General features: G+C 44.8%; 2 protein-coding genes across 2 annotated transcripts; one reads left to right on the top strand and one right to left on the bottom strand.

Annotated features, from left to right (window-relative positions):
- Positions 1-6539: 6539 nt before the first annotated feature.
- On the bottom strand, positions 6540-43761 carry RNFT2 (ring finger protein, transmembrane 2). Its single transcript, XM_060249988.1, has 10 exons — positions 43675-43761; positions 40079-40530; positions 32037-32515; positions 31213-31289; positions 29536-29636; positions 23774-23927; positions 11287-11436; positions 10458-10523; positions 8619-8720; positions 6540-7378 (listed from the first exon to the last, which is right to left on the bottom strand). Exons 2-10 carry the CDS (start codon positions 40159-40161, stop codon positions 7244-7246), a joined length of 1347 nt encoding a protein of 448 aa, XP_060105971.1. The 5' UTR covers positions 40162-40530; positions 43675-43761; the 3' UTR covers positions 6540-7243.
- A 358-nt stretch (positions 43762-44119) lies between these two features.
- Positions 44120-57042, top strand: SPRING1 (SREBF pathway regulator in golgi 1). Its single transcript, XM_060249379.1, has 5 exons — positions 44120-44456; positions 47687-47843; positions 49665-49816; positions 52532-52645; positions 55423-57042. The coding sequence occupies exons 1-5, from the start codon at positions 44346-44348 to the stop codon at positions 55504-55506; spliced, it is 618 nt and encodes a 205-aa protein (XP_060105362.1). The 5' UTR covers positions 44120-44345; the 3' UTR covers positions 55507-57042.
- The last annotated feature ends 9613 nt before the right edge of the window (positions 57043-66655 follow it).

The following is a 66655-nucleotide window of genomic DNA, read 5'->3' as shown; positions in this document are numbered from 1 at the left end:
AGCAGCTGCAAGTGAATCAAACCCGGTTCTCCCAGATAAGAGTCCCCGCACTTAACTACTACACCAAACTGATGCATGCATCTGTTAGAGCATTTGAAAGCATTAGTAATCATGAGCCCATGTTACATGCCTCCAGTTTTTCACACCTCTCTCCAGACTTAGGAGGAGGTCTCAATACTTGAGGGTTTTTTGTTTTTGCTTTTTTAAGCCAGGGTTCTCATCATTCAGAGCCAATGTTGTGCCAGTTTTGTTGGCACTATCAGAAGTGCAGAAAGTAACATCTTTATTTCTGGGATAAAGACGCAACATTGCCATCCCGCAGCACTCTGTTCCAAGCCACTGCAGTGCTCACCCACTCTTTAAACGCTGTATAATTGCCCTTCTCAAAAACATATGGCTATTGTTATTCTAGTAGGAAACAGCAGAACCCTTGAACACCTTTCCCCTAGTGGGGTAGAGTTGCCACCTCTGGGTTGACAAATACCTGGAGATTTTGGGGGTGGAGCTTAGAAAGAGCGGGGTTTGGGGAAGGAAGGGCCCTCAGCAGGGTACAATGCCATAGAGTTCACTCTCAGCCATCTTCTCCAGTGGAACAGATCTCTGTTGTCTGGAGATCAGCTGTGACAGCAGATCTCCAGGCCCCACCTGGAGATTGGCAACCTTACTGGGTATTTAGGAGCTTCCTACTTTTTGCAGGAGCTTTTAGCCTGCCCAGAGCAGCCAGGGTTGAACTTTCAGGCCCGGGACTGCTTTCATAGTAACGTTTTTACTCTTCTGCAGTTCTGCCTCCTTGACCAAGCCCAAAACCTTCCATAAGGCCACCTGACCAGATGAGACCCTGTCGTTCAGCTGATCACTGGGCTGAGCCACATAATACTCCTAGCCATAGGTGAGCTACACATCATGGGGGGGTGGGGGTGACCAACTCAGTCCCTCCTATATTTGCAACACGTAAATCTTTCAGTGCTCACTTTGTAGTGTGTGATATTTCCCCTCCACAGGAGTATACACAGCTTTATATATTTTTTAAAATGCACACTTCTGAACACTGCCACATGTGAAGATTATGCACACCCATCTGGTTTATGTTGGGATGCTTTGGTGGGCAGCCAGTTCCCAAGTCATGAATGTGCAGGAGAGTGGCCATAGGCAGGCACCAGCCTCATACATGACGACATACATGGGTGTTTAAACTCTACTATCCCTCCACACTTGTGCTGATAAAATGTCATGTGTGAAACAACCTTGACGGCTCTCTCAGCAGTGGGCCCAATACAAGCTTGCGACATCAGTCTCCTCCTCCAAGTAACTCATCTTGTTTGAAAAACAAAACATAATTTAAGAAGGATATAGACAAGCTGAAACATGTCTAGAGGAGGGCAACGAAGATGGTGATGGGTCTGCAGACCAAGTCCTATGAGGAAAGGCTGAAAGAGCTGGGTATGTTTAGCCTGGAGAGGAGATGACTGAGCGGTAATATAATCACCATCTTCCAGTACGTGAAGGGCTGTCATGTAGAGCAGGGGTGGCCAATGGTAGCTCTCCAGATGTTTTTTTCCCTACAACTCCTATTAGCCCCAGCCATTGGCCATGCTGGCTGGGGCTGATGGGAGTTGTAGGCAAAAAACATCTGGAGAGCTACCGTTGGCCACCCCTGATATAGAGGATGGTGAGGAGTTGTTTTCTGCTAAACGTTAGGAAGAACTTCCTGATAGAGCAGTTCCTCAGTGGAACAAGCTTTCTCGGGAGGGGGTGGGCTCTCCTTCTTTGGAGGCTAGATGGCCATCTGACAGCAGTGCTGATTCTGAGAACTTGGGCAGATCACAAGAAGCAGGGCAGCAAGGGATGAGCCAGTGCTTAGTTCTCATGGCCGTTTCTTACATGCCCAAGGAAGTGCTGATTGACACTTTGGGGCCAGTCAGCAGTTTTTCTCCAAACCAGTTTTGCCAGGGATCCTGGAGGTTTTTGTCTTCTGGGCATGGAGCAGGGGTCACTGTGTGTGGTGGTGGGGGTAGGTATTTGTGACTTTCCTGCATTGAGCAGGGGGTCGGACTACATGACCTTGTAGGTCCCTTCCAACTCTACAATTCTATGATCCTTTATCCATCCCCCATAGCTGTAAGGCATTAATTTTCAAATGCATTTTAATACTATTGTGAAAAGATAATCTTAAAAAACCCAACCCTTCCTCAAATGGGTCCAAGGTGGCCTATACAGCTCCCCTACCTCCATTTTTATTCTTACAGTAACCCTGCGAGGTAGATCACCCAGGAACTTGTTAAGGCCACTCACTGAGCTCTGTGGCAGGGGTTTAAAACAGCCCTTGAGGATCATAACTCTCAGCCTGAAACAAGCTTGTTACACTCATCCTATGCTGCACATTCAACCTCATGCACAAGAGGGGGACAAATTCCTTTTTAGCTCTGAAATGACATAAACTGCCCATATCATAGAATTATAGAGTTGAAAGGGACCTCAAGGGTCATCTAGTCCAGCCTCCTGCACAATGTAGGAAACTCACAAACACTTCCCCCTAAATTCACAGGATCTTCATTGCTGTCAGATGGCCATCTAGCCTGTTTTAAAACCTCTAAGGAAGGAGAGCCCACCACTTCCCAAGAAAGCCTGTTCCACTGAGGAATCGCTCTAACGGTCAGGAATTTCTTCCTAATGTTGAGCCGGAAACTCTTTTGATTTAATTTCAACCCATTGGTTCTGGTCCTACCTTCCGGGGCCACAGAAAACAATTCCACACCATCCTCTATATGACAGCCCTTCAAGTAATTGAAGATGGTGATCCTATCACCTCTCAGCCGCCTCCTCTCCAGGCTAAACATCCCCAGCTCCTTCAACCTTTCCTCATAGGACTTGGTCTCCAGACCCCTCACTATCTTCGTCATCCTCCTCTCGACCCATTCCAGCTTGTCTATATCCTTCTTAAAATGTGGTGCCCAAAACTGAACACAATACTCCAGATGAGGTCTTACCAGAGCAGAGTAAAGTGATACCATCATATCCCGTGATCTGGACACTATACTTCTGTTGATACAGCCCAAAATTGTATTTGCCTTTTTAGCCACTGCATTACACTGTTGACTCATGTTCAGCGTATGATCCACTAAGACCCCTAGATCCTTTTTGAACATACTACTGCTAAGACAAGTCTCCCCCATTCTATAACCATGCATTGGATTTTTCCTACCTAAATGTAGAACTTTACATTTATCCCTGTTAAAATTCATTTTATTGATTTTAGCCCAGTTTTCCAGCCTGTCAGGGTCATCCTATATCCTGTTTCTGTCTTCTTCTGTGTTTGCAACTCCTCCCAATTTAGTATCTGCAAATTTAATAAGCATTCCCTCTATTCCTTCATCCAAATCATTGATAAAGATGTTGAACAAAATAGGTCCCAGGACAGATCCTTGAGGTACTCCACTTGTCACTCATCTCCCAAGAGGTTGAGGAACCATTCACAAGCACTCTTTGGGTGCAATCTGTCAACCAGTTACAGATCCACCTAACGGTAACAGGATCCAAACCACATTTTACCAACTTGTCAACAAGGATAGTATGTGGAACTTTATCAAAAGCCTTACTGAAATCAAGATAAACGATGTCTACAGCATTCCCCTGATCCAGTAAGGTAGTCACTTTCTCAAAAAAAGAGATCAGGTTAGTCTGACATGACTTGTTCTTGAGAAAACCATGCTGGCTCTTAGTAATCACATCCATTCTTTCTAAATGTTCCAAGACCAATTGTTTGATGATTTGTTCTAAAACTTTTCCAGGTATAGATGTCAAGCTGATGGGTCAGTAGTTACCCGGATCGTCTTTTTTCCCCTTCATGAAGATGGGGACAACATTCACCCACCTCCAATCTTCCAGCACCTCTCCTGTTCTCCGAGAATTCTCAAAAATAATAGCCAGAGACTCAGAAATTACATCCGCAAGCTCTTTTAGAACCCTTGGATGCAATTCAACTGGCCCTGAGGACAGTTCCGCCCTCTCTTCAATACGTGTAACAATTTCACTTTCTTGCCCTCGCAATGGGCCTACCATGTCCTTGCTCTTTTTCTTACTCTAAACATAAGAAAAGAACCCTTTTTTGTTGTTTTTAGCATCTTTGGCCAACCTAAGTTCATACTGAGCTTTAGCTTTCCTAACTTTTTCTCTACAAGCACTGGTGATTTGTTTATATTCATTCTTGGTTATAAGGCCCTCCTCCCAATTCCTAAAGGAGTCTTTTTTATTTCTCAAGTCTTTAGGGAGCTGTCCATGGAGCCACTTCAGCTTCTTTAGGCTTTTTCCATTTTTTCTTCTCATAGGAATTGTCTGTGATAGCGTTTTCAGTATTTTGCTTTTAAGAAACTCCCACCCCTCCTAAACCCCTTCCTCCTAAGTATTTCTGACCATGGGATTTTACTCAGCATAGTTCTAAGTTTATTGAAGTTTGCTTTTCTGAAGTCCAACCTATAAGTCTGACGACGTATAGCTTTTCCCTTCCCTAAGACTGTAAATTTCAAAATCACATGGTCACTACTGCCCAGGGTGCCCACTATTTCCACTTCTTCAATCAATTCTTCCTTGTTGGTGAGAATCAAATCCAAGATAGCAGATCCCCTTGTTTCCTTCTTCACTTTCTGGAAAAGGAAGTCGTCAGGAAGACAAGTCAGGAATCTATTTGACTTTTCATTTTTAGCAGAGGACATACAACAGATGTCCGGGTAATTCAAATCTCCCATGATCACTGTATCCCTTCTCTTGGAGAACTTTGCAATCTGCTGTAGAAGTATCTCATCCAAGTCCTCTGCCTGACTTGGTGGTCTATAGCAGAGCCCCCCAATAATATCACTGTTACTTCTTACTTCTTTTATTTTTACCCAGAGACTCTCAACTGAGCTGCCATGCTCAGATTCGCATATTTCCTCACAAGTATATACCTCATATACTGCTACGCCTCCGCCCTTTCTCATTTGCCTATCCCTTTTAAATAAGTTGTACCCCTGAATCCTAATACTCCAGTTGTGAGTGTCATCCACCAAGTTTCAGTAAGGCCTATTATGTCATAGTCTCCTTCCTTTATTAGGACTTCCAGTTCCTCCTGTTTGTTTCCCATACTGTGCATTAGTGTAGAGACATCGGAATCCACGTTTTATGCATCCTGAGGGTTTAGTTTCCGTACAAGCCTGCAAGTTCACATTGCCTAGCATATGCACCACTCTTTGCAAATCTTTAATGTTCTTATCTCCAGTTTCTGGCATCATACGAGGCTTTGAATTATTGTCTCGCTCCCCCATACAATTTAGTTTAGTTTAAAGTAATGATAATGGCCTTGCAGCTTGGACTGAGCCCTTGTAAGGTAAACCCATTCCTGCCCCCTAAGCCCCCCATGCTTCGGCCCTGGATTTGAACCCCAGATGCCACTGGGCTAAATCCAATAGTGCAACCACTGCACTGGTTCTCAAGGAAGTAGCACCCATGCTACAAACATCTGGATTAATCCTAAGTGACCTGAGTATTAATCTATGAATGTTAAAAAGGAAACACTTTTTCCTGACTCCAAGGAATTCACCATCTACTTAACATGGGATTTCATCACTACCGATTAATACAGAGCAACGGGTTTCTGAGAAGCACTGCTGACCACAGTAGGGAATAAATGAAGTCCTGGCATACAATACTGCTTTCTCAGAGACTAGCACAACATTAACACCTATTCAGATGGAGATCTGACACTGCCATACTTGGGCTCAGCAGGGGCTGGCTGGCTCGCTGTGGAAAGTAATTGTGCCCCATTAGGGGGATAAGTATACATACAATTTGCCTTGCTTTGCCAATTCATCACCAGTTGGGAGTGGCCCGCACCCAGGCTGCATTCAGACATCACATTTAACAGATTGCACAAATCTAGTTTGTGTGCGTGCGTGTCTCACACCTCCCTCCTAATACAAAACACAATGGAGGAATCCAATAAGAAATCAGATCTAGGTATCCATGATGTATGAATGCAAGGTGCAGAACAACTGGCATTCTAAACCTCTGCTTTAGCATCCCAGTGTGAACAAGAGTGCTTGGGAGAAAAGAACTAACTCTGTAAAAGGTTCTGCCCCAATATGCACATAAAGTCTTTAAGTTGCCACAAAACTCTGCTGCTGCTGCTGCTTTTCCTGATTAACACAGCCACTCCTCTGAAACATCTGCACAGAGAAAACATGAATACCTCTGACAAATGGGGAATATTCATGGAGCAGCTTCCAATAAACATGTAGAAAGCAGCTTTCCTGCAACCCAACTGGCTGGGAGTGTGCAATTCTCCGAATGCGACACCTTCCTGCAAACTGCTTTACACGTTCAGCCTCATCTGTTGTTCTGCTAATTGTCATGTGTTATAGGAATTTATATAAGGGCTTTCCTATGTATGACTTTTTAAACTGTGGTTGAAATTACTACAGATCTCTGCTTCTCTCTCATCTTCTCCAGGACGAAATGGGTGGGAGGAACTGGATCCGGTGGGTTTTTAAAAAATTCTGGATTCTTCATTTACCAGAGGTTTTTTTGTTTATTTACACTCTTTGCCTACAACAGATCTTTGGGAGGGTTGCTCCCCTCTGTTCTCTGCCTTTAAGGTGATTCGGCCAGGGCTATTTTTGTAGCAGAAACTCCTTTGCATATTAGGCCACACACCCCTGATGTAGCCAATCCTCCAGGAGCTTACAGTAGGCCCTGTAATAAAAGCCCTGTAAACTCTTGGAGGATTGGCTAATAGGGGTGTGGGCCTAATATGCAAAGGAGTTCCTGCTACAAAAAAAGCCCTGGATACAGCCATCTTTAAATCAGAGAGAGGAAGAAAGGAGCACAATGAGAATTGAGGAAAGGACTAAAATTGAAGAGAAAAGCTGAAAGGGAGTCAGAACAGGCTTCGATTGACAAATAGAACAAAACAACAGACAAGAGAACAAAACAATAAAAGACTAAGGGAACAGGCACATCTATTAGCATAGGGGCTGCTTTGAATCGCAAGGTTAAGAGGTACAGAAATACAATAAACATAAATACATTTATATCAGGGGAGGAATACACGTGTGATGCTAACCACAGTGTAAGGTGAATGTATAAAACGACTCTTAAGAGGGATGCAATGTGACTGTCTGGTATCTTCACTGAAGCTCTGAGTAAGACTGGCTAGGAGCAGACTTGATGAGAATCTCTCCAGCCCATTTTACTTTCCGGAGCAGTCCAGAAGTTAATAAACCTGGAAATGAGCCGAAGTGGTGCCATCTTTCCAGCAGCGCACAGTTTCCACGGCCACTGAACGGCAGAGTGGGCAGGTCTTCTCCCGGTCAAACCAAAGGCAGAGGCACTCTTCACAAAACACATGCTGCCAAGACATGGGGGTGGGGGGGATAGGACTCTGTAAATTCAGTGACTTGGATACCCTGATGAGTCTCCAATGAAAGATAGGATATCCATTAGAAGAACAACACTTCCTTATCTCCCCCATTCCCTTCCAGCCCAAAACAATTCCTGAAATTCTCCTCCTGAGGAACAGGAGATCCTGCCCCAAGAAAGGCATTAGGGGGCATTGTAAGTCTTCTCCAGAAGGGGAAACCAGTGAAAACCACCCCATTTTCGTTAGTGGAAGTTTTCTGTGGTTACACACACACCATTTTTGAACCAAAGACTCCCAAATATTGCACCAAGATGAATTCTTACAAATGTCACCTATATTAAGCAAATAAAGCCATTTCGTATCATTTATTTAGAACACTTCTGTGGAGCCTTTCCACCCAAATAGGGTCCTGCCCCCCCCCCCCCCCTCAGGTGGTGAGTCTCATGAAGCCATGGGGAAGGGCAAGAAAGGATACTGCTGCTCAGGCTCTGAAAATCCTGCTTAGAGCTTAAGTTTCTCTCCAGTGCCATAAGGACTGGAATCTTGCTTTACAGAAGTAAACAATGACAGTAAAAAGAATGCCCTGATTCTCAGCATGTTGGATTCTGTGGTCACTAACTGTTGCATTACAGTTAAGAACTTATTTATTCATTTAATTCATTTATGCCCCACTTTTCTCCCCACTGGGGACTCAAAACAGCTTACACCATTCTCCTCTCCTCCATTTTATTCTCACAACAATTCTGTGAGGTAGGTTATGCTGAGAGAGTGTGAGTGACCCAAGGTCACCCAGCAAGCTTTCATAGCACAAGCAGGGATTTGAACCTAGGTCTCCTGGAACCAGTATTGTCCACTCTGGCTGGGCATATCTTTCCAACCTGCTAAGTAAAATGTTTTGAATTGGAACTTCCCAAAACTTAACCCAGGACTCTGCTGGCCATGAAGAGCATGTCCTCTGGGCACAGAGGAAACTTGTGTGGACCCAGGAACTCTAGCAGGAGCTCCTTTGCATATTAGACCACACACCCCTGATGTAGCCAATCCTCCAAGAGCTTACAAAAAAGAGCCTTTTAAGTTCTTGGAGGATTGGTTACATCAGGGGTGTGTGGCCTAATATACAAAGGAGCTCCTGCTAGAATTCCACCCCTGTCTGGACCAAAATAGTGGAATGTCACTGGTCCTGACATGTGTCACCCCACAGTGGAGGGAAAAGATCAATAACCATTACCTGGCACAAGAGGATCAGCGGTTCCCTGAACTCAGCCTGGCAGATGGCACAGATGTCCCCGGCCTCACTGCACTGCTGGCTAGTCGCACGGACTCCATAGTTCTGTCAAAGGGACAAGAGAAAGATGCTTTAGGTCTTGGAGCAGAAGGGTACAGTAAGGCACAATTCCCTGCTTTAGACCACCTGCCTACTATGTCAGCTACTCAAGAGTTCTGCCGGCTTGACCAAAACCCTAAAGGGACTCGATTCAATTGTGGGATTGAAACAAAGAACTGAGGAAGGTGAAGACTCAATTTCATCCAGGTGAGTGTGGAGGACTAGATTGTTTCCACCTTGAGAGACCTCCTTTGGTTTGTCTCCCCTGTTCACATTGCTGGAATCTTTAGGAACACAACCAGTTTGCTACAAGGGCTGGGAGGGTGTGAAACTAGCATGGGAGAGAGGAAGCACAGGCTGGAATCCTTCTTCATCATCTCTAGTAGAAGGAACAAGGAGAGGAGCAGACAACCAAGTGGCCTCCTGATCTGCAGTCTGAAGTGGTAAAACTCATGCAGCAAAATGATCTGGTAGAGTCCTAAGACGGATGAAAGTATTGTACCATTACAGGATGAAGGATTACCTTAGACCAAACCAATAATACGTAACAGTGCAAGTTTTCAGATTCCCCAGAATTTTTTAATTTTTTTAAAATTTAAAACATTTATTAAGATAAATAAAGTATACAATCAAAAATATAACAAAATCAATGGCACCAATACATATAGAGATTTCTATGCATATTGAAAAGAAGTTAAAACAAGCCAAAAGGAGTTACAACAAGACTGGTTGTAAATCTTAACAAGTGAAATTTCATTACAAAAATAATAATAGTAATAAATAAAAAAATTTTTTTAAAAAAAACCCTAATCAGAGAACATAAAAATTAGAAAATAATCATTCAGTCACAATTACAATACCCAGAATTCTTCATCAGGCACAAAATTAAAAAACAAAACAAAACAGGGGAAAAGCAGACTTTAAGCAGAATTTTCACGTTAAAATGGCCTTCTCCAGCCAGCCTATGGTGAATGTGCGGATGGGCAAGAAGAACCAGGTTTCAGCTACCGCAGGCCAAAGAAGTAAGTGCTAATAAAACAATTAAGCTCACCCTGACCTGGATAGCCTAGGCAAGCCCAATCTCATCAGATCCTGAAAGCTAAGCAAGACTGACTCTGGTAAGTACTTGGATGGGAGACTTCCTTGGAGTACCAGCAACTGGGAGGGCAGCAGCAGGGTTTTATTCAGCCACCTCTCTGAATATCCTCCAGGGGTCAGTCACCAGAGGTTACTATGACTTCCAGGTGCCAACACACACACACACACACACACACACACCTCCATAGAAAAATTCTGGCCAGAAGAATGAGAGTTGCTGACTACTTCCTCACCTTATTTGTTTGACTTGCAATGATTTATCAATCTAGCACATCAGGAAGAAAGTGCAACACAGCTTACTCTTTGCTTTCACCATCGACTATACAGGAGCAGAATAGGAGGACAAATCTATCCATGTAGCAGAATCACATGGGAATGAGGTGATGGAATCCTGACAGGGTAAAATGGAATATACCACTTCAGTGCACTAAAAAACAAAACTACATTTCTGGAATAAAATGAAGGCCAGGAGATCTGTGTGTGTTGGTTTAAGCTTTTTGGCAGAAGAGCAGGATTAAAAAAAAAAAAATCTGACAGACCTTATGGGAGAAAGCCTCAAGCCTCTTCAACAAAAGATCTTCCTTGTAATTGGTAAGACATCCAATTACTTTAATTATAAGAAACGAAGCAGCTGCTTATACGCACCTGAGGAGTGCACAGGACCTTCAAGGCTTTCCTTACACTTCCCACACGACCACAGATGTCAAAAGACTGGAACAGAGAAACAGGAAGATAACTGGTTTGTAGAGAAAATGCACAAAACACTGTTATGTCTCAAGGAAAAGACCATCCCTTCTTAAGAATAGAGGATGCAGTAATGAGGAAGGCTCTGGCTCTCAACTATAAAAGAAAGGATTTCTTCAAACAATGCATCCTTTCCTTGTGGAACTCACTTCCACAAGATTGAGCAAAGCCCACTAGCTTAGATGGATTGTATTTATTTACTTATTTATATAGGAAATTTCTACACTGCATTTCCAAAGGCTTGAGGCCTTTACACTGCATTTCCAGAGGCTTTTCAAAAAGTGAAACATAAAACACCATAATCATAGAAGTTAGAAAATGTTTGTTTTGGAATGATACAGTCAGTGACAAGGTTTGTCCAGATGACTATATTTCACCATGTCTTTTACAACAATTAGAAAGCCCCCCCTTTTTTGTTCAATGGGCTTTTGGAGCAAGCAAATTTTTAACCTGGAATAATTGCAGCGGGAAGATTGATTTTACTTTCTGATTTCTGCTCCAGTTAGATGTTGTTTTTGTTTTAATCACACCAGCTGTGTTTAGCTAGATTTGAGCCCAGAAGAAGTTATGGGCTATAAGCTTTCAAGAGTCAAAACTCCCTTTTGTCAGATACAGGCATATTTTATAAAGTGAGTTTCTTACTTTGCAGTAGGGCCTTTCAAACATCTATATCACAAAAATAGGATCTAAATATTTTAATTAACAAACAGAACCTCAGGCTGATCCTTACTTTGCAGAGGCTGTACAAGATAAGGAGAATACCCCCAAGGAAATAGCTGCTGGATGGATCATCTCCCATGATGTATTTGTACCACAGCTGGATGGGGACGAGGGAACGGAACAGCTGGCTCAGTTCTTCAATGACCAAATAGAACTTCCCCTGTAAGTTGAAAAGGCAGTGGATTCAGGTCATTTATCATAACTTCACAAATAATAGGTTCAGATGAGAGACTCATAGTACAATTGAAGAACTGTGTTCTCGGACTCATGAATGATCTGCTAACCGCACAGAGAATTAAAACAAAAGCTGGGAAATGTGATAGCAGAAATATATCTTAAAGCTCTTTCTTAGAAAATCCTGAACAAAATGAGGAATATTTTCCAGACAGAATTCAAGACCTGCAATAGTCTAAGGATCTCATCGGTTACTAAAACATAAACAGACCACACATTCTTAGCCCTTATAATACATTCATTTCATTATATACTTCTGTTATATACTTCTCACTTTTCCTTGTAGTTCAAGGCAGTTTACAACTAATTTAATTAAAACATAACACAAGCCATTATATATCTTTTTAGCAGAGGCTCACAAAATGCTTGCAGCTTAATTTCCAAATGCCCTCACAACTAAAACAGCCCTACAACGCCTTTGGAACACCTCTATGCAGGGGTCATTTTGCAGATAAATAGGTGGTGGAGCTCATCCAGGGATTGTTATGCAGCTGCACATACTATTCAATGGACAAGGAGGTGGAACTCTCAGGAGGAGGAACTCTCAGAAAGGTTCAGGAACTGCACTCCTGTGAGCTTCCATTTAATCTGAGGCCTGCCTCAATGGATACTACCACCCAGATTAAGTGTGAGGGAGTCTGTAGAGTACTTAGATTGTCAGACTAGGATTAGGAAGACTGGGGTTCTAACTCCCACTCTGCCTTGGAAGCTTATTGGGTGACCTTGGGCTAGTCACATGCTCTCAGCCTAACTATCTCACAGGGGTTTTGTAAGGATAAAATGGAGACAAGACGAAAAATGTAAGGTGTTTTGAGGAGAAAGGTGGAATATAAATGTCAATAAAACAAAGAAAAATTCCATAAAGTGGGAGCCACTATAGAAAAGGAATTGGCCATAGTGGCCATTAAGTGGACAACATTGTATGGGGAAATGTCTAAAAGGTGGCAACCAGAAGGGCATATCTGTGGTGCATGAAACATGATACAGTTGGTCAGATAGGCGGGCCCTAGCCATGAAGGGCATTACAAGTTACTAGTGCCTTGAACTCAAAATTTTGCTTTAAAATAAGCAAGATACAGTGCTGTTAGTTAAACCCTGAAATCAGCCAGGCTACAGAGTTTGTATCAGTTGAAGTATATTAAGGAAGAAAGAGAACGGAGGAGCGACATAAGGGTGCTTTTGTGCAGCCTTGAAATGGCACCCAGTCCTGTAAAGAGCTAAGCATTGTAGCCAGAAAGCTCAGGCTCGTCATATAATAAAAGAAGAGACTCTCATCCAAAAACTTTCTCTACATACGAGACAGTTTGGCTTAACTGAGCACATCTCTGAGGGACCTGCAAAGCAATTTAGATCAGTGTTTACCTCCCAGCTAACTGCACCCCCGGGGAAAGAAAAAACAGCTTGAAAATATAGACATCAGGAGATGTTGTTATCCTTATCCCTTTTGCTCCACCTGCAGAATTCTTAGCCTTGTTTTGAAAAGGCTTTTTGCTTCCCTGCCGCCTGCTGGCCTCCAAGATGCCATCTTACAGGTCTCAGTGCCACTTCTCCACCCCCCCCCCCAAGTCATGCTCCTATGCCAATCTTCCAGCTTAACCTACCTCAAGGGGTTGTTGTGAAGATAAAAAGGGTCTGGGAAGTTAGAGAAGCCATGGATGCTTCCCTATGCTTCTTAAAGAAAGGGTCAGATTGTAAGAACAGCAAAAATCTGGATGTAAAACACATTATTTAGGTGTCGTGTGAACGCACCATGTGTCTCAAGTCAACACAGAGGGCTGTTGGGTGATTAAAGACATATGAACATATGAAGCTGCCTTATACTGAATCAGACTCTTGGTCCATCAAAGTCAGTATTGTCTACTCAGGCTGGCAGCGGCTCTCCAGGGTCTCAAGCTGAGGTTTTTCACACCTACCTGGACCCTTTTTAGTTGGAGATGCCAGGGATTGAACCTGGGACCTTCTGTTTTCCAAGCAGATGCTCTAACACTGAGCCACTGTCCTTCCCCATGTCACAGAACAGAACCAGTGTGACAGAGGAATCGAGTGTCCAACCAGGATCTGCAACGCCCTCGTTTAAATCCCTCCTCTTCCATAGAAGCTTTCTGAGCAACACTGGGCCATCTTTTAGCTCAGCTAAAGGGTGCCCTGACCTGGATAGCTCAGGCTAGCCCAATCACATCAGATCTTAGCAAGCTAAGCAGAGTCACCCCTGGCTAGTATTTGGATGGGAGACCACTAAGGACATCCAGTGTCATTATGCAGAGGGGCAGAACATGGCAAAACATCTCTTGCCTTGAAAACGGTACAGTCAGCTGTGATTTGACAGCAAAAAATCCTCAACTCCTCAAAGGGTTGTTGTGATGATAACACGGAAGAAGGGAGAATTATGTTGTAAGCAATGTTCCCTCTAAGCTGCAGAGTCCTGTGAGCAAAAATTCTACCTTGTGAGCTACTGGCATTAAAGTTGTGACTTATCGCATAAATCGTTGTACTCAGGGGTCATCCTTCCTGAGCTAAGACAAAAATGTGTGAGCTGGAGGCTAAAATTCTGTGAGCTAGCTCACACTAACTCAGCTTAGAGGGAACACTGGTTGTAAGTCACTTTGGATCCCCACTGGGTGGAAAAGAAGGGTATAAATCAGGGGTGTCGAACTCATCTGTTATGAGGGCCGAATCTGACATAAATGAGACCTTGCTGGGCGGGGCGATGTGTGTTACAAAATGTAATGCCAGGCAGTGGAGACAAAAACTTTATAAGACACAAACACAGTTAAATATATTACACAGTTATAGAGTGGGAAGGAATGCCCAGGGTCATAAATATCTAAATAAAGAATCAATCATGGACAATATAGGAGGTTCCAGGGCCGGATCTAGGGGGGTGGGCAAAGGGGGGTGCTTGTCCCAGGCCCTGACGGAGGGGGGGGCGCCAAATTGGGTATGGATGGAGTCCATTGTATTCTATGGGGCCATAAGATAGAATGGCCCTTACATAAGGGGGCATCATTTTTTTAATTTTGCTCCCCCCCTCAAAAAACATGTAGATCCGGTCCTGGGATGTTCTGCATATTGGGGTGTGGGAACCTCAGGTATGTAGAAACTTGTGATTATTTTTTTTTTAAGTCTCCTGAGTATGCACCAGGAAGCTTCAGGGCAACTGACAATCATTTTCGGGGAGGTGGGGTAGGATTTGAGGAAACTGGACTACTGAAATCCCTCAAGAATTCATAGCATGTGTGGGATCAAGGATTCATTCTAGCAGCTGCCCTGCAGGGTTGCTAGATTTGCGCCCTCCCCCCCCCCCCCACTGGCGGGGTGTGTGTGTGTGTGTGTGTGTGTGTGTGTGTGTGTGTGTGTGTGTGTGTGTGTGTGTGTGTGTGTGTGTGTGTGTGTGTGTGTGTGTGTGTGTGTGTGTGTGTGTGTGTGTGTGTGTGTGTGTGTGTGTGTGTGTGTGTGTGTGTGTGTGTGTGTGTGTGTGTGTGTGTGTGTGTGTGTGTGTGTGTGTGTGTGTGTGTGTGTGTGTTAGGGAGGACAGGGCTGCCAGATCCCGGTTGGAAAACTCCCGAAGATTTGAGGGGTGGAGCCTGGGGAGGGACCTCATTGCGTACAATGCCATAGAGTCTCTTCCTCTTTAGCATCCATGTGTTCCCCAAGGGATCTGACCTCTGCAGTCTGGAAATGAGTTGTAATCCCGGTGGGATCCCCAGGTCCCCCCTGGAAACTGGCTTGCCTTCACTCCCTGCTTGTTCCAAGCGCAGGCAGGCTATTCACGACAAAGCAGAGTAATAACATTTCTACATATGTGCAACCCCCCCCCCCCAGGGCAGAAGAATGTGACAAAACGCTCCCCCCATCCCCACCGGGCAGTCCTGACGCCGCCGGTCCCCGGAGAATGCAATTGAAACTCTCGCTCTGCTGCATGGTGGAACCACAGCCAGCGGCTTGCTGGGGACTTCCCACCAGCCTAGTCTCGAAGCGAGGGGGACAGAAGAAGAGCTCGTTGCAACCCCGCCGCTACGGGGTACTTTCCAAACCGGGCGGATTTGCGGAGCGCCGGGGTGGGAAGGACCAGGCCAGGCTGCATTTCGCGGCTACAAGAAACCGCGACTTGCTTCTCCGAAGGCCCAAGGGCAGACTAAGGCTTCCTGCTGTGACCCCGCTCGGAGCCGTGACTCAGGAAAGCGCCTGTTGAAATAAATGCTGTTTCAGGAGTCAGCGGGGCTTGGCTTAATTTAAGGAAGGGGAACGCACAGCTCCGTCGCGAGGGTCCACAGGGAGGGGCTGCAGCAGGGTCAAAGTTGGAGGGTCTAGGGCTGCCCCTCTCCCTCTTGTGTGATTTTAATCACATGGGAGGGGCTTGCAGGAACACCCACCACCCCTCATGCAAGATTTAGGTTATGCAGGAGGATGAGGTAAAGGAATGTGGCCCTGGGATGGGGGGTGAGGGGCCCCCCAAAGTGTCACGGGGCCAGGCCTCATGGGCCCCAGTTAGCTATATGTCTGGGAAAGCGCGTAACATTCGCTCGAGAAGCGTGCAACGTTTTGCAGCGGGCTCCCCGGCTTGCTCTGCGCTGTTGCTCCGGCAGGGCTGGGCAGACGAGCGCGGGCGCTTGATTGCACGACAACACTTCTGTTTACACTGCTCCATTCCGCCGCCCGCATTCTCTAACGCCGCCGCCCGCGAGGAGGCCGCCGGAGGAGCGACGGGGACGGAGCCCATAAAAGCCCTGGAGGGGAGGCAACAGGCGGCGCTGCCCACTCCCCCTGGAGTCCCCAGGATGAGATCACCCCGCGCGCCGCCCCCGCCCGCCGAACAAATCGAAGCCTTTGGAGAGCTTCGGCATTTTCATGATCTCATCATCCCCCACCCCCCTGGGACGCCGAGTGAGGTCACGCCAGCGCTTATTCAAGGACCCGGGCTCTCGTCCGCCGCCCGCGCCTTCCAATCCCAGGGGCCCATAGCAGAGCAAAACTGTAATGGCAACGATCGGAGATCCCCAGCACAAGCCATTTAGTAGATTAGCAGGCACGCTCCGGGCTTTGGAGCAACTTCCCTTCCTTTCAAAGGGTTGCAGTTTGCTAATCACCGGCCTGTCACTTATTTGCTTCAGCACCCCCCTCCCCCCACCGCTGGTAAAGCAAACAGGATTTTTAACAAGGGATTTTTTGTTTTTGCGCTTCCTAAACCAGTTCAGCATCCTCTGCAAATCTTACTAATCACCCACTAACTAATCACGAATCACACAAAGATCCATCACATTGTGAGCCCTCTTTTCCTCCAACTAGCTCTGGTTAGGATGAGAATGGTTGCACCCTCCACTCTCTGAGCCAAGTGGAGATCTGCATTTGGGAGGAAGGCAGGCAGGCAAATAGGGGAAGGAGAGGTGGCAAGAAAGCAATTTTAAATCCATTTTCCAGGCCACCACCTGGCTTGGCAAAGTGATTTAAAGAGACAAATGCCTTCTTCAAGCTAGCTGATGGGGTGGTGGGGCTTCAAGAGCCACATAATATGTGTGAAAGAGCCACATGTGGCTCCCGGGCAATTGTTTGGCCACTCCTGCATAAGAACAGCCCAGCTGGATGAGACCAGTGGTCCATCTAGTTCAGCCTACTGTCTCACAAAGTGGCCAACCAGTTCCTCTGGAGAGCTAACATAAGGGCACCCTGATGTTCCCTCTTGGATGCTCCCTTTAGTCACCATATACCTATCTGCCAAGCCTTGCCTATAGTATAGGCCCTATACTGGGACATTACTAATGAGTGCTGAAATTAACATTCAGCATCCTGAAAGCCTCACTTTAACAAAAAAACATTTCTGGGCCTCAAGGCTCCACTGATATTTCTGAAACTGGAACTAGGAACACCACTTGCTAAGAAGGAGACCTGTCCAAGCAGATAAAGCTTCAGCGCCATGCATTTCTCATTGCTCCTTCTGCTGGCAAAAATACAGGCACTTACATGGCAGGAAATGATATTTTGTTTCAGGAAAATAAACAGTACTTAAAAATAATAAAGCTATGGCCTCTGGTGCCTGTCACGCAGGTGGAATTGATGGCAGCTGTTATGGGGTTTAACCCCACTTCCAAATGTAAAGATTTACAGAATTCTGCAGGCACTAGCAAAATCTACCCCCAAATCCCAATTTGAAGGAGACTCTGTTCCCATTGGGGAAAACTGAATGAGCTTATGGCTGTTTCCCCAGCTGCTCCTCAAGCACCATGGTCCAAATACAAATCAAGCCACCATACGCCCAGGAGTTTTCAGCCCTACACACTTGATCGAAGGTCTTTGTGGTAAACACGCTGCAGACACAAAGACTTTGTAATGTCTGAAACGACATTGTAATGTCAGAAACTGCAGCCAATTGCAGTTTCCCATCACATTCAGGCTAGCAAACTGCAGTTAGAGCTTGACCTGCAAACCAGGGTTCCAAAGTTTGTCCTCACATACAATGCTAACAAAAAGCACAGCTTACAAGTTCAGATGGAACAGCAAAAGGCAGTCTGCTGTAAAAGTGGAAATCTTGAATTTGCAGTCTAGACGAGAAGAGGAGGAAAGAGCAGAGAGGAAAACACACTGCCCTTGGGTTTCCCCAGGCTCGTTCACACAGAGGTAAATAATGGTTCCCTGTTGCAACAACTGAATCAAGCTGCTCTCTTTCAGCCATCCCCTCCCACCTCTAAAAACTTCTACCATAAGGCTGCGAAGGTAAAAACAGGACCCCATCCCCCCCCCAACAAATAAAAAACCAATGATGTCATTTTCCTGTGGCAATGGAGACATATGAACCCAGGAACCTATACATAATGCACAGTATGTACATATTGGCTATTTTTTTTGTCTAGATTTATACCACTGCCTTTCTCCCCAGTGAGGATCCAAGCAGCTTACATCAACCTCTCCTCCATTTTATCCACACAACAACCCTGTGAAGTAGGTTACTGACACAACTTCACCCATCACGCTTCTATGGCAAAGCAAGGATTCAAACCTGGGTGTCCAAAATACTAGTCAGACACTCTATCCACTACACCACACTGACTCTTTAATGGTAACACATTTCATAGAACATGCTATAAATTTGGACAACCTCTGATGTTCAGACCCTATGAACAGACTGTGGCTTTTTGGACACTGCCCAGCATGCATGGTTATTACTAGGCTAATCTCCACATCTACACGAATTGTGTTGTGACAGATGTATACCCTTCAGCATCACTGGAAGATTTCAAAGTGCTGCTTCGTTTAGATGGCACAATCAACTGGAGTAAAGTTGCCTGTGAATGCAACCAATCCACTAAACGGGTTTGTTTCCTGGTAAATGAAACAAGGGTTTTTAAAAAGGGGGTCATTTGCTATTTACTGAAGTGGATCCAGCCAGCTTTCTCATTCAATTTCACTAAATTCCCCTCCTTACTACAACCCATACGATGTGGCTTTATCCATGCAGGTCCCATTATCTCCAGTGTAGATTTTTGGAGATATCCATGTCCCCCCTCCCCATTTCACCAGTGGGAAAGTTGGATCCAATCCACTGTGTGTACTAATTGTGGCTTGATGTGGTGTTTGTTCTCGTAAGCCACAGTTGGTTGTGTACACTGTCCCTTGCAGCTACCTGCCCACAGAGACAGCCATAAATGGAGGATGTTCCACCTGCTGGCAGAAAAACCAAGGTTTATGCAGAAACTGGGATTAGTTATACCTCACAGCAGAGCCAGGGTTTGCTACATAAACCACAGTTTAAACAAACCACATCTTACTGTGATTTCCGAGCACAGCCATAACTTGAACATACAAGACACTCGATTTCTCTTCTCAGTGTAGAAGCAGCATGAAAACTATTCAAAACTTTGCAAGAGATTAACCCACCCGTCAAAATTACAGTTTTTCTTAGCCCCTGCAAAAGCCCAAAGGATGCCATGTCTGGGTTCTGCCTAGCAGCTGGGCTCTCCTTTCCCTCCAGAGGATGAGGGACTTGGCTGCATCTCTCGTGCGCTGAACGGCCTCCATTAAAAACAAAAAGAAGCAGTTACCATTTTGTTCAATATAAAACAAATTAAGATAAATTAAAACGGCCCTAGCCATGTGGCTCCTGGAGGTGCCATTGTTTCCTGCGTAGCAAATGGCAGCTTCTCATTTACACCGCTAAGCGCCGACAGCTTGGTGGGAGGGAAGTGGAGAAGGGAAGCGAGCAGATCTACTCGGCATGAAGGCGAGATATTGGGGGGGCACCAGGTGCCTGGCCTCCTCCCCTTCCCTGTCCTTGTCCAAACAGCTTTTTCTGAACCAACAGGAAATGAAAGGGGTGCTTTAAATATCATTAAAGTACCACACAGAAGATGTAGGGTGGTGCATGAAGCAGACTGAGGCACATGGGTGAGAGTGTGTAGCTATTGACTACCATCGATATAGATCAAGATAGGTAGCTGTGTTAGTCTGCCTGTAGCAGTAGAAAACAGTAAGAGTGAGGGGTAGAAATGAAAAGAGTAAGAATGAGGTAGAAATGAAAAGAGCAAAATCCAATAGCACCTTAATGACTGACAAAATTTGTGGCAGGGTATAAGTTTTCACGAGTTACTGCTCACTTCTTCAGATACTTCATGAAAGTTCATAAAGGAAAAGGTAATCCCCGGTGCATGTGCCGAGTTGTTACCGACCCATGGGATGACATCACATTATGACGTTTTCACAGCAGACTTTTTATGGGGTGGTTTGCCATTGCCTTCCCCAGTCATCGACACTTTCCCTCCCAGCAACCTGGGTACTCATTTTACCAACTAAATTCAGCTTCCATCAGGATTCAGCTTCCATCAGGATCAAACGCAGGGTATGAGCAGAGCTTAGGACTGCAGTACTGCAGCTTACCACTCTGTGCCGTGGGGCTCTTTGAAAGTTCCTTGTTGTCCAGTCGCACAGTCGAGTCCGACTCTTTGTTTGGCGGGGGGGGGGGGGGCGCTAAGAAAAACTATAATTTTGATGGGTGGGTTAATCTCTTGCAAAGTTTTGAATAATTTTCATGCTGCTTCTACGCTGAGAAGAGAAATCGAGTGTCTTGTATGTTCGAGTTCCTACCCTGCCACAAATTGTATTAGTCTTTTAGGTGGTACTGGACCCATATTTTTTCCACTGCTACCATTTACCATAGCGAGTGGTTTTAAAAGGAAACGAAACGTCCCCTGTGCAAGCACCAGTCATTTCCGACTCTGGGGTGACATTGCTTTCACAATGCTTTCATGGCAGACTTTTTATGGGGTGGTTTGCCATTGCCTTCCCCAGTCATCTACACTTTCCCCACAGCAAGCTGGGTACTCATTTTACCGACCTCAGAAGGATGGGAGGCTGAGTCAACCTCGAGCTGGCTACCTGAAAACCCAGCTTCCGCCGGGGATCGAACTCTGGTCGTGAGCAGAGCTTAGGACTGCAGTACTGCAGCTTTTAACACTCTGCGCCATGGGGCTCTTGCATTTTAAAAGAGGACTGGATAAATTCATAAGGATATTTTTTTGGGATTTTTTTTTTGCCACAACGGCTGAAAGGAATTTCCATGTTCAGAAGCAGTAATCTTCTGAATATAAGTAAGAGGGGTGTCACACCCTACTTGTGGGCTTCCAATAGACACCTTTGGTCAGATTCATCCTGGGTCTCCTTACATTCTTGAACATGGTAACTCAATAGAACCTCCAGGTTCAAAGGAAGTATACCTCTGAGTACCAGATAATTCTGGAGTACAGAATGGGGAAGAGATGCATTCATGCCTTGCTCTGGGGTCTTCTGGAGCAACTCAGGTGGCTACTTTGAGGAACAAGGATGCTGGATTATATGGAATTGTGTCTGATCCAGTACGGCTTTTCTGAATAGAATTTTGCGTTGTGTGCACCTGTATTAAAAAGCTGCATAAAGCCACAGCTTGGGAAAACTCCATGCACATTTCACTGTATATGTGGATGGATTGCATGTTATTTCCTACACAGGCATGTCAATTCAACACACTTTTCTTCCTACACCAATCACCACATAGAAAGTCTGTTAGCACACTGGAAACTTTCTTATGAGAAAAGACTAAAGAGTGGAGGCTTCCCAGGTTAGAAAAAAAATCACTAAGGGGAGTATGGTTGAGGTTTATAAAATTATTCAAGGGGTGCTAAAAGTGGATAAAGAGAACGTTTTATCCCTCTCCCATAATACTAAACCTAAGGGGAATCCACTTATGGGCATAGGAAATGGGAGTCAGGACAGATAAAAGGAATGCTACTTTTAAAAGGTAAAGGTAGTCCCCTGTGCAAGCACCAGTTGTTTCCGACTCTGGGGTGACATTGCATCACAATGTTTTCACAGCAGACTTTTTAATGGGGTGGTTTGCCATTGCCTTCCCCAGTCATCTACACTTACCCCCAGGAAGCTGGGTACTCATTTTACCAACTTCAGAAGAATGGAAGGCTGAGTTAATCTTGAGCCAGCTACCTGAAGCCAGTTTCCGCCAGGATTGAATTCAGGTCATGAGCAGAGCTTGGACTGCAATACTGCAGCTTACCATTCTGCGCCACCTAAATGTTACTTTACTCAACAAGTAATGAAAATGTGGAATTCCACTGCCAGCAGACACAGTAACGGCCAGAGCACAGCCAGCTTTCAAGGGGAATCAGAGAGTTGCACAGAGGGAAGGTCTATCACAGCTACTAACTAATCAGAACATCCAGGGTTCAAGACCCAGATGGACCAATAGTCCAACCTGGTATCAGGTTGCTTCACATGTTCATATAGCATAATAGGGAAAGTGGTAAAAGTTCCTCTTTCCATGAAGGGGGCAGCAGGTTCAATCCTGGCAATTCCTGTTAAAAATTCTCAGGTTGCAGGTGTTGGAAAATATATTTCTCTGCTGGAAACCCAGCATAGCCACTACCAGCCACAGAAGACAACATAGACTACAAGATGGTCCACTGGCCTGAAGATGTAGAAGGCTACTCCATAAATTCATCTCTATCCTAATGTGAGTATCCTGGGGCATACTGCTAGTGATAGACAGATGAACTAGAAGACTCTTTGGTCACATCAGCCAAGGCAGCTATATTTATTCTACTGCAGTTTGGCTACCTAGTCCACATACTAAAAATAGAGGAAGAACTTCACCCTTCGCTCTCGAATGTGACAAAGGCATATTCTTTCCTTCTCACAAGTGAAGAAACATCTTGTACAAAGCAACCTGTTTCAGAACACTGCCCCATAAAGCTTTCAGACTTTGCTCAGCAACCCTAAGCTTCAAAAATGGTCTTTTTCAAAAGAGATTTTAAAATAAGAATGCTGAGATAGTTGCAGGGTTTCACAATCCCATGCCAGGTATCAGAATCACTGTTTATGCAAACATGAGGCCTGGTTTTAAAGTCTCCGGTCTGCAATTTGGTACCCAGACCTTGGTGGCAAGGTGTGTGCGTGTGGAGGGGAGGTGTAGGGGGAGGAGGAAGGATTGCAACTAGAGACAATCCACATCCCCAACAAAGAAGATTTTCAGAACATTTCAGAAAGGCATCTGTGCTGTGAGCCATTAGAGGGCCCTTGACAGATGCAATCTTACCAGCCTCCTGCTATGGTTAAAAATACAGATGCAACCTCTTTCTTCTCTGGGACAAGGATTAATGAGGACTTGGGATAGTGCTTAGACAAGAAAGCAAAGGCTGCAGCCCTTTTCCAACTCTGCAATTTGTCTTGAGCTGAGGATCTACATCGCCGCATGTCGGATTTTTTTTTTCTTTTTTACAAGCTGAATTACGCCATGACCCAGCCCATTAATCTCCCTAAATAAAATAATAATAATCATTATCATCAGAGTGAAGGAGGGAGAAAAAACAACCCTTGGACTATCGCCAGAGCTAAATTAATCGCGCTAGCAAGTGGGACATACAGGAAGAAACCATTCCAATCCCACCTACTCACGCAAAAGCCCCATTTAGAATCACTTCTGCTCCCAGCTTGGAGGTTTCAGCGCAGGCTGAACAACATTAAGAGAGTGCATTTAATACTGAGCCTGCTATCCATCTTCATCGCAGAAAGGTGCCTTCGCGTACATGGGAAGAAAAAAAAAAAAACCGGGATGGAGCTTTTTGCAAAAGATGTGAGAAATTATCCCATATGGCTTATCTTGATTTTTCTTCTCCCTTAAAAACTTCACCAAAAAGTTCCTCCAAGTGAAATTTTCCTGTTATGTGAATGCATCAAACATTCTTACATTGTGTCAGACCTCCACCGGAGCAACAGCAGAACACCTTTACCTTTGATTTGACGGCAAGGACAATTTTTGGCAGAGCAACGACCAGGCATTTCAAGGCAATTGTAAGGTATTTGAGTACAAAGTCAGTTATCCCCACAATCCACATCAGGTCAAAGAAATCCAGCTTATCCAGGTTGGGTTTCAGGAAGATGAGGCTGAAAGGCAAGATAGCAAAAACGGGGCGATTACCAGCTAGGATGCAGCACGCTAGACCCAACACCAAAATGCTGACAACTCCCTGGGGAAAAAAGGAATCAAAGATTCCACAGAGAACGAGCAAAGCCTGCTGAAGAACAAGCAATGCATTGTCCTTCTACAAAAAAGCAGTAGGTCCATGGAAGACATGAGGATCTATGGCAGATCCTAGAAAGTGCAAACAGAATGTTTTGGAATGAAACTCCACTATCTCCCCCTTAATTGCCACAGCGCTTGCATCCTCTATAAAGTCAATACTGAGGGTTGGGGTTGCAGTAAGGAAGGGAAAATCAGAAGAATTCCCCCCTGTGTGAGTTCTCCTTTGGTTTGCAGAATCTGAATTGTGCTTGTCCATGAAAACAAGCAATTTTGTCCCCTCCCCCTTCTCACAATTCAGTTATTTTGTACTTCTAATGGCAGAGGCCCACGGCTTTTTTTGAGCAACAACGCACAGGAACGCAGTTCTGCTGGTTTGGCATCAAGAGGTGTGGTGTAATATGCAAATGAGTACCTGCTGGGCTTTTTCTACAAAAAAACCCTGTCTGAAAGAATGGTGATGACAGAGGGTGTGGCCTAATATGCAAATAAGTTCCTGCTGGACTTTTTCTACAAAAAGCCCTGTAAACAATGGTGACATCAGGGAGTGTGGCCTAATGTGCAAATGAGTTTCTGCTGGGCTTTTCAACAAAAAAAGCCCTGGGTGAAACAATGGTGATGTCAGGAGGTGTGGCCTAATATGCAAATGAATTCCTGCCGGGCTTTTCAACAAAAAAAGCCCTGGACAGGCCTATGAATGCTTTTATGCTACTTAATAGTGTAAAATAGCTCAACTAAATTCATGTATATTCAGAATATCAGCAGCCATTAAATTGGATACTTAGGAAGAGAATTCACAAAACTTGGTCCAGATATGGCCACAGTGTGATAGCACTGAAAGCTTACCCAGTGTGATAGCACTGGAAGCTTACCCAGGCTCTCATGCAATAAATAAACGTGTAAGGGAGAGGGACCCAAAATAAAAATACTCACAATATGGGCACAGCACAACAGGTAAAACTAAAACCCTAAAAACAAAAAACAACCAGAATGAGCGATTTTAAAAAAACATAATTGATGCAAATGAAAGAAAGAAGAATCCAAACAAATGAACAAGTAAATTGGGAAGGAAATAGAAAAATGAAGAGAGAAAATCCTGGATGAGTAGCACATTGGACACAACATCTCAGCTCTGTGTGTGGAAAACGAAGGAATTAGGTGCCTCCCACTCCAACCAAGCTCTGAAAACCCCAAAACGCATCTGAACCTTCAGCTCTGTGCATTTGGCAGGTTCAAAGAATGCCACTTGATCAACAAGGATTAATTGGATTGCCACAAAACCCACTTTCTTCATCATTAGTCTTTGTGGATTCACCTTCTGCCAACTCTGCCTTACCCAAGGACATGTTGGAAAGTCCTACTGGCTGAGACTACAGAGCCTATACTTTGCTCTTCTGAATTCTAGATATACAGTAGTTGATATCCTGTGCCATCTTGTTTCCCAGACACAGATGAGACCACTTTGGCCTGGCAATCCTGTATGCCTCCGGTAAGAATTTACAGGAACGTCTTGTAAGGGACAGAACACGAGGTGCCTCTTATTTATTAAAATATCTGTACATTCTTTCTGTCCCTCCCATCCTCTGCAGAAAGGAACTCAATGAGGCAGCCTCAGCAAGGAAATACATTCCAACAGTCCTCATTTACCAAGTCCTGGATTTCTTGTACTGATAGTTACTAAATTACTATCTGCCTTCTGCTTTGGGGAGACCTACAGGAGAAAGGGATACTTTTTTACATGTTGCGAGGGATGATAATTGCTGTTGTTTGCACCCTTCTCCCCCAAATCTTTAGAACAGGGGCGGCCAAACTCACTTAACGCAAGAGCCACACAGAATAAACATCAGATTTCTGAGAGCTGCAAGACATAAATATCAGATGTTTGAGAGCCAGAAGGAAGGAAACGTGGAAAGAAAGCAAATAGATGGGGGGAAGGAAGAAGAAGGCAGAAGTGGAAAGAAAGCAACTTTAACTTTAAATGCATTCTTCAAGCCACCAGCTGGCTTGGTTTGGAGAAGTGATTTCAAGAGACGAATGCCTTCACCAAGCCGGTCAATGGGGTGGTGGGAGCTCTGAGAGACACACAATATATGTGAAAGAGCCACATATGGCTCCACCCATGCTCTAGAATCATCTCAGGAGTGGGGGAAGGAAATGAATCTTGTCTCTGGTGCACATGTACGTAAATGTGCACCTATGAACACTAAGGTGCATAGCTTTGCTGGACCAGACCAAATCATTATCTCTTATCTAACATACTGCATCTTTGCAGAAACCAACCAGACATCTCCGGAAGGTACACAAAGCACTGAGGCCCTGTTGCTCTCCAGAAGTGGCATCCAGATGTTTGCCGCTTGTGAACTTTATGGAAGTTCCATTTAGCCATCATGGCTGACGGCTAGTGTTCCCTCTAAGCTGAATTAGTGTGAGCTAGCTCACAGGTTTTTAGCTTCCGGCTCACACATTTTTGTCTTAGCTCAAGAAAAATGTCCCCAGAGCAAACTAATTTATGCGGTAGCTCACAACTTTAACGCAGTAGCTCAAGAAGTAGAACTTTTGCTCACAAGACCCCACAGCTTAGAGGGAGTATTGCTGACAGCCCTTGACAAATGTCTGCTCCCATGAATGTGTCTAGTCCTCTTGTAAAACTGCCTACACTAGTTGCCATCACTCTTTCTCGTGGCAACAGGCTCCATAAAACAATTCTATGCTGTGTGAATAAAGACCATCCTTTTCATTGGCTGCCCCTGAATTCTGATATCATGGTTGAAGGATTTATCTCTAGCCCCATATGATACAGCTGGGGCTTTTTTGGTAGCAGGAACTCTTTTGCATATTAGGCCACACACTCCTGATGTAGCCAATCCTCCTGGAGTTTACAGTAAGACCTGTACATACAGCCCTGTAAACTCGTGGAGGATTGGCTACATCGGTGGGGTGTGTGGCCTAATATGCAAAGGATACAAAAAACGCCCTGGATATAGCTGCTACAAAAAATATTTTCCTGCTACAAAAAAAGCCCTGGATATAGCTGATGAAATTCTTTACAGATAACATATATCTAGAGCCTACCTACCATGCAGAGATGCTCCCAATACATATGGACACCATGCTGAGTGAACCAGAGCAGCACACATGCAGCTCTGTCAAATGCAAGGAGACCTCTGGATTTTTCAGGTTTGCATTATCCATGATCAATATACATGCTTTCCATGTTCCTATAACATAGCAACAGGCAGCACATGCTTCTGATTCAGGCAGCCAGTAGGCTCTGGGTATTCATGATGAAGTATTGTCTTTAAAGGCATTCATTTTGAATTGCAGTTCTTCTGTTTTTGTGACTTAGCAGCTCTTTAACTCAAAGAATAAATAAATGTCAAACAGGCTCTTTCAAAGGAAACTAGCGGGAGGTGGAAAAGAACTTTCAGCAACATGGAAGGATTGGGAAAAGGGTAAATGGCAAGAATAAAGGAACTCTAAGAGTTCAAATGAGATGAGATTCTGGTAAATCCCACAGGATAGTCAGCATCTCAAGTACGGATTGAAGGTGGGGCCCCTCTGCCCACCCCTTCCTTTCTCCCAGTCTTAGATGCCCTCCAAATGAAGGGAACTGCTATTTGCCCCAATGCAGGAAAACCAACTAGCAACTTACAATCATACAGCTGCAGGTGATCTCATCTAGTATTGACAAAAGAGTGTTCTTGTTTACATCCGTGAAGGACAGAAGGGCATAGGGTAATCACACCCACTTTGGGTCTTTCTGCAAACAGTCCAAATGATTGCATCTAGTTCTGTTTGGTTTGAGACAAATGACTCCCAGCGCTTGCAAGTCTTTCTCCCTCCTTGCATTTCAAAATCACCCAAAGAAGATGGGAGGGGAGAGACACAGAGAAACAAGGTGTAGGGGAGTGAAATGAGTTTCTGCAGGCCAAGGAAGTAGGAGGAGGACAGGACTGCACATATTGATTCATGAGAGCCAACCAAATCTTTCGGCTGCCATCTCTAATTGACCAGACTGACGCAACCCTCTTGGCTTTCAGATAATCAATGTGCCCAACAGAGAGGATGATTTCATACTCTGTGGTCAGTGAAATGCCCCCTCAGCCATTCCACCAGGAAATGCAGTGCCCAAACTATCTACCTAACTTGCACTCTGCATTCCCTCCTGCCCCAGCATCCCCCCTAAATCAACTGCTACTTCTCATGATCTGTTCAGTTACAGTTAGATCAACTCAAAGCAGTCTTCAGGAGCGTACCACAAGTCTGTTCAAAAAAGGATACAGAGCAAGAGGTCCTTGACAGCTGCCCTGGTTAGTGGGATTCATCCTCTCCTCTGGGGATTCATTAGAGATCTAAATGGTGAAAGCCAGGGCTTTTTTTGTAGCAGGAACTCCTTTGTAGCCAGTCCTCCAAGAGCTTACAGTAGATCTTATAACAAGAGCCCTGGAGGATTGGCTACATATGAGTGTGGCCTAATATGCAAAAGAGTTCCTGCCACAAAAAAAGCCCTGGTGAGAGCTATGTCAGGACTGTATGTGCAAATAATCCTGCATGCTGCAGGTGTTGACTTGCGGGACTGAATGCACTTTTTGGAATAATTATATATGTATATATTTTTAAAACCCACAAATAGAAAGCTAGCATTTCGGGGAGATAACTAGGTTAAAACTCTCATGCTGAGATCTTCTGGACCTAGCCTTCCATGCATGCTGACCCTGCAAAAAGTACAACTCCTGGACATGTGAGACAGGCCTTGTCCCTGCAGAGACACAAAGGGCCTATTCATTGATGGTCATATATATATGTTGACTATACAGGATTTTATTGTGCTCGTCTGAAATGAGATGGACTCAAGTCACCTAAAGTAGCTTTTTGTCACAAGGTGGGCCCCAATTTCTCTGCATAAGAATAATTATCTGCTTTCCTCTTTTATCCCATCCTTCTGCCAAGAAGCTCAGGGCAGAAGCTCCCTTCCTCTCAGTTTTATCTCTACAACAGCCCTGCAAAAGAGGTGAGGCTGAAAGAGACTGACTGGCCCAAAGTTACCCACTGAGTTTCACAGCCAAGTGGGGATAGGACCCCAGTGGCCCTAGCCTAATACTATGGTCACTGCACTAGACTGTCAATGGTACTAGTTGTATAAGTCTTTATGCTTGATGGACTTTTACTGGAACATTCATAATACTTGTATTCTTGTAAAAAATGAAGTTATTGTAAATGGGATGTGCTCATTCCAAAAAAAGAGATGGAAATGAAAAGGCTGAGAAAGAAACGCCAACATTCCCATCAGATCCTGGTATATCATTTTTTCCCAGCAGACCACACCATACACACCACCAGTAGTCCCCATCTCAAGAGAGAAAAGGGCACACATGCTATCAATACATTCCTCCCCCATCAAGAGAGAACCCGCTTCTCTGCTCTTTAGCTGGGACCTGTCCATTTACATCAGGACACAAGTAGTTTGCTTACCTGTTGTACAACTGCTGCGAGCTGAATGTATACAGCAGGTACAAGGTGTTCCCTGCAAGGAAGGCCAAGATCCAGAAAACCACCAGCACTGATCTCTTTTCCTAAGGAAGGAGGAGAAAAAGACCTTATACCAAGACTGCCGGTCCACCTAACACACTATTGTCTGCTTAGGCTCTGAGACAGGCTTCTCCTTGGAACCTGCCAAGGACTGGACATGGGTCTTTGGGTATGTTGCATACTGTGAAAAGTTTGTGCTCTGCCACTGAGGTGTTTTTCTGGTTGTGTAGGTTCCCAGTTGCTGCTTCAGCTGTCAATACAGTGCAGTGGCAAAGGAGCTTTCATATGACAAGTTTCTCTGGTACTTGTTTGTTTTAAATCAGCGACTGAATAGTGTATCGATATACCATTATACCAAAATACGCATCAGGTTCTCTAAATTCTCAGCTTTCATTAAAAAAACAAAACAAACCAGCAACTCTTCCTTGCTGAGATATGCCTTTGTCCTTATATTTCTGCAAGAAAATTCAGGGAAGCCGATATCATGTATTGGTATAATGGTACACTGATATAATGCTATTCAGTTGCTGACTTGACAACCTAAACAAAGATCCCTCCTTGTAGCAGGGGAACAAAATGGCCACTGTGTAGGTATGACCAGAAAAATCCTAATTTTCCCATCCATACAGCAGCCATCCAGACATTGCTGCAGTCTTTCCCCAAACTTCGCAGCATAGCAAGGTCCAGGAAAGAGCAGAGAAAAGTTTGGGGCACCCCAGGAGATGAAAGAAAGTGGGTGCTGTGGGAAAGCGGGGCAGGGGGGCACTTCCCAACAGCATCAAACTCGGAGTGTATTAACAGATGTGGAAACACTGTGAGCCAAGGACACCCCCAGATAAAGCAGAAACGATGGAAACTCTGATGTATATAATAGTGGTTCAAAAGTGAAGAAAAAAATTTCCTAAACCAGTTCTTAGTTTATAGGACTTAATAGGGCGAGATATAAATCTAAAAATTAAATTAATCAAACTTCGCAATTTCGGGTGGGATGGGGAGAGATCTATAATGCAGAACACAGGAAGCTGCCTTATATCAAATCAGCCCAGTGGTCCATACTTGAACACCAGTGAAGCTGCCTTTTATAAAGCCAAACCACTGTTCTATCCAGGTCAGCAGTGTCTACTGTGACTAGCAGTCACCCTTTAGGGTCTCAGGACCTCAAATCATTCATATTACCTACCTGATTTTAAAACTGGAGAGCAAAGGAATAGAACATGGAACCTTCTGCACACAAAGCAGATGGCTCTACTGCTAAGTCACATGGGTGACTATATCGAGTAAAACTTGACTGTTTGTATATATACTAATTTTGTATATATTAGTTCAGCTTGCAAAAGCTGGCTTTGTTGGCATACATTCAGATATTGTCACTGCTCTTAATTTTTTACACCATTTCTATGGAGACCATACCGGTGAACATCACCAAGCCTGCATGCTGATATCAATGCTTATCTGCACACTTTAGGTCCTGAATTGCCTTGATAAAGACCCAGCTTTCAACCTCGTTTCAGAAGCAGAACCTCTCTTAGCTTCTTGGGCTGCATGACGCCCAACAGCCTGGAGATCTCACTGCAAGGCTTTGCTGGAGCCCCCCACTTGAAATCACTACCCTGCACGCACCTTCAAGGAGACTTGTTCTCGTAGAGTCGAGTTTGCATATGCAAATGTGCTGGCCATGCCGATACACAGAGCAATTCCTGCAAATGTAGGGGAAAGAAAGAGGCCTGGATTGATTTAGGCTGTTCATAGCCAGCAGCTGCTTTGTCCTACAGCCAGCACACCCAGCCACTGAAAATTCTGAGCCTCAGTGAAATCTGTGAAATGGAGCCATTAGCCATTAACATCATGCTGAACAAATCAGTTAAATACTAGGTCAGGTGATAAAGCAAGCAATAAAATAACACCAAAGGAATAAATACTGGAAGGTTTGTGGATTCCCAATTCCTCAATGCCCAATAGGTGGGCGGAACTCAGCATGGACTGAATGTTTGCAAGCAGTACCCTTGTACTGACAAGGTCACATGGCTTGATCCTCTGCTATCTGACCTGAAGTGATTAGATATGGAAACTCTCCACGAGTGCATTCACTGCCAGGTAACCCAAATGGGATCACAGCTTAATGCATCAGAAGGTCATTTAGATGCAGACATCAGTCTTTCATAGAATCATGGAGTTGGAAGGGACCTCCAGGATCAGCTAGTCCAACCCCCAGTACAATGCAGAGAATTCACAAATACCTCCCCTTCCTTTGATCACAAGCAGGGGTAGAATTCCAGCAGGAGCGCCTTTACATATTAGGCCACACACCCCTGATGTAGCCAATCCTCCAAGAGCTGATCACAAGCATCACTAGGACAGTTGGCTGACCACTGAGAGGGAAGGAAGAATAAGTCTTTGTTCTGGTCCAGCAAAGCAACACTTAGGTTCTTAATTTTGGAACTTACCTAGCTTATGCTGGAAACAAACTTTAGCCAAAAGAATCATAATGAAGGGGAGCCCCTTCTGCAGCCAGGAGATCACGGCCTTCAATTCTGAAAGTGCAGGGGCTGGAGTCCCAGGCTGGTCCTCGGCACCTTCCTCAGTGTGTCCATGGCGGTCACTCCCAGCCATGTGCAGCAGTGAGGATCCCCGCTGGTGGCTGTGGTGGTAGTGGTGAGACTGTGGCCGGTGGTGGTAAGGCACTCCTTCTGAGCGGCTGGCCCCTTCTTCCCGCGAGGTTGGCATCTGAATGAACACCTCCCCACCGCCTACCGAGGATCCGAGGACCAAACTCGACTGGAAAGGGGTGGCTGTGATTGTGCCCGATGGGATGCCCCCCAGTCCTGAAAAGAGCTGCTGAGGAGAAGGAGGTTCAGTCTTGAGACTTTCAAAAACACCACCTTCGTCCACACTCGTCTCAGAGCTGATGGTCTGACTCCGGCTTCTAAGGCATGGCAAAAAGAACAAAAAGAGGAGAAACAACAACAATTAGCAGAAAGTAAAGCATCATCTCACACCAGTAATTATGCGTAGCCCATAATTACAACCAAAGTTGTGATCACACACACTAAATAATGCAACCAAGGTTGTGATCACACACACTAAAAATGCACTTTCAATCCACTTCCAATGCACTTTCCAACTGGATTTCACTGTGTGAACTGGCAAAATCCAATTGGAAAGTGCACTGAAAGTGGATTGAAAGTGCATTATTTCATGTGTGTGATCACAGCCCAAAAGAGGGTTGTGTCTCAACTTCTGGCATCTCCAGTTACAGGATCTCAAGCAGTGTGGTTGAGACAAAGATCCTGTACAGCAGTTGCCAGCCAGAGCTGATAATACTGAGCTAGGATTATTTGATTCCTTATAAGACAGCATCACAGACCACAGAGGAGCAAAGGAAAGCTCTGTGCTAAAGGACATGCAGTTCAGAGAAAAACTGTATGTCACAGTTGCCAGAGAGGAGGGAACTTGCATGCCTAAGGATCCCACCAGGCTCAATCACACATCACCAAACCATGGAACACTGTTAACGTCTGAACCAAACCTCTGCACTGATGATCCTTACAAGAACCTTGCGATGAAGGACAGTATCCTCACTTCCATATGGAAGATGAGACTGAACCCTTGTGGCTTGCACAGCAGTGCCTATTAAGTCCGTGGCAGAATCAAGATTTGAGCAGATGACTTCCCAGCTCCCAAATGAATCAAAGACCTAAGCCAACTTTCAAATCCAAGGGATGAAAGTATGAACCAGGATAACCTATTCAGACACAAGTGCTAGGAAGGCCAAAGGGGAACTCTAAAGTTATTCTAAACTCTAGTTCATAAGCCACAGTTAGCTGTAACATTTGGATTCAAACATTCTAATGAATGGTTTGATTGGGGTCCCTAAACAGGGTTTGTAATTGGTTTGGAGCTAATTGTGGTCTCCCTATTTGTTTCTGTCTCATTTGTATCACTCCTTTCTCCAAAGAGCTCAGGACAGCAGACATGGTACTCCCCCTCAGAGCTTTTTTTTTGTAGCAGGGACTCCTTTGCATATTAGGCTACACACCCCTGATATAGCCAATCCTCAAAGAGCTTAGTACAGGGCCTACTGTAAGCTTTAGGAGGATTGGCTACATCAGGGGTGTGTGGCCTAATATGCAAAGGAGTCCCTGCTACAAAAAAAGCCCTGCTCCCCCTCCTCCATTTTATCCTCACAACAACCCTGTGAGGAAGGTCAGGCTGAGGGACTCACACTCACCTACTGGCACCACTACATGCCCATACTGGTTTTCAATGTGATTTATTTCCATAAGTTCAAATATTCTAGAATGTTCAGTAGCTCTGAATGCTGGCAATTTCTCAGACCACCCCTGCCCACCTCCAAACCCTCTCTGCACACCTACCTCCCTGCTAGCTATGACCCAAAAACCACAGCTGTGAGGCTCAGCCAATGCTTCTTCTAAGCTGTGGAGTCTTGAGAGAAAAAATTCTACTTTGTGACCTACTGGCATTAAATGAGTGAGTAATTTGAGTACTGCATAAATTAGTTTGCTCTGGGGCCATCCTTCCTGCGCTAAGACAAAAATGTGTGAGCCAGAGGATAAAAAATGTGTGAGCTAGCTCACACTATCTCAGCTTATTTTTTTATTTTATTTATTTTTTATTTTGGTAAATTTATATTCCACCCTTTCCCAAGCAAGCTCAGGGTGGATTACATCCAGATAAAACCAGTCAAATACAATAAAATCAATAAAATGCAATTAAAACAATAGCACAACTCAGTACTATATAACAAAGGTGGGTGGGCTCATAGTGCAGGTTAGAGTATAATCAGTGGCCCAGATATGATAATTCGGATGAAGGATCACTTAGAGGGAACACTGCAAGCCTCTGTATGGAGAAAGGCAGCCAGACCAAAAAACTTGGCTGATTATATGCTGTGGTAGATACTGACCAACAGAGAGACCAGAAATATATACTCCCTCCAATGGAAATCAGCGTTTGGCCTCAAAGTTTGTCATCATTTAAAACCAGTCCTAAAACTGCTCCATGCAAAGAGAAAGATTGTTTCCAAAATGCCAGAGATGGTCCGAGGCCACAAATAGATGCTGTATAGCTGCCGCCTCTCCTGAGCATGGGCCCCTTGAGCTCTCCAAGTTTAGAACTGGCGCGCACTGGGGAGAGGTGGCCTGGTCCCTCCCTGCAGAATCCAGCATCCTCACCAGACTTCGTTCTTAGCTCTGAGCAAGAGTCTCCAGATATCTCCCAAACCGCACAAAGTCCCACTGGGTGCCGTCTCCAACACGCAGGCTCTTCACAGAAGGCTTTTATAGCTACTCCCAAAGGCTGGGCTAGCAAACATACGCACAAACAGGGTCTGTATCAGCAACAAGATTATTTAGCATCTGGCTTTATGCTCCTAAATTAATAGGATTATGATTCTAATAGAGTCTCCCAAGGTTTCAGGAATCTAAACCCCAACAATGACATACTCCCTCGTTGGGAATGTGTTACACACGTACAGAACATCTGAAGTATCTGGTAGAGGCCAAGGGCATAAGCCACCGTTTAGGTGCTCTCTGGAGTCATGCTCCCATGATGCAGCAAATAAAAACTTAACAGAGACCCAGGGTGGATTGGCTGCTTTCTTTACCAGGAGAAATTCTGATGGGCCAATGCTGTCTGAAAGGTCCTTCTGTCCAGATGTCTCATCCCTGCCCCCCCCCCCCAAGCCCTCTTGGGACACTGCCTCAACTTTGCTCTGCCCCTACCAGCTGTCAGGAGGCAGCAGCGCCTGGTTTTGCTGGGGTACAAGGGGCTAGGGCCATGACTGCTGGAAGGAGAAGGCAGTGCAGCTGAAGCCAGTGGGTCCAGCCAGCAGCATTGTACAAAGCAGGACTCTGCTTTAGCCCCACTGCTTTCCTTCTCCTCTAGCAGTTGCTGCCAGGTCCACTGGTCTGGAAGATAAGAGGGCAAGTCCTGCTGTGCATTAAAAACTGGTCGGTTCCCAGGAAACAGAGAGTGAGTCAAAATAGGCAGTTTTTGCAGAGGAAGGTGGTAAGCAGTGGGGTACCGCAGGACTCAGTACTAGGTCTGGTGCTTTTTAACTTGTTTAATGATTTGCAGTTGCGAGTGAGCAGTGAAGCTTGCAGATGACAAGAGTCGTGCAGGGCAGTGAAAACCTGGATGGATTGTAAGGCACTCAAGAGGGATCTTTCAAGGCTGGATGAGTGGGCATCAGTGTGGCAAATGAGGTTCGATGTGGGCAAGTGAAAAGTAACGCATGTTGGAACCAATATTCCCTCTAAGCTGCAGAGTCTTCTGAGCAAAAATTCTGCTTTGTAAGCTACTGGTATTAAAGCTGTGAGTTACCGCATAAATTAGTGTGCTCTGAGGTCATCCTTCCTGAGCTAAGATAAAAATGTGGGAGCTGGAGGTTAAAAATCTGTGAGCTAGCTCACGCTAACTCAGCTTAGAGGGAACACTGGTTGGAACCAAAAATCTCAACTATAAATACATGTTGGTGGGATCTGAATTGGCAGTAACTGACTGGGAAAGAGACCTTGAGAGTCATGGTAGATAACTTGCTGAAAATGTCAACTGTGTATGACTACAATAAAAAAAAGGGAAATTCAATGCTGGGGATTATTAGCAGGGGAATTGAAAAATCAACCAATGTCATAATGCCGCTGTAGAGATTAATGGTGTGGCCTCACTTGGAATACTGTGTACAGTTCTGGTCACCACACCTCAAGAAAGATATCATAGTATTGGAAAAGGCGCAAAAAAGAGTAACTAAAATAATAAATTTAACCTATGAAGAAAGGTTAAAGAGGTGAGGGCTCTTTAGCTTGGAGAAATGATGAGTGAGGAGTGACATCATAGAGGCTTACAAAATTATGCACAGGACAGAGAGGGTAGAGAAAGAAGTACTTTTCTCCCTTTCAAAACAAGAACTCGTGGACACTCAATGAAATTGATGGGCAGCAGGTTTAGAACACGTAAAAGGAAGTACTTCTTCACCCAAAGAGTAATTGTTAAACTTATGATTTACTGGAATAATATATTCATTGAATATGTTGCAAACTGCCCTGAGACCTGTTGGGGAAGGGCAGTCTAGAAATCAAATAAATGATTAACATGTGGAATTCACTGCCACTGGAAGTGGTGGCAGCTACAAACATAGACAGCTTCATGAGGGGATTGGATAAACATATAGAGTCCACCAGTGGCTATTAACCACAAGATACAGATGGAAATACTGTCTGGGGCATTGATGCTCTGTATTCTTGGTGCTTGGGCAGTCAGTCTTCTGGAGTTCTGGCCTCACTGGTGGACCTCCTGATGACACCTCTTTTTTTGGCCACTGTGTAACACAAAGCATTGGACTTGATTGGGCATTGGCCTGATGCAACATGGCTTCTCTTATGTTGTCTTATGAAGACCCACAGATGGAGCATGGCAGAACACAGCTTCACTCTGCCAGAATGTGGAGCAGTGGAACAGCATCTAACTCTGTCTTGCCAGCCCAGGCACAATGGAGCCAGTGAGAAGCATGGTGGCGCTATGTCAGTCCTGGTGCAACAGGGCCAGCAAAGAGAACCCCTCCAGCCTGCTCTTCGGCATTCCATCAGGTGGAGAGGGCATGTTGGGGAAAAGGGCTGGTGGTCATATTCCAGATGCATTTTGGCCTCTCTGTCAGAGACATTTTTTTAAAAATAGTTCAGGGCTCCCCATACATTTTCAGCCCTGGGGCATCTCTGGAATTCTAACACAGTTATAGTGGGCACAGCCACAAAATGGCTACCACGGGAGGCGGGGCCTAACACTAAAAGTCAGGGAGTGACGTTATGCATAACTCCAAAACAGGTCTTAAGTGTTTCAAGTGGAAACTCTGTTTAATGGAATATCCTTTAAAATTAACATATTGTTTAAAAATATTGTCTTGCATACACACAAAATAAGTATACTTAAAGAGCTAGTTAAGAAACCCTCATCTGGCAGTCTTCGTTTGCAGGCATCTATTGCAGTTATGCAAAGAGGAAAAAAAAATGCTTTTTTCCTGGTTACCTCCCTTAATATGAGCCCATCTCTCGAGAGCCCAGTCATTTCCATAGAATCATACAGTTGGAGGGGACCATCTAGTTCAACCCCCTGCTCAATGCAGGATCAGCCTAGAGCATCCCTGACCAGTGTTTGTCCAACTGCTGCTTAAAGACTGCCAGTGAGAGGGAGCTCACCACCTCCCTCGGTAGCTGATTCCACTGTTGAACAACTCTTACTGTAAAAAACTTTTTCTAATATCCAGCCATTACCTTCCCAGCCTTCATTTAAATCCACTGTTATGAGTCCTCTCCCTGCCCTCCTCTAAGTGACAGCTGTTCAAATACTTAAGGAGCAACCATGTGCCCCCTCAATCTCCTCTTCTCCAGACTGAACATTCCCAAGTCCCTCAGCCTTTCCTCATAGGGCTTGGTCTCCAGGCCCCAGATCAACCTTGTTGCTCTCCTCTGCATCAGCTCCATTCTGTCCACATCCTTCTTGAAGTGAAGCCTCCAGAACTGCACACAAAACTGACTAATGCAGTGTACGGTGGGACTAGGATATCTTGCAGTTTGGATGTTATGCTTCTGTTGATACACTCCCAAGATCACATTAGCTTTTTGTCGCTGTATCACACTGGCTGCTTATATTTAAGTTACTGTCCACCTGCACCCCTAGATCTTGTTCACACATACTGCATCCAGTATGCGTGTTCCTAATTTTAGGTACCCAGATGTAGAACTTGGCACTTACCATCTCACACTATCGCTTGTAACAATGACAGAGGTCTACTAACTGGCCAGATTTTAATAGAACCACAAATTATTTTTGAAAAATCAACATTTGATGTAGTGATGTTATTATCAACTTCCACCGGAATTATAAGCATATGTTCAAATTGGGAAGATCTGATGGTCTCAGTAGAGATTCCAGTTAGGTGAATTAAGCATGGTAGCTTTGCAGCCCTAACTGTATTTAGTCAGAATTAAGTCCCACCGTGTTTTTAGAAAAACTGCTATTTCCACAGATAAAGTACTTCACATAAAAAGCCACTGACAGTATTATACCACGAACATCAGAAATAAAATAAACCCCACCTAGTTTCTAAAAACCTTTGACAGGCACCAGGAAAGGCACCATGGCACTGGTGCCATGTTAGAGTTCCCTGGAATAGGTACTTTTAAAGTCCTCTTAATCTAATATAGCTGATCATACAGCATTACATTATGAACATTTATTGCAGTCCTGCTTTTCAGTTTTAAAAACAATTCTTAAAAACTTGAAGTAGTTTACAGTCAACTGAAAACAGCATAGAAAATATGCAATTGATTTAAATCAGAAAGCAATACAGAAAAATGAGAAATCCAGTCCATCGCTCCCTCTTCTCTAGAAGAGAACTCCCACCCAAAGAACACCCATTTCCACCAGTTTCTTGAATGCGCCAACTGACATGCCCATGCTAGCTTTCCAGCACAGAGAGTTCCAGAGTTATGGCACCACCACTTAATATGCTCTGGCTGTCACAAAACATTCTTCACATGGTAACAGTATGTAGAGTGTATTCTGACAATCTGAATTTATGGGGTGAGGGAGAAAGATAATGTATAGAGCAGGGGTGGCCAAACTTGCTTAACATAAAAGCCACATAGAATAAACATCAGATGGTTGAGAGCTGCAAGACATGAGGATCAGGTGTTTGAGAGCTGCAAGGAAGGAAGGCAAATAACTGGGGAAGTGAGAGGTGGAAAGAAAGCAACTTTAACTTTAATGCATTCTCCAAGCCACCAGCTGGCTTGGCTTGGAGAATGCATTTAAAGAGACAAATGCCTTCTCCAAGCCAGCCAATGGAGCAGTGGGGACTTCAAGAGCCACAAACTATGTGTGAAAGAGCCACATGTGGCTCCTGAGCCACAGTTTGGCCACCTCTGGTATAGATTCTTCTGAAATCCAGGTAGTTATGTGGTATGGGGAGTTCATTTATCTTCTGTCCACTTCAGCAAGCAACATCTTTAATAACAGAATTGACATATGCAATGAGATCTTCTAGAACAGGGGTGGCCAAATTTGCTTAACATAAGAGCCATACAATAAACATCAGATGTCTGAGAGCCACAAGATGTGAACATCAGATGTTTTGCAGCAGAAAGGCAGGAAGGTATTTTCCAAGCTGCTGGCTGGCTTGGCTAGGTGATTTAAAGAGAGAAATGTCTTTTCCAAGCTGGCTGATGGAGTGGTGGGGGCTTCAAGGACTACACTATATGTGTAAAAGAGCCACATGTGGCTTCCAAGCCACAGTTTGGCCACCCATGTTCTAAAAGGTAATATAAAACCATCCTATCTACCTGCTTGGGTCCAAGGACACCAAAACATCTGCTCCTTACTGCCAAAAACTCAGAATTGGCTTTGGAAACCCAGACTGCCATTTCTCTGGCACATTTTCATTCACCAAGCCCTCAGCATTCAAAGGACTCACCTTTCAGGAGGAAGGCTATCAGTGATGCTGCTGTGTCGTCTCTGCATCTTCCTTAACACTTTGAAACACAACACACTCAACATTAACGTGGCCAATCAACGGTGCCCAGAGTGGCTAGTGGCAAGGAGTAAGAAGCGACACCCATTAACTCGATGGCACAGATCACAAAGGAAGATTTCAAAAGACTGGCCAGGAACTGTACAGCGAGTCAAGGGATACAAAGAAAATTATAACTCTTCAAAGTTTCACGGTTAATGTATTAGCAGGATCCAGCCGAAAGAGGTCTCCAGGAATGGTAAGAAAGAACTGGGTTTTCTTTTTCTTTGGAAAGCACATTGAAGCTGACAATCGAGGTTTAGGGAAGACACAATATCTTCAGGTTCTGAAGGAAGTAATTGAAGATTGAGCCATTTGTCCACAAGATGGTCCAGACCTGAAGAAGTTAGCAAGGCCTACAGAAGAGAAGACAAGAGGAGAATACTATCAGAAAGCCCCAATTATATTTAGAAATTAAAACAGGTCTCAAAACATTTCTAGTTTGACTCAGCAGCACATTGGAAGAAGGGCTTTTTTGGTAGAAAAAGCCCAGCAGGAACTCATTTGCATATTAGGCCACACCCTCTGACCACCATTGTTACACCTCTGACCAACATTGTTGCAGAAACAGCCCCGCAGGAATTTATTTGCAAATTAGGCCACATCCCCTGACGCCAAGTCAGCCGGAACTGCGTTCCTGTGCATTCCTAATCAAAAAAAGCCCTGATTAGAAGTATTCAGTCTGGCTTGAATGATATGGTGAGAAAAAGCTAAGCCAAAGAGATGCTGGAGAGACATAAATACTGTGTCTTACTTTTCGTATAGGTCCCGGGACCCTGATGACAAGGGCACTGTCCAGCATCAAGGCAAATGTGAACTTCACCCATCCCAACATTTCTAATCTTTGCATGTTGTGCAAAGATTAGAAATGTTGGGATGGGTGGAGTTCACATTTGCCTTGCAAAAAAATTTACAATTTAGTTATTGCTGGGGGGGCAGGAATAGAATTTCACCACAACAAAAATGCAGTGCTGAGGACAGATCATTGGATCCCCCTACAACAAGCATGGAACAGTTGAACTTTGAAAAAAGAATGTAATCTATCAGCTGATGCTATGCAAAATTGGGCATTACTTTGGAGATAATCCTAGAAAGGTAATATGTCCACCTTTTAAACATGTAAATAATTCTTCTGAAACAGTAGTGGGGGAAAGACCCATTAAAGAGCTATGTCACTGAAGATCTGAAGAGTCTTTTTCAAGCATTTTGGAAGTTCACTGCAATAATGTTGGGAATACTGGGGGGGGGGAGGAAGGCTCCCACCCTTCTGGCTTTCCGCAAATGATGCAAAACTGAATTATTAAAGAGGGCTCTTTACAGAAGCTATAGGGTAGCACTGTACAAAAGGCATCATAAAGTTACTTGAATAAATGATCAGGGACTGCGGTCTGTACTACTGTGTAGTTTGCTGGGTTGAATCTTACTATGTAACTTTGCATCATTTAACGTGTCATGTTAACACGTATGCTTTGCTTAAACTTCTGGTTGATTCTACAACCCAATCCCTATTTCATTGTTTATTGAACATCCCATTTTGTCGATGGTATTGACTCAACTCATGTAAATCAGCCTTAAATTCAAGTGAGAAAGGTGGATGATAAATAACCTAAATTTAAAAAAAAAAATCCCTGCACACAGAAAACCAGCTTGTCAGGGAAAGGCTACTAAGCTTACCGTTTCCTTGACATACTATATGTGGAAGAATTTTTTGTTTACAGAGGATGTAAACCCAACCTGCATTCTATTGTAGATTACTACAGCACAAACTTCCTCATACGCAAGCAATTTTAGAGGTAGTACACTTGTGGAATATGTCACTTGAGACTGCAAGTAAAGGGTCATTTGGTTGAATGCTCTGCGATTTAAAAAAAGAAAAGAAAAAAACAAGACCTTACATAGAAACCTATTGTGCCAGGAAAAACATGCAACCTTTATATGAGCTGTCCCCTTCAATGAAAGCTACACACACAGCAGAACGATGTGCTATATTAGAGTGCACCACTACAGACTACAGGATGGAGATGGAATTTTTGAATGCTCTCTTGTGTGAAAAGGTTCCCTTCAATCAGTCTGGTCAAAACCCTCTCCCTTGGAAAGATACGACTTACCAAACAGGTCACAAAAGTACTCTACATATCAAGCAGACAGTAGAATTCCAACCTCTGTTACTTCAGGCTGCAAATACATTTAAAAAAAAAAAAAAGCATTCCTTTTTGAGGGGGGAAACCCCACTCTGAATACAAATAATCAGCATGGTAAAGAGAAGGGTTCTAATCTAGCCTTCTCCTTGACACTCAAGGTTTCTACTTGCAGGAGGCTCTTCTTACACAGAGGAACAGTCTGTCACACAAGCCCCGATCTGCAGTATGAAGTGCTACAGTCCAGGTGCAGGCTGACCACTTGCAGAGAAACAGGCCCTTGCACACAAGGCCATGCAATGAAATGAGAGGGCAGAAACGGTAGCAGAGGCTGTACCACTTTTAAAAGTCTGCGTGGGAAGGATTACAATTTTCACGACTGCTCCATATTAATAATTCTTTGCATGCAGAAAGCTAGCAGAGTGAGGACTTATTCTTCTAGGAAAGAAAACCTGAGCTACAAATGCTGTAATTGAACTTAAATTTAATTTAGTTTTTCAATTTATACCCCGCCCTATCCCACAAGCGGGCTCTGGGCAACTTACAACATTAAAAACCTTACAAAAACCTTAAACAAACCACATCCAGACAAATAATATCATAATTTCAAAATCTGTAAAATTACAAAATCACAGAATCCAACATAACTTAAGCACCTATATGGTGAGATGCTGATAAGGTGCTGGAGGAAGCCATGACTTCAGGGAACACCCACTGGATCAGTTAAAAGCCCGGTGGAAGAGCTCCGGCTTACAAGCCCTGCGAAACTTGGATAAGTCCCGCAGGGCCTGGATCTCCAGCGGGAGCTCATTCCACCAGGTAGGGACCTGGACTGAAAAAGCCTTAACCTTGTTGAAGACAGTAGGGCGTCCTTAGGACTCGTGATCACAAGATGTAGGGCAGCTGTAAAAGAAATGAAACTTTTCATTTCACCTGAGGTACTTTTTTATTTTGTAGGAAACCTTTTGCCTCAGGCACAACGCAGGCTAAAGCGATAAAGCCCATTAGGACAACCCCAGCATTCTACACCTTCCTTCTGTCTCAACCTAACCCACCTCAAAGGGTAGTTGTTGCAAGGATAAAATACAGAAGGGGGGGAGAACACCGTCGTAAACAGCTTCTAGCCTCTTTGGGAAATCAAAGCGGGATATAAATGTCTAAATGAATAAATGCTACATATGTGCAGAGCAGACCCCAGAACACTGCAGGGCACATGAGGTTATGCAAGGGAGAAGGAAGGGGACCAAATTGGCATGATGCAGTTACCCCCGTTAATTTCCTTGGAACCTCCAAAGACAGAAAGAGCTCCCTTTGCATCTTCCCAGCTGCAAAACCCACCAGCTTGCCCAGCTCCCCACTCACCTGCCCCTTAAGACTGAGGCCCCCGAGGTTGTAGCAGGAGCAGCAGCCAAAATCCCGCCTAAGCTCCTCCCTTCGGGCTGCCTCCTCTTCCCCTTTCCCCTCGGCCTAGCCAGCACATGACTTCCGACTCCGCCTCGCTTCTCCTCTTCCTTCCCGGTTGCTCCGAACTGGACGCCGAGTAACCCTCTGACTTCTTTCGTCCTTGGGGGGTGGGGGAAAGCGGGTTGGGGGTGCCGAAGGGATGCGGATCCTTTCCGGGGTATTTTAGAAAGGCAAAGAGAAGGAACCGGTTTCTGCTCCCCCACCCTCTTAATTCAGATCTACGGGGAGGGGGGGGGGGGGGTTCCTGGACGTGACTTGCTTGCGTGATAAACAGATAGGAATTATTAAAAATTTTTGCATGCCCGGAAAAACTAGACGTGCCGGTCTTTCTCTCGCCCCTCTGTCCCTGCCCAAGCCAAGCCTGGCATAAGAGCCTCGCCCGCCCAGATCTCCTCTCTGCAGGCCTGGCCTGGGATGGGGTGGGAATGGCCCGTCCTCCCCCAGGCTCCCAGATGGGCTAGCAAGGCCGAAGCGAGTGCAGGGCAGCCGAGAGGCCGGATCCTCCAAGCAGCCGAGCCGCGAGCCTTCCGCTTCTCCCGGGGCATCGAGCAAGGGCCGGGGAACCATCCATGGTGCAACTGTTCGCGCTGGTGTGGCGGAGGCTGCTGCGGAAACGCTGGGTGCTGGGGGTCGTCTTCGGCCTCTCCCTCATCTACTTCCTCAGCAGCACCTTTAAGCAGGTCAGTGGGGTCTTGGGCTGGCCTCCCCACCCCCCCGTTTGTGTGTGCGTGTGATAGAGAGAAGTGCTGGCAAGCTGTGTGCCCGCTAAGCTGAGTTAGTGCGAGCTAGCTCACAGTGCTTTGGGCACTGGCTCGCACATTTTGGTCTTAGCTCAGAAAGGATGGCCCCAGAGCAAACTGATTTATGTAGTAACAAAATCACTTGCTCACAACTTTAATGCCAGGAGCTCCACAGCTTAGAGAGGAAACATTGCTGGCAAGTCACTTCCAACCTGTGACAGCCCTATGAATAATGTCCTCCAAAGCACCCTATCATTGACAGCCCTACTCAGATCTTGCAAACTGAGGGCCTTGCCCTCTTTGATGAAGTTACTCCATCTCATGTTGGGTCGTCTTCTTTTCCTGCTGCCTTCAACTTTTCCTAGCATGATTGTCTTTTCCGGTGATTCTTGTCTTCTCATAATGCAATCAAAGCTTCAGTTGAGTCATTTCAGCTTCTAGGAAGAATTCAGGTTTGATTTGATCTAGAACCCACCGATTTGTCTTTTGGGCAGTCTGTGGCCACTATCTGTAAAACTCTCCTTCAACACCACGTGACAGTGTGGGAATTTGAACCTGGGTCTCCCAGATCACTGTCTGACATTCTAACTGTTATACGACATTATCAAAGCTGTTTTAATACGGCTTTGTATTTATGCATATGCTCAAACTTGGATTGTATGTAATAAGGACTGAGAAGCAAGCACTCTGCCCATGCTCAGGGGACTCTGCCTAAGTAAGCATTCCATTACAGCCAGATCTCAGTTGCTTAAAGTGCTTTGACGTTTTGCTCTTTCAGAAACTCAATGATGCTGATTTTTGCTACAATGAAAAATTATCCAGACTGACTCAGTGCAGTGTTTTTAAAAACTTCACTCAACAATGCAATTTTAGGTGTTTCCGTTAAAGTGTTTGCAGTGGTAACAACAGAACTGCATTCCAGAACATTTTGGAACAGAGCCCTGGTTTAAATCAGGAGGACAATGTTGTCAGCTATGCTTGAATACCCCTTGAGAGCATGAGTGAGGCATAAGTATATCTAGATAATAGTATTGTAGTATATGGATGGATATATTGGTATGTTAAAAGTTTTTTGATAGAACTGGTGTGGGTGAGCAAATAATTGTTTTATTTCACAAGGACAGGACAAGAAGGTGGAGGGTTTTAAGTGCCAAAAGGAAGGTTTGGGAAAAGGGGTGTTGCAAGGAAGAAGCAGAAGACTGTAGATTTATACCCCGCCCTTCTCTCTGGATCAGAGAGTCAGAATGGCTTACAATCTCCTATATCTTCTCCCTCCCCCCACCAGACACCCTGTGAGGCGGTTGGGGCTGAGAGGGCTCTCACAGCAGCTGCCCTTTCAAGGACAACTCCTGTGAGAGCTATGGCTAACCCAAGGCTATTCCAGCAGTTGCAAGTGGAGGAGTGGGGAATCAAATCCGGTTCTCCCAGATAAGAGTCCGCACACTTTACTACATGAAAGGACATTTTGTTTGCCAGGGCAGTATAAGCTGCAGGTATCCAGTAGGGGAGAGCCAATTGTTTGGGGTTTGATTTTGTTGGTTTAAATTATGAACTTTTTCATTTGTAAAAGCTGTGTGACTCCATAAGGAAAGATGGGATATTTAAATGAATAAAATTAAACATTCGGTATGGACACAGTAGATGCCTCCCTCTCCCCCAAAATTGATTCACTCCATTTGAACTTTTTTTTTGTAAAAAAAACAGCATTTATTTTTCTCCATTTGAGTCTTGACTGTGACTTGACAGCTTCCATTTAAATAATGTTTTTAGAATGGTGGCATGTGGGGGGATTTCAATCACTGGTGAAGGGTGACTCAACTGCAAAAGTGGTAATGTTCCAATTTCCACCCAGCTGATTCACCCAGATTTTCCCAGCCCTTCGCCTTCCCCTGGCTTAGGAAGGATGTTTCAAGATCATTATTAGGACCATCTTCAAACAAATGGGATCCATGGGAATTCATGGGGGAAAGGAAATCTCATCTCCCCCAACCCCCTCTGTTTCCTCCCCCCCCCCACTGCCCCTAACTTTTATCTCGTTCTCCTCCTAGTGCAGGCAGCAAGAAACACTTCCTCCGTGTTGGACACAATTGAGCTGATATTTATTTATTTTATTTTTATTTCATTTATATCCCGCCTCCCCACCGGATATAGTAGACGCTGTCCTTTTGCATACACAGATATCACCTTTAACACTTTGGGGGTCCACTCCCTCATTTTTAACAGTTTGGATTTTTTTTCCTGCAAGTCTGGATTTTCCCACTCCCCACACTCGCACAATTTGCCGAACTAAATTGTAGGTGTAGCTGGCCTTGTTGTGTGGTTGTTTGGATCTTTGCAGATAAAACCCTGAAAACACTCCCTCTTTATTTACTACAATTCTGATGGTTTGGAGCACACCCACCCCACTGCGGGTGATTTCTTGCACTTTTGTATAGCTAAGTCTGAAATGCAGCATTGTGTCAAGGTGTAATGCATACATGTTGCTCACCTTTAGATGCATGTGCACTAAGAATTCATTCTGATTAAGACACTGCTATGATTGAAAAATCACCCACTTCCCTTGAACATATGAACATATGAAGCTGCCTTATACTGAATCAGACCCTCGGTCCATCAAAGTCAGTATTGTCTTCTCAGACTGGCAGTGGCTCTCCAGGGTCTCAAGCTGAGGTTTTTCACACCTATTTGCCTGGACCCTTTTTTGGAGGTGCCAGGGATTGAACCTGGGACCTTCTGCTTCCCAAGCAGATGCTCTACCACTGAGCCACCGTCCCTCCCCTGTTTTAACATATATATCCACATTTCATTTACCCACAAAAGTTATGCCCTGCTCTTTCTAAACAATACTCTCTCAACATTTTTACTATGTTTTTGAGTGTTCAATATGCTTCACATGTATTATCTTGTCCTACTCCTTACAGCAACTCTGTAACGTAGGCCAATAGGCTTATCCTCATTATTGCAAGTGGGAGGCTGAGGCTTAGAGTGAGTTGCTTACCTAAGAGAGATACAAATCAGGGGCCTCCTAGTTCTTAATTCAGTCCCTTAACAATATCTTCTGTGTGATAATGCGTGGATCAGTCATATGAACGTTTTCCTGATGTGAGTTGATGTATCGTCAGGAGAGCAGGAATATAGTTTCCATCCCTCACCGCTCTGTTCTGTTTCAGGAAGAGAGAGCGGTCCGAGATCGGAATCTCCTCCAGGTGCAGACCGAAGACCGCCCCATTGCTTGGAAAGTGCAGTTCCATTCAGGGAACAGCAGCCAGCCAAGTAACCAATGCAGGAATTCCATCCAAGGGAAGCTTCTCATTACAGATGACCTGGGTAAGTCTCTTTTCCGAGGTAGCTGCAGGAGATCATGGATTATCCCACTTTGTGGCTGCCCGGTAGTATCACTGAGGCTTGAATCCTATGCATGCTTTTTGTGTTGTACTTGGGGTTTGCTTCTGGTGCAGCAAAACTAAGCTGCAATCATCATGCATGCTAAGTTGGCATTGTAGGGTTTCATTTGTACTGGGGCTCAGTCCTGCAGCTCAGGAAAGTACGGTAATAATGAAGCCAGATGTTTCCCTGAACATGTGCACAGTGTGTTTCCCTCACTACTGAATAACAATAGCCAGTCAGGGATTAGGGCTTCAAATGTTAGGTGTATTATATCCTCAGTCTGGGCACCCTGGGAGGTGCTCGAGCCCCTACATCATTTCAGTAGCCCTTTGCCTCTCCAGTTCCACCTGTAGGAGATTATTTTTTAGACAGGGTGACCAGAACAATATGCAAAGTTCCAAATGCATTAATCTGTCAGGTTGGGAGAGTTAATGTGTTAATTACACAAAAAGAATTTTGTTTTGCCCATCCAGTAGAAAGTTGCTATCCAGCAGTTCCAACTAGATCAGGTGTGGCCAAACTTGCTTAACATAAGAGCCACATAGCATAAATGTCAGATGTTTGAGAAGACATGAACATCAGATGTTTGAGAGCTGCAAGACAGGGAGGGAGGAGGGAGGGAGGCAGGCAGGCAAATAGATGAGGGAGGGAGACATGGGAAGAAAGCATTCTCAACAACAACAACAACAAAATTTTATTTGTATCCCGCCCTCCCCGCCGGAGCAGGCTCAGGGCGGCTAACAGCATAATTCATCTTAGTTATACAGAAATAAATAAAATTACATTTAAACATGAACATTTTAATTAAAATTCTAATTGAGTTTTAAAAATTAATTAATTTAAATTAGTAAAAGTGCTAATGCTATGTTTGCTTTTTATGATGGTGGTTTTCCTTAGCTTCCTTAGCTGCTGGTTTTCCAAGCTGCTGGGTTGCTTGAAGTGGTTTAAAGAGACGAATGCCTTCTTCAAGCCAGCTGACAGGCTGGTGGGGGCTTTGAGAGCCATGCAATACGTATGAAATACATATGAATACATGTGGCTCCTGAGCCCCAGTTTGGCCACCCTTGAACTAGATGATCATTAGGGTTTGTAGAATCTTTCGGGCTCAAGCGCCGTGTTCTACTGGAGAAAGTTTTCCTTCCAGACGTTTCATTCTCAGCTGCGGAGAACATCCTCAGTGGCGTTGCAGCCATAGCAGGCGCTCTGACCTTCTTGGCTGCTGTGCACTCAATGCACAGCAGCCAAGAAGGTCAGAGCGCCTGCTCCGGTTGCAACGCCACTGAGGATGTTCTCCGCAGCTGAGAACGAAACGTCTGGAAGGAAAACTTTCTCCAGTAGAACACGGCGCTTGAGCCCGAAAGATTCTACAAACCCTAATGATGTTACCAGCTGTGAAAACCTGAAATCTTTGATAACTAGATGATCCTTTCGACCCCTGCCCCAACTCTAATCTTTGCATAGCCAAGCATGACAGTGAGGGAACTGAAGTTCCCAAAAGCATGCTAGGGCCAAATTTGACTCAGTGCCACCACTCCTCCTGGAATGCTGTGGTGCAGTGTCAATTCAGGCCCTGGTGCACTTGGGAACATTGCTTCCTTGATGTTGCGCTGGGCTGTGCAAACATCAGAGTTGGGTGGGGGAATCTCTGACCTAAACTGTGCTTGATGGCATAGCAACATCTGCTTTGCACCTTAGTTCTAGTGTTTCTGAGCACACGTGCTGTTGCTCAGTCCCGCACTCCTAACCTGTTTCCCTTTGCAGGCTACATCTGTGAGAGGAGGCATGTGCTGGTGAACGGCTGTTGCAATGTCGATGCCCCCAGTACAAAGCTGTACAGCTGTGACTCATGCCTGCCCAATGGCTGCTGCAGTGTGTACGAGGCGTGCGTGTCCTGCTGCTTGCAACCCAACAAGGTAGGAGACTCTGGCTGCGCAGCACTGCTTTGTCATCTGTTAAAGAGCAGGGGGCAGTGGCACAGGGAAGAAGCAGAGCCCCTGGCCAGGCACTTTGCTCAGAGTTGCACGTACTCTTGCAGGGCTGCACATGGATCCAATTAAAAATCTCCATCCATTTTTAAAAAAATTAGAAGCATGATCCTCCTCGATGGTAGATTCAGCAAACCTTCCAACATTTTCCTAAGTGCAACTCTGATGTTGGCAATATTTTTCACATCCCTTTAAGCACCTTCTTAATTTTAACAAGCCAAAGGTTTTTTTTCCCCATGCACCCCCATCATTTGCTGAGTTTTCAAATGCATTTGTCCCTCCATGTGTGCTCCAGCACAACAACAAAGAAGCACGGTTGGGAAAGTTTCAATCTGAAGTCTTAGATGCTCTTAACTAAACATGATTTGGGGGGGTGGGGGGTGGCGGTTTCCATTACAGCCAGAGCTCATTGCTTGAAGTGTTTTGACATCTTTTTGCTCTTTCAAAAACTCAGTGATGCCGATTCTGCTACAATGAAGAATTGTCCAGGCTGACTCAGTCCAATGTTTTTAAAAGCTTCACCCAGCAATGCAATTTTAGGTGTTTCCGGTAAGATGTTAGCAGTGATAACAAAAGGTGTGATGTAGTGCTTAGAATTCTATGTTAGAACCAGGGAGGCTCAGATTTCGATCTAGTGGTTAGAGTGTTTCACTTGGACCCCCCAAGTTTCAAATCCATACTCTGCTATGGAAGATTGCTGGGTGATCTGGGGCAGTCACTCTGTCTCTCTAGCCAACCTTCTAGGGTTGTTGTGAACATGGGAGAGGAGAACAATGCTAGAAGTAATTTTAAGTAGCTTGCAATAAGAATGGGGTATAAATAGCTGAACAAATAAACAACTCTGCCATGATACTTACTTGGGCTGGTTGCTCTATGCCAAAGAATTATTGTGCAGGATAAAATGGGATGAAGGGACCACTGTGTGCCAATCCAGCCTCCTTACAGGAAGAATAGCATGAGAACCAAATAGATCAGTAATGCCAGTATAAAATGAATTATTAATTAATTTTAATGCAAGTCCATACTGTAACTGCCAGTGGCAGGTAGTATCTTAGGAAACTAGTTAGTACTGTGCCAGACCTAATTCAGGATTGTTGCTCTAAGTTGGCAGTGGCTGTCCAAAATGTTAGGACTTTCCCAGCCTAGTTACCAGAGGTCCTGTTATCAGGAGATAATCTGGGATTGAAGCTGGGGTCTTCAGGACACCAGGTTGGAGCTCCACCACCAAGTTAGAGACCAGGTGCTCATTGTGACAGAGGAAGCAGATTTTTCTTCTAACACAGTGCTTGCACTGAAAGATTTGTGCTTTTATCTGCAAGGAACAACAACAAAAAATGCCTTTGTTTCAAAAGCAGTTGTTTCATTTGTATGCAAATTATGAAGATTTCATTAATTGATTGCAACTGAAATGATTGTCCTTAAATGGATGATGGCCCTTGTGCTCAGGGGAGAAAGGATATTTAAAGTCCGTGCTCAGGACTGAACTATAGAGCTTTTGCTTGAAAAGCATGGGTTCTGCCCCTGAGGTACAGCTCCTCCCCCATTTATCAATCTGTTCTCATCATTCAGTGGCTTTCTCATATATACACACACACACACACAGACACACACAGAGAGCATTCCAAGGTTGAAACAATTTTTGCTCGAAGTGATCTCATGTGACGTGAAAATCCTGTCGGTAGCCACTTGATGCTGGAACCAGTTGCTGAACATGCAATTGTGAATCAGCCCTGCAACCCTTGCATTATCCCTTTCGGTGTTTGTTTTCTTTTCATCCCTGTTTTCTAGTCTGTTCTGAATGTTTTGCTCAACCTCCAGTTTTGTATCACCACAAAGTGTGCTTTCTACTTTGGTGTTAAATTTGTTGCAGAGGGCAGCCATATGGGTCTGCTGTAGAACAGCTAGATTCAAGGCCAGAAGCACCTGAGACTAACATGATTTTTGGCATATGAGCTTTTGGGGAGTCAAACGAAACTACAGCCAGGTTTTAACTGCACTCAATGTTGGTAGATTCTCGTGAGTCAGATGTGGCTAGCAGTTGTCTCCCCCTGAGACTCAACATGGATGTGATGCTCGAAGTTCCATGAACAGTTCTCCCCAGTTTTTAAAAGACAATAACAGCCACATGAAGACCCAGTTTGGATCAGAGTTAAAGTAGGTCAGGGGCAACTTTTTATATATTATTTATTTGGTACTTTTTCTTACTCTAAGGAATTCAGAGTGGCATGCATGGTTCTCACCCTTCTCCCACGGTGTCTTCAGAAGGTCAACCCTAGGAGGTAGGCTGACTGACTGGCACAAGGTCATCATCACAACCTTTATTGTTAAAACTCAATCATCAATAAATTGCAATAGAATCTATAGACAAAAGGAACATCTAGAAGCATAGAAAAGCAACTGGCACAAGGTCCCGTGGTGAGTTTCAGGCCGAGCAGGGATAGTAACCTGGATACCTGAGGAAGGGAACGTTGACTCTCAAAAGCTTATACCTTGAAAATTTTGTTTGTCTCTAAGGTGTTCCTGGACTTCAGTGTAGTTGAGTTAATTAGAAATTGCAAAATGCTTAGTGGCAGCCCAACTCAAAATGTCATCCCTTTCCTGCCCTCTTCGAAACGTCCTGTTCTTCCTTCTTTTCCCTTCCAGCAACGTCTCTTGGAACGCTTTCTAAATCGAGCCGCCGTAGCCTTCCGGAACCTGTTCATGGCAGTGGAAGACCACTTTGAATTGTGTTTGGCCAAGTGCAGGACCTCTTCGCAGGTAAGAGGCTTTTTTTGGGGGGGGGGGGTGGAGGCAGGAAGTCTTCGGCATGCTCCCTTCTGTGCTTGAAACAGCAGAATTGGCATGTCTGTTGCAGATTTCCAGAATATCGTGTAATTAGGGCTTCAGTCCTTTTCCAGCACTGTATCCACACATCAGCAAATATTGCGCTATCATTGCACTGCAGATATAATTTACAAGTAGATTTTCCAGTGTGGACAAGCCCAGTCCAGTTTTGAATGACAGCTGCATAATATCAAGCAGGGCTTTTTTTCCTGGGGGAATGCAGAAAAAGAGTTCCGGAACCTCTTTGTGGAAACAAAATTCTCAAAAAAATGTTTACAAGTTCATGAGGGACACCCGAATGTTTCTCCATCATTTCCCTCTTGAGAGTTCTGGTACCTCTATCAAGTAAGCTATGATACCTGATATCAAGTAAAGTTTGACTGCAGCACTGACAGTGGCTTGCAGGAAACCAGCTTGTCCACTCCTCTCTCCCCCTGCGGGACAAGTGAAAATTGTCTTTTTTGCCCTGCTCACGGCTGAGGTCCAGGAGTTCAGTCACGCAGCTTGAAACAACAGGACTAGAATGTAGATGTTGTTCCAGCAAAGACCTTAAATGGTCCCTGCGAGGAGGTGGAGATGCAAGCCCCAGCCTCCTTGCTCTTAAAGGCGCCATACCTGCTTCTGGCAATGAATGTTCTCTTGGGGTGGGGGTGGCTCAGGGCTTTGCGAGGCTTGACAGGTAAGTTGTGGAGAGACCTCAGGTGCTGCATTGGGCTTCAGAGTGGAGGGCTGTGGGTCCATATCTGAGTCAGAGGGTGAGGCTGTAACCCAGGGTGAGAGGGTTGGCTCAGGCTCCCAGATGAATCTCAACTGCCTCCTTCTGTGGTGAAGTGCTCAGCCCCTCTTTACCTGTGATCTATCTGCCTGACAAGGAGGTGTCCATACTCTGGTCTGTGACTTTGTTCTGTGTGTGCTTGATCTTTCCTAAGTGATATTGTGGGGCTCCTCCACTCACACTGAATGTCTATTGCCTAAAACCTCTCTCAGGCACACAGGTTGTGGATTATAAGTAGGTCAGGCCATCCTCTCTACCCTTCTTACCTCTTTTAGAATCTCTAGAGAACCATGACTATTTCCCTTCTGAGGTCCTCTCTGTCATTGATAGAGAGATCAGCAGGCAGGGTAGCCCAGCCCCCTTTAAGTTTGGTGTAGTGGTTAAGTGTGCGGACTCTTATCTGGGAGAACAGGGTTTGATTCCCCACTCCTCCACTTGCAGCTGCTGGAATGGCCTTAGGTTAGCCATAGCTCTTGTAGGAGTTGTCCTTGAAAGGGCAACTGCTGGGAGAGCTCTCTCAGCCCCACCCACCTCACAGGGTGTCTGTTGTGGGGGAAGAAGATAAAGGAGATTGTAAGCTGCTCTGAGACTCTGATCCAGAGAGAAGGGCGGGGTATAAATTTGCTGTCGTCATCGTCTTCTTTGTAATAACAGGCTTTCAATCATTTCACACAGTTATTGGTGGTTGGGGGTTCAAACACTGTTTGCTTCACATGTTGCCACCATTTATTAACATCCTATTCAGGGGTGGAAAATGGTCAGTAAAATCAGGAAAAAGTCAACTTTTACATCTTGGTCATTAATTTGTCAGTTTTTTAAAAAATTGATCAGTAAAGTCAGTATTTCTTTGTTTTTATAGATACAATTTGTGGGGTTGTTTTTGTTACTGTTGTTTGGGGGAAACATGATGACTTCCTAGTAAGAAGACAGGTTTTTTTCAGTTCAACTCAACAAAAAACATGGTTGTGACTAGACACCTCCAGACCTTTTTTATGGAATTGGCAACAACTAAAGTTATTTACAATAAACTGGATAAAGCTTTGAAGTTGGTGCAACTTCCTTGGTCAAAACTGTAACAAATGTCAACAAGGCTGTCACTGAACTCATGAATGATTATCTTACTTTGACAGACAGCCTATACTAGATATAAGCACTTGTAACATTTGGAAAGTTTGTAATGTGTTCTGTAGAGGCATGGTAGAACTAGGAGATGATGCATCAAATTTAATTTTTCTTCATTTTTTAAAAAATGGGCGGCCTCACAGTAGTTATGTTTTGTTCTTGTAATAATTATGTATGATTTTAAATATGTTTTGCTGTTTTATTATCTGCAGTATGTGGTTATTTTAAAAAGGGAATCCCCCCCCCCCTTAAATTTTGTACAATTATGAAAACATTCTCCTATCTTCATAAAATATATATTTTTAATTTTGGTCAGTAAAATCAGTAATTTTGACTCTGACTAGTTTCCACCCCTTTATAGTATTATATATTATACAGAGAGTTTGTGGCATGAAAATATGTACACATATACACATACACACCAAGATACTAACTTGTGGTGTGGGTGTTTCTTTCCCTGCAATACAAGGCCCGCATAGTTAAACAAGGAGATGACTTATTTATGGTTTGCATAACACTGAAGAAAATAAGGTAGAAATAGCAATGTTTCTTTCCCCTTTGAACTTTTGAACTATTTCCCTATTTCAGTATGTTGGATCTTATGTTACAGATTGTCAGCTAGCTTTGAGCTGATCTTCATCTCAGCTTCACTCAGTCAGACATTTCTTCTCTCTCAACTCCCAACTGCTCTTTCAACTCCTGTTTTTCAACTGTTGTCTTAACATTCTGGCAGGTCTCATTGGTTGCTCTTAAGGAGAGGCAAAACCTAATCTGTCTCTCATAGATGTATTTTCTTTCTCTCTCTCCCATGCAGAGTGTGCAGCATGAAAATACCTACCGTGACCCTATTGCAAAGTACTGCTATGGCGAGTATCCTCCAGAGCTCCTGCCCGTATGAAACTGACAAGGAACTCGAGACAGTGCGGGAGAATGAAGATGCTATGAGCAGGAGAGCAACATGGCAATGGCTTTTGCCTTTAGATCCTCCTGCTGCAGTTTGCAGCGATGCCCACAAAGAACAGTGTCCCTTTAACTGCCTGTTGTCATCTCCCTGCAGTCAGAAAATACTCTGAAAGTGATGGGAATCCTTCCAGTATGGAATCAGGCATTGAACAGTGGGCCTGGGTCATTGAGCCCCATGTTAAAAATATGCACGCTGAAGCTGAAACATATTGCTCCATAGATCACGGACCTTCTGGACATAGTTATGAAGAACGACCTATACCCCACTAGATGGTCAAACACCCAAGTGACTTCTTGGGGGACTTATCCTGCACCCACGACACAAACATTTTAATGTAAATATGATTTATTTATTGAGATCCCATGGAAGGTTGCATTTGCTGAAATGTGCTGATGATTCCTGAAGCAGAAAGGCGCCAGTGGTGGGCTATGTTTGAATGCTCGGAAGGCACCTGACTTATTTCTTTTAACAGGATTGCTCTTCCATTTTGTCCAGCCGGCTCCATTTATTGGTTAGCACCCACCTGCATTAACACCTTTAAAAATGTTTTAAGGAGGTGCCACGTCCAGCTGGGGCCTGAAGTTCTTCCAGAAGTGCAACAGCTCTACAGAGATCAGTTCCCCCGAAGGAAATGCCATCAGAATGTGGACTGTATGGCACCATATCTCTGCTAAGCTCCGCCCTTTCCCCAGGCTACAAACTGTCCACCACCCCCAAATCGCCAGAAATTCCCCAAGCTGGAGGTGCCAACCCTACAACCATGGTGTAGCAAGCAGCCCTCATTTTTAACACAGTCTCTGGGCTTTGAACTGGCTGCTTCTAATGGAGCAGATAACCAATTCCTCTACCAGTGGACAGATTTGGAATTTAATAATTCAACTCTTACGGATGTTGCAAGAGAAGTTTTCCCCCAAAACCAAGTGGACTGTCAGTGCATTCACTAGTTTGCAACTGCTCATTTACAGCAATGTGCCAGTCTTGAGCAGGAAGGAAAAGGCAACCGATGAACCAGGATGTTTTGCAGCTCCAGGTGTGCTTAGTTTGGAGCTGTCAGCCTTTTGAAGATGCTGCCTCTCCCTCCCAGAGCATCCACAGCTGGTCTTGTAACTGGTCACCTGCTGATCTGGACAGAGCCTTCTGCAGGTTCTGAACTAGCCACCGGTGAGATCTCTGGCTGCAGAATGCTTTAATATTGGTGGGACCCTGTCCTTTCTTCCAAGAGTATGTTTGTAGACTCAATGCGTTCTTGATATACTCCCTCTCTTCTGAAGAAACTGAATGAATATGAAGTTTAAAATGGGGAGACACATGGGCTGGCGGGGGTGGGGGTAGTAGGCCAGTTGGCAGGCTTGGGCTCCTAGTGGTTGCTGTGTTAGGCAGAAAAATGGGCTTTTGGGGGAGACCTTGAAAGTGTGATTTTTCCTCCTCTTATTATGGTGCACAAGTAAAAAATACACTCCTTCACAAACTGAACTTCTCTTGTCTTATTTAATGGCCAGGGACGCAACCTTACAGACAGAAGGCCTTCTGCCTGCCAGGGTGGAGTAGTAAAGCTGGGAAGAAGTCCCCACCTAGGGCTCAAGCCCCTCCTGCAGAAGATCTGAAATAGGCAGAGCTGCCCATACACACACCCCCGTCCAATTTGCCAGTGTGTTTGGCCTGTTGGGTGTGTGTGATGTGTCATCAAGTCATTTTTGACTTAGAAGAAGAAGAAGAAGAAGATGATATTGGATTTATATCCCGCCCTCCACTCCGAAGAGTCTCAGAGCGGCTCACAATCTCCTTTATCTCCCTCCCCCACAACAGACACCCTGTGAGGTAGGTGGGGCTGGAGAGGGCTCTCACAGCAGCTGCCCTTTCAAGGACAGCCTCTGCCAGAGCTATGGCTGACCCAAGGCCATTCCAGCAGGTGCAAGTGGAGGAGTGGGGAATCAAACCCGGTTCTCCCAGATAAGAGTCCGCACACTTAACCACTACACCAAACTGGCTTAGGGTAACCCTGTGAATTAATGACCTCTGAAACAATCCTGTATTTTAAGCCTAGCTCAAGTCTTGCAAACTGAAGATTGTGGCTTCCTTTATGGAACCAAGAAGAAGATGAAGAAGATATTGGATTTATATCCCACCCTACACTCTGAATCTCAGAACGGTCACAATTTCCTTTACTTCCCCCCCACCCCCCAACAGACACCCTGTGAGGTAGGTGGGGCTGAGAGAGGTTTCACAGCAGCTGTTCTTGCAAGGAATATCTTGCAAGGATAACTCCTATAAGAGCTATGGCTGACCCAAGGCCATTCCAGCAGCTGCAAGTGGAGGAGTGGGGAATCAAACCCGGTTCTCTCAGATAAGAGTCCGCACACTTAACCGCTTCACCATACTGGCTCTCTATCTCTTTCTGGATCTTCCTTTCCTTCCTTCTTAGCCTTGTCTGTTCCACTGAGTCTTGTTTTCTCATGATGTGACCAAGTACAATAGTTTCAGGTGATTTTTGCTTCTAGGGAGAATTCAGGCTTGGCTTGATTTAGAGCACACTTATTGGTGTTTCTGGCCTGATATCTACAACTCTCCTTCAGTGCCACATTTCAAATGAATCTTGTTTTCTTCACTGCCCACTTTTCACATCCATTCATAGTAGCTGGCGGGGCTTTTTTTGCGCAGGAATGCAGTTCTGGCTGGCTTGCCATTGGGGTGTGGCCTAATATGCAAATGAGTTCCTGCTGAACTTTTTCTACAAAAAAAGCCCTGGTAGCTGGGGATACCGTAGTATTCAATTCGGCTGTTTGCTGGGCCTTAATTGGATACGGTGATTTTAGGTCAGGGCTGGGGAACCATTTTTCTGCCAAGGGCCATATGGATATTTATAACATTCTAGGGCCATAAAAATTATCAACTTAAAAAACAGTGCTTCACTGAGGGAGAATGATTCAGGCCAGCAAAATCAATGCAAATAATTGTTTTTCTATTTGAAGTCATGTGGGGGAGAGCCTAATCTCTCTCACACACACTCTCTCACACACACTCACAGAGGTCCAGGGCTTTTTTGTAGAAAAAGTCCAGCAGGAACTCAGTAGCATATTAGACCACATCCCCTATTAACATATTAGGTCACATACTCATTAGCATATTAGGCCGCACCATCTGGGATAATCAAGTGCAAACTGAACTGTGATAGTAACTTTTCCAGGCCCTGCAGCAATTCTGGCCAGTCAGGCCCCAGGGAGGCTGCCACATAGTACATCTGGGCCCTGTGATCCCTGCCTGGCCCTGGGGAGGCTGCTGCACAGAGCGGCTGGGCCCCACAATCCTCGCTGGCCATCCAGGCCCCAGGGAGGCTGCCACATGGCTTAGTTCAGAGCAGCAATCCCCGAGGGCCACACCAAATGACCTCGAGGGCCGTATATGGCCCTTGGGGTGGAGGTTCCCCACCCCTGTTCTAGGTGCAAAACAGGCTTCAAGAGAATCAAAGTAAAAGTGATCACTCTCCCTTTCAGCGTATAAAATCCAGAAGTTTATCAGATGTATTTTATTACAGTCAAATATTCACAAAATCTTAACCTTTTAAATCCCCCTTCCCCTGGCCCCATACAAAACCCTATAATAACACATTATCCTAAGATCAGATTCAGACATGCGAATACAAGAGAATATGATCAAAATAAAAAGCTGCAAAATAAACTCCCTACATCGAGAATACATGACAAATTCCAAAGAACTCAGTTTATGGAATGCACAGGGTAAACTAACTTCCCAGAAAAGGAAGGTGAAGGAAAAAGGCAGAAAACAAACAAAAATGTACAAAATAAAGCCAAAATGCAATAGTAAAGAAGTGTCACTGCTTTTAGAAAAATATCAGATTGTGATAAAATTTGTTTTTTGGCAAAATGTCAAGGTCAGAGAGGTATGTAACTAGGAAAGCCTTCTCGAAGGCTTCCTGGGATTTGGGTGCATGGGCAGAGATGAAGTTTTCCCTTTGCACCTCTATACTGCCCCCCAGTGATATAAAGCTGAATTGACATACATCTATTAGTGCGAGGAATTTAGTAAACAGGATTCTAGCTAAATCAGGTGGGTAGCTAATGTTGATCTGAAGCAACAGAATAAAGTGAGTCCAATGGCACCTTTAAGACCAACAAAGTTTAATTCTGGTTATAAGCTTTTGTGTGCATGCATGCACACAAAAGCTTATACCCAGAATGAAACTTTGTTGGTCTTAAAGGCACCACGGGACTCAAAGTATTCTAGCTATATTATGTAACATTAATCTGGGGGGAAATAGGGTAGAGGAGCCCCCACTAGGAACAGGGAGAGCCCCAGATTTCTGTGCACAAAAGTTCCCGAATAAGCCCTGGCGTCTCTAGTTAAAAGGGATTTTAAGCAACAGTTATCTGGAAAGAGCTTCTTTCCCTGTTGGAGAGCCTAGAGAGCTGCTACGAGTCAGAACAAAGAATCCTAGGCTAGGCCTGATATGCCCTACCTGCCTAGCCACCTTTCTCTCTCCCTCCCCCCCCCCCCCCAGCATGTTCTTCCAAGCTCAATTATCTGTGAGAGTATGACTGATACAGGTCACTTAGGCACAACAAATATGCTGGGAGCCCTCTGGGAAAGGAAGAAGTAATTCTACAAGAATAATTCTAGACAAACCTTAAGAGTTCAAGAACTAGATTCAAGTCTAGCAGCTCCTTACAAGCCAAAATGATTTCCAGGATATAAGCTTTTAAAAGTCTAATAGTCAAAAGCTCCCTTCATCAGAGGCAACAGAGCTTTGCCTTAAGGCACTACTGGACTCAATTCTTGTTCTTCTATTGTAGACCAACATGGTTATCCTAAAGCTGAAGAGTTCAAGTTTCCCTAAGCTCTTCTGCTGTCACAGCCCTTGAGATTTTAGACCCTATCCCTGTATGTGAATCTCAAGAGAACCAATAAGCTTAGATTGGGGTGTGAATCTCAAGAGAACCAATAAGCTTAGATTTAACGCAGAAGGGTGAATTCTCTCTTACAAAACAGGTCTCTCTGACTTCCTTATGCACAAATCTGAAAGCCAGGTTTTAACTGTGCTCAGAATTTGGCTGGTTCTCCCGAACTCGATCTGGTCTTTGGGCCAGCAGTTGACTCTCCCCGAGAACCAACATGGATGCGATGCTTCTATGAACAGATTTTCCCTGTGTTTTTAAAGGGCAATAACAACCAAATGGAGACCCATGGATTAAAGTTGAAGTATATTGAATGGGGAGTACCTTTTATGCGCTCTATATTTAAGACATTCTCCTACTCCACCTTTGCTGCAAGGAGCTCAGGAAGCATAGTTCTCACTCTTCCTCCATTGTATCTTCAGAAGAACAACCCTGTGAGGTAGGCTGAGTGACTGGCACAAGGTCATGCAGTGCATTTCAGGCTAAGCAGGGGTTTGAACCTGGACTTCCCAGGTTCTAGTCCAACAATCTAACCACTACAACACATCCTCACTTTCTCTGTTACTGGTCTTGGAAGGAGAGGGGGAGACAGGCAAAGAGAATGTTTGTGGTTTTTTCTTCCCTTTAAAGCTAATTGGGGGTGGCCGTTTCAGTTATGAAGATTAAATCCTGTCTCCCAATGCCCTGCATCCCCAGTCCTTAACAAAGTCTGTTAGGAGATAAACGCAAGGATCTTCCAGCATCAAACCCTGGTTGGCCATGAATTACACTAGCGTAACAAACTTTTTTTGTGAAATGAAAATCTGATAAATGCATCTGGTTGTACTTTGCCCCTCTCAATTTAAACACAGCTGATGAGTACGAAAGTCTGAAGCCAGTTTATCGGGGTAAACGTCCACACAGTCCGGATTCTGAGCAAATCTCCCACAGAACTGAGAAGTGCAGATTTCTCCCTCTCTTGGGTGCAATCTGCTGCATTATGCGAAAAGTCTAGTATTATGTGAGCAAACTGAGTTTCTCACTGATGTATTCTCATCGTTCTTTCAGCTGTGGCCAATTTTGAGCAGCTGGGATATTGAGTCCTCTCTTTAAAAAAAAAAAAAGCATACAACCCACAAACCCTCGGCCTGGCAGGGGACGTGTTGCGCAGCCCCTGCCTTCAAAGCAGATTAAGCTGTTTATCTCCCAGAGCAGATGAGATGCTCTCGATGTTGCCTTGCTGTGCCTACTTGGTTGCACTCTGACCCGAGGAAGTAAGAGCAGTCTGGCAGCCACTTAATCAAACGGGGGGATTGTAGAGTTTCAGTTAACCCAGCCGGGAAGATGCTTCCGAGCGGGCTGTCACTTCTGATGGATAATGAATGGCTTTCCAGAATCCCATTTTTCTCACAATGGCAGGAGCTGCTCCAGGAAAGAGAAATGGAATTTAACTTTGTGACAAAGGAGGACATTGATCTGGGAGGGGGGGGGGGTCTCGCTGCTTTTGCCAATACTCTGCATTGAGGAGAGTGCTGAATAAGTGCAGGATCTCCACCTCGGCTTTGTATTTGTATCGCAAAAGGGAAAAGGGAAATGGCAATCTTCCTGCCCCCCCCCCCAAAAAGGTTTCAGAGAAGTAAACCTCAAACGGATGCCTGCAAGAGAACTTACTTGGTCTAGGCATGGTGGTGGCGGACAATGCTCCCTCTAAGCTGCAGAGTCTTGTGAGCAAAAATTCTACTTTGTGAGCTATTGGTATTAAAGTTGTGAGCCACTGCTTAAATTAGTGTGGTCTGGGGTCATCCTTCCTGAGCTAAGACAAAAATGTGTGAGCTGGAGGTTAAAAAATCTGTGAGCTAGCTCACGGTAACTTAGAGGGAACACTGGTGGTGGACAGTGCTGTCAAAGTCACAGCTGACTTATGGCAACCCTGTAGAGTTTTCAAGGCAAGAGATGTTCTGGGGTGGTTTGCCATTGCTTGCCTCTGTGCCGTGACTCTGAACCTCCTTGGTGGTCTCACATCCCAAGTACTAACCAGGGCTGTTTAGCTTCCAAGCTCTAACAAGATCAGGCAAGCCTGGGCCATCCAGGTCAGAGCATTCAAGTCATAGAGATGGGGAAAGGCTAGAGTGACACACAACTTGAGCTGAAAGCTGCTATTGGTCAAGTCCAGAAAAGGGCAACTAGAATGATTTAAAGGTCTGGAACACTTTCCCTATGAAGAAAGGTTAAAACGCTTGGGGCTCTTTAGCTTGGAGAAACGTCAACTGCAGGGTGACCATGATGGAGGTTTACAAGATTATGCATGGGATGGAGAGGGTAGAGAGAGAAGTACTTTTCTCCCTTATACAAGAACTCGTGGGCATTCAATGAAATTGCTGAGCAGTCAGGTTAAAATGGAGCAGAGGTCCATCAGTGGCTATTAGCCACAGTGTGTGTGTGTGTGTATATATATTGGCCACTGTGTGACACAGAGTGTTGGACTGGATGGGCCATTGGTCTGATCCAACATGGCTTCTCTTATGTTCTTAAGGTTCTCTGGAGGCACAAAATGATGGAGATTTAGACTTTGGCATTTCTGTGGTGAAAACAACTCACTTTCTGTTGGAAGAGAGGAGGTACCATTTTAGACCAAAAGTGACAATAAGGACCACAGTGGTGTGTGGTTTTTTAAATTTTATTTTAAATCTCTGTGCTCCACAGCTCAAAAAGGTTTGACAAAATGCCTTTGTTGGAAGCAGCATTTTGCTTATTGAAAAGTCTTGCTCCAGAGAAAGGAGTCTTTTCCTTTAAGCAAGGCTTTTCGTTTAGTGGAAGAGAGTGATACCATCTAATTTTAGTGTTTCTAATTTGTATTTTACTTTTGCAGGCCTGCTGTTTACCCATTTGGATTGTCTGAATGCTTTCTGAGTCAGAACCCCATACCTCCACTGGGGACCAGTGTTACTGCCATAGGAAGCACCCCCAAACCCAGAACACACAATCCACATGATACCATGACCAACCTAATTACACATTACAGTGTGCAGAGATGGACTTAGCCCATGAGCAAAAGGAGTAAGCAACAGTGGGAGGGCTTCTAGTGTTTTGGCCCCACTGATGGACTCCTGATGGCCACTGTGTGACACAGAGTGTTGAATTGGATGGGTCATTGGTCTGATCCAACACGGCTTCTCTTATGTTCTTATGAGCAGCTGCCTTGGGCCCCACACTTGGGAGGGCATCAACTGCCCCAGCTGCTGTGAAAGGGGGGTGGGGAAGAAGTGCAGGCTTCTGCTACCACTTAAACCTGCACAGCTGGGACTTGGGAAGGTGGGCTTCTGGCAGTGGCTTATCCCCTTGCTTGGCCATGGGGGAGGGGGGCTGGTATTGGGTGGTGGCAGCAGTTCTAGGTCCCCAGCCTGGGCCTTTGCCTGGAGCCCAGGGAGCTTTTGAGTTCTCTAGAACTCTTCCTTAGGCTAGGGTTGTCAATTCCCAGGTAGCGGCTGGAGAGCTCCCAGATTTATCTCCAGACCACAGAGATCAGTTCCCCTGGAGAAATTATGGCTCTTTTGGAAGGTGGACTGTATGGCATTGCTGAAGTCCCTCACCAATCCCCCCCCTTCCTAGGCTCCACCCACCCAGTCTCTAGATATTTCCCAACCCAAACCATAAGCAGCATGTTACAATTTTTTAAAAAAACAAGGAAAATGGGGTCAAATCCTAGTTAGGCCTGTGTCCGATGTTAAATGCAGTGCTGTTTCAGACTCTGATATCCAGTGACACCCCGCTTCTTTGAGCAAGAGGCAATAAAACGATCACAATCCTTAGAAAGCACAAATTCCAAGCAATGGCTCTAATATCTCTGTGCCAGCAGGACTTAATGGGATCAAAACAAATCCACAAGGTGTGTGACTTCCAATGTTAACTATTCAGACACCCATGCTCACCCCAGAGGAGGAGCAACTAATGTGGCAGTGAGGCCTATGTCTCTGCTGCCAGTAGTAGGTTCCTTCTCTCAGAGATGGCAGCCAAAAAAATATTCTTTCATCTCTTGCCTATAATTTGAGATGTGCTTGAAAAATCTTGTGTGTGTGTGTGTTGGGCAGGGGGGGGGAGTGTTGCATAAATGTAGGCAGTTCTATGATTAATTAAATGAAAAAGCACCTTTTTATTTAATGAGAAGTGCCAGGTGTGGGTACATAATAAAAATCTTTGTTGTTGATTCTGGTCTGTTCTAAAAAGTCCCCCCCACACAACACACACACTATGGGGGGGAAGCCTCCTTCCAATAGATGCTTGCACGTGTTTCTGCTATTTTTAATTTTTTTTTAAATCATCTTTTAAAATGCAACACATCCTTTCTCCTCTCCCCCCCCCAATCTCTTAGAACCCAGAAAATGCCACTGCCCAGTTGAATGAGCGATGCCATAAATCAAAATGTCACTACTTAGCTGGCAGAAGTGATTTCATTAATGCACCGTGCCATCCCCCCACCTGACTGCTAATCAACCTTCGTCAGCTGGGAGGAAGAGACACGGCCCTTCTTCTTCTTATGGCCACTTGGGAGAAACTGACACGACGGGTCTTAATTGCAATGGTGCCAGATAGGCCCTGTCGCTCCTTTCTCAGCCCACGGAGTCCTGACTAGCCGAACGGAGCAGGTGCTATAACTGCATTGCTGCAAACATTATCTTGCGCCATGCCTGAAATCATTTGTCTCACTCAAGCGACAACATCTTGTTACCGACAGATGCACCATGAGCGAAGGTAACAAAATGGAGTACGTTCGTCAGGGCGCATAATAAAATCGAACGGAGCAGCTCACTCCTCACTGTGTGGTCCCAAATGTCTGTCTGGCGAGGCAGCAAAAAGGTACTGTTCTGTCTTCTTTCTTTCTTTGTTTAATTTAGAGAATTATGCTGCCTCTCGGGGGAACCTGCCCAAGGCGGCTTACACAACATAAAGAAAACTGGAAACATGAAAAATTCTTAATGATAACCCAGCATAGAACCACCAGACAGAGCATAAAAACACATAGCATTACGCAGCTGGGATGCATACCAGATTCCAGACTAAAACACACTGTTCAAATAGTGGAAGAACATCAACCCCTCAATTAAAAGTTCATTAGAAGAGAACCAGTGTTGTGTAATGTGTCAGACTAAGATCTGGGAGACTGTGACCCAAGTTCGAATCCCCACTCTGCCACAGAAGCTCATTTGGTGACCTTAGGCCAGTCACACACTCTTGGCCTAACCTATTTCACAGGATTGTTCTGAGGACAAAATGGAGGAGAGGAGAAAAATGCAAGGTGCTTTGTGTCCCCACTGGGGAGAAACATGGGGCATAAATGGAGCAAATAAAAGTAAAATAGCAATCCTCCAATTAAAAGCCTTGTTTAAGAGAACATTTGGGCCTGTGCCTAAAAGAGAGTCAACAGAGGGGCATATAGAAGATGCTCTGGTATAGTAAGCCAATAATATGCATTTTATTTTTGCAAGGGTGCATTAAAGACTATACAAAGCAGAGCTTCTCTTTTCTGAATGTACGGCAGAGTTACACAGAACCACTGGTCATTTTCAACCTAATAAGAGTTCTTTAATTAGGGAACCTCATTATAGACAGCAAAGATGAGAGAAAGAGAAAGAATCTAGCTAGTCTAACTACCTAGGATGTGTGCAGATGCAGAGTGCATTCCTGCACTCATGGTGCCAAATATGGAGAGCAATGTGCTTAGGGTTGCCAAGTCCTCTTCATCCCCTGGCGGGGGACATTCGTGTGCGTGATGTGCGTGCTCGTGACGAAATGACGTCACCCAGAAGTGATGTAATCAAAATGGCAGCGCCTGTGCAGGGCCACTCTAGGCGTTTCCGGGAAAACTCTATGGTTTTCCCAGATGCTCTAGCCATTTAAGAGGTTAAAACTCTATGGTACCTATTGTACCACAGAGTTTTACCTCCCAAATGGTTAGAGCGTCCAGGAAAACCATAGAGTTTTCCTGGAAACGCCTAGAGTGGCCCCGTGCAGGTGCCACCATTTTGATGACATCACTTTCGGGTGACATCATCACGCCAGTGACGCAGGGGGAGGTTCCCCCTGGCAGGCCAATGTGGGCCAGCGGGTTGAGAACCTCCCAGGTGGCAGATTCCCTGTCCGGACCAGGGGCTTGGCAGCCCTAAATGTGCTGTGTGTGTGTGTGTTAGAGAGAGAGG

Source organism: Heteronotia binoei, chromosome 11 (genome assembly GCF_032191835.1).
Source record: "Heteronotia binoei isolate CCM8104 ecotype False Entrance Well chromosome 11, APGP_CSIRO_Hbin_v1, whole genome shotgun sequence".
NCBI classification, from domain to species: Eukaryota; Metazoa; Chordata; class Lepidosauria; order Squamata; family Gekkonidae; genus Heteronotia; species Heteronotia binoei.
The sequence above is the reverse complement of the archived record's forward strand: the minus strand, read 5'-3'. Positions and strand labels throughout refer to the sequence as shown.

What these genes read in the sequence shown, in the direction of transcription:
- RNFT2 (XM_060249988.1), bottom strand. Translation starts at nt 40,161, where the DNA reads ATGTTGAGTGTGTTGTGTTTCAAAGTGTTAAGGAAGATGCAGAGACGA. An exon ending in TTGTTTCCAGCATAAGCTAG is followed by an intron (nt 31,290 to 32,036) that starts GTAAGTTCCAAA and finishes CTACATTTGCAG; the next exon opens with GAATTGCTCTGTGTATCGGC. An exon ending in TCGCAGCAGTTGTACAACAG is followed by an intron (nt 23,928 to 29,535) that starts GTAAGCAAACTA and finishes CTTGCCTTTCAG; the next exon opens with CCTCATCTTCCTGAAACCCA.
- SPRING1 (XM_060249379.1), top strand. Translation starts at nt 44,346, where the DNA reads ATGGTGCAACTGTTCGCGCTGGTGTGGCGGAGGCTGCTGCGGAAACGC. An exon ending in TCAGCAGCACCTTTAAGCAG is followed by an intron (nt 44,457 to 47,686) that starts GTCAGTGGGGTC and finishes GTTCTGTTTCAG; the next exon opens with GAAGAGAGAGCGGTCCGAGA. An exon ending in GCTGCTTGCAACCCAACAAG is followed by an intron (nt 49,817 to 52,531) that starts GTAGGAGACTCT and finishes TTTCCCTTCCAG; the next exon opens with CAACGTCTCTTGGAACGCTT.